This window comes from Astatotilapia calliptera, chromosome 9 (assembly GCF_964374335.1).
Source record: "Astatotilapia calliptera chromosome 9, fAstCal68.1, whole genome shotgun sequence".
Taxonomy (NCBI): domain Eukaryota; kingdom Metazoa; phylum Chordata; class Actinopteri; order Cichliformes; family Cichlidae; genus Astatotilapia; species Astatotilapia calliptera.
In genome coordinates, this window is record NC_137430.1 from 5,409,010 (window position 1) to 5,481,098 (window position 72,089).

The 72,089-nt window shown below is 41.0% G+C and overlaps 1 protein-coding gene and 1 long non-coding RNA gene across 3 annotated transcripts in view; both read left to right on the forward strand.

Moving 5' to 3' along the window:
* Positions 1–33,006: 33,006 nt before the first annotated feature.
* On the forward strand, positions 33,007–54,113 carry LOC145430825 (uncharacterized). Its single transcript, XR_013911148.1, has 2 exons — positions 33,007–33,751; positions 53,595–54,113. It is a non-coding gene; the product is annotated as an uncharacterized LOC145430825 (long non-coding RNA).
* A 12,082-nt stretch (positions 54,114–66,195) lies between these two features.
* Positions 66,196–72,089, forward strand: part of LOC113028711 (uncharacterized) — a 5,943-nt gene continuing 49 nt past the window's right edge. Inside the window, exons 1-7 of one of the 2 annotated variants that reach the window (XM_080305871.1) lie at positions 66,196–66,930; positions 67,180–67,848; positions 67,941–67,986; positions 68,415–68,506; positions 68,817–68,927; positions 69,049–69,325; positions 71,617–72,089. The exon at positions 71,617–72,089 is cut by the window's right edge and continues 49 nt beyond it. In XM_080305871.1, coding sequence (XP_080161997.1) covers positions 67,658–67,848; positions 67,941–67,986; positions 68,415–68,506; positions 68,817–68,927; positions 69,049–69,325; positions 71,617–71,826 — 927 coding nt within the window. In that variant the 5' untranslated portion in view covers positions 66,196–66,930; positions 67,180–67,657 and the 3' untranslated portion in view covers positions 71,827–72,089. Of the gene's footprint in view, positions 67,849–67,940; positions 67,987–68,414; positions 68,507–68,816; positions 68,928–69,048; positions 69,326–71,616 lie in introns of both variants that reach the window. The other variant, XM_026179092.2, reaches the window with a different exon arrangement.

Below are 72,089 nucleotides of genomic sequence, written 5' to 3' on the forward strand. Positions count from 1 at the left end.
CTGACCTCTGTCATCATTTTAAGTGGGGGAACTTGCACAATCGGTGGCTGACTAAATACTTCTTTGCCCCAACCTAGTGGGAGTTTCCCCCACAGAGGGACAAAAGGACCCCCTGATGATCCTCTAATCGCCTGAGCCAAGGTGTGAAACTGGGTGTGGGTCCCAATCAGCCAGAGTTTCGGGTGTGTTCATTGTGAAACCTGGCCCCACCTTATCATGCGAATTTCTGAGGTCAGATGGCCCAGGATGTGAGTGGGCGTTAAGGCGTCTGGGAAGGGATCTCAAAACTGGATTATAGATGGCAGACAGTTGGTGTCGTAAACCACCGCCTCCGTTCAAAGATGGTCGCTCACAGTGGACATAGATGGCTTCTTTCACTCCTCTTTCAAACCATCTGTCCTCTCTGTCCAAAATGTGAACATTGGCATCCTCGAAAGAGTGTCCTTTATCCTTTAGATGCAGATGGACTGCTGAGTCTTGTCCTGTGGAGGTGGCTCTTCTGTGTTGTGCCATGCGCTTGTGAAGTGGCTGTTTGGTCTCTCCAATGTAGAGGTCTGGGCATTGGAGAGACCAAACAGCCACTTCACAAGCTCAGGCGATTAGAGGATCATCAGGGGGTCCTTTTGTCCCTCTGTGGGGGGTTACTCCCACTAGGTTTATATCTGGGACTCTCCACCATTTGACCTTAGAACTGAAGAAGCTTCTCGGATGAGAGGTGAAACGTCTTCAAGTAACTTAAAGAAGTCCAGACGCTTTTCTTTGCAAGCTCCTTTGACTTCTCCAGGAACAAAAGGCAGTACACAGCTGTTTCACACCCTAAGGTTCACACTCCCTTGCTACCTCCCGGAGTTCTTGAAGAGACAAAAGACTCTCTTCATAGCACTTTATATGGGGGAGCAGTTTGTGGCAGCTCTTCTCTGAATACTACTCTTCCGGCGCCCCCCGTGTGCGGCAGCCTGTTACAGCAGCTCTGCTCATTCTGAGTTTCTTTCTTTCTTATCTTTTTTCTCGTAATTTTTTTATAACTAACGTATTAGTAATTAGACTCTGCAACCATGTTCTACCGTCCTGCAGCGGTACTGCCGGCGGACAGACTCGATATTCCCAGCGAGCTGAGGAGGAAAAGACGGGGGTGTCGTGCTGGGAAGGAGCGCCGTCGCCCGAGAAGGAGATGTTATCGACCATCTCTTCCTTCTGTAATTATTGGAAACGTAAGATCTTTGCCCAATAAGATGGATGAGCTCACGTCGCTAACCTGGTCACAGAGGGAGTACCGGCAATGTAGCATCATGATGCTAACGGAGTCGTGGCTAACATCGCTAACTCCGGACACAAGCGTGACACTACCGGGATTCCAGCTGCTGCGAGCGGACAGGACCAGAGACAGCGGTAAGAGGAAAGGAGGGGGACTGGCAGTTTTTGTGAACGACAGATGGTGTAACCCTGGGCACATCACTGTAAAAGAGCAACTCTGCAGCAGAGACATTGAGCTGTTAGCCGTTAGCATGCGTCCGTACTACCTGCCCCGGGAGTTCTCGCATGTTATCGCGATAACAGCGTATGTCCCCCCCTCGGCCAACGCGGATGCAGCCTGTGACTCTCTCCACTCTGTGGTCAGCAGACTGCAAACACAATCACCGAGAGCCCTTCTCATAATATCAGGGGACTTCAATCATGCCTCACTGGACTCCACACTGCCCACCTTCACCCAGTATGTGACCTGCCCAACCAGAGTCAATAAAACACTGGACTTACTGTATGCCAATGCAGAAGAGGCATACAGTTCATCACCTCTCCCTCCCCTGGGCAGATCTGATCACAACCTGGTGCACCTTGTCCCTGTGTATGAGCCCTTAGTGCGCAGGGAGCCACCAGCCACCCGCACAGTACAGAGATGGTCAGAGGAGAGCGAGGAGGCTCTTAAGGATTGTTTTGAGTCGACTGTGTGGGAGGTGATTTGTGATGACCACGGAGAGGACATCGACAGCCTTACTACATGCATTACTGACTATATAAACTTCTGTGTGGATAACACCGTACCTACCAGGACTGTACGGTGTTTCTCCAACAACAAACCTTGGATTACCCCAGAAATTAAAACCGTCCTCAAGCAGAAGAGGAGGGCCTTCAAATCCAGAGACAAAGAGGAGTTGAAAAGGGTGCAGAGAGAGCTGAGGGGACTGATAAGGAATGGGAAGGAGAGCTACAGGCAGAAGATGGAGAACCAGCTTCAACAAAACAACGTTGGTGAAGTCTGGAGAGGCCTCAGAACCATCTCGGGCCACAAACAGCAGAACTCTCTGCCTGGGAGGGATGTGAGATGGGCAAATGAACTGAATCATTTCTTCAACAGATTTGACTCAGCCATGAGGCAGTCTACAACATCGGCTGCAGACTCACCCACCCCCACTGCTGCTGTTCCACCTCAGACACCTCAGACACTTCACACCTCCTCTATTCACCCTGCTCACTCCCCCCCCACCCCCAACTGCAGCATCCAATACACACTCAACACAAGGCTCCAGCCTGTCTCTCTCAACCACCCAGGTTAGGAGGGAACTGAGGAGGATTAATGGCAAGAAGGCAGTGGGTCCAGATGGCATCAGCTCGAGGGTCGTCAGGTCCTGCGGGGACCAACTGTGTGGGGTGATGGAGCACCTCTTCAACCTGAGCCTGAGGTTGGGAAGAGTCCCACAGCTCTGGAAAACCTCCTGTGTTGTACCAGTGCCAAAGACTTCACGCCCCAAGGACCTCAACAGCTACAGGCCGGTGGCTCTGACATCCCACCTGATGAAGACCCTGGAGCGGTTGGTCCTGGCTCAGCTTCGGCGCCTAATAAGCTCATCACTGGACCCACTTCAGTTTGCCTACCAGCCTGGCATTGGAGCGGATGATGCCGTCATTCACCTCCTACATCGTTCCCTCGCTCACCTGGAGACCGCTGGAAGCACTGTGAGAATCATGTTCTTTGATTTCTCCAGTGCCTTCAACACCATTCTTCCCTCGGTTCTAAAGGACAAGCTGGTGAACTCTGGAGTGGACCATCACCTCACTACCTGGATCCTGTACTACCTCACCGACCGACCACAGTATGTGAGGACTCAGGGCTGTGTGTCGGACAGGGTCGTCTGCAGTACGGGGGCCCCACAGGGAATGGTTCTGGCTCCGTTCCTCTTCACCATCTACACTGCAGACTTCTCCCACAATTCCACCCAGTGCTTCCTGCAGAAGTTCTCTGATGACTCTGCAATAGTCGGCCTCATCACTGATGGGGACGACAAGGAGTACAGAGGACTGACTCAAGACTTTGTGGACTGGTGCCAGCAGAACTACCTCCAGATCAACGCCAGTAAAACCAAGGAACTGGTGGTAGACTTCCGCAGGCACAAGCATTCTCCACTGCAACCACTGAACATCCAAGGTATGGACATTGAGGCTGTGGACAGCTACAGGTACCTTGGTGTTCATCTGAACAATAGACTGGACTGGACTCATAACTCAGACGCCCTCTACAGGAAAGGGCAGAGCAGGCTGTACCTGCTGCGGAGACTCAGGTCGTTTGGAGTGGAGGGCCCACTCCTGAAGACCTTCTATGACTCTGTTGTTGCTTCTGCTATCTTTTATGGTGTGGTCTGCTGGGGCGGCAGCATCTCTGCTGGGGACAGGAAGAGACTGAACAGGGTGATCCGAAGGGCCAGCTCTGTTCTAGGATGCCCTCTGGACCCAGTGGAGGTGGTGAGTGACAGGAGAACGGCGGCTAAGCTGTCATCCCTGTTGGACAACATCTCCCACCCCATGCAGCAGACTGTGACAGCACTGAGCAGCTCCTTCAGTGGGAGACTGCGGCACCCACGGTGTGGGACGGAGAGATTTCGCAGGTCTTTCCTCCCCACTGCTGTCAGACTCCACAACAAAGACTTTAACTGAACAAACACACACATCCATACATATGCAATAATACTAAGTGCAATAATCCTTTCTGTCATCGTTGTATTTTTACTCAGTTGTATATAGTATTTGTATTTGTATTCTATTTTTATCTTATTGTATATTTATTTTATTTTATTCTACTGTATATAGTATTTTATTCTATTCTGTACAGTTGTGTACTGTATTTATTCTTATTGTATTCTAATTTTTGCCTCATAACTTTTGCACTGTCCACTTCCTGCTGTGACAAAACAAATTTCCCACGTGTGGGACTAATAAAGGTTATCTTATCTTATCTTATAAATCCTGTGCATCACCTGTGTGTCTCTAGGGTCTTACATACACTCCCCAGCAATTTCTAACAAGAGTTCACCCTCATATCATAGACATATTGATTCTTCTGGAGCCTCCTGTCATTTATCTGTCTTTGTTTGTTTATAAATGTATAAATTTGCAGAGTGTGTAGTTGAGAGAGTTGAGCCTGACGTGTGGATTCTGTGAGGTCCGCTGACAGCAAGTCCACCCCTGGTTTCTAGAAAGCACAGGACCTCTGATGTAGCTGCATCACAAACAGATTCCAAGCAAATGCAAACTCGAGCCAGTTGAGTTGAAAACTAAGACGAGACAGACTCAATCTTGTCGTCATCTTGACCCTGTTTTATTGCTGTCTTGATGCAGTTGGTGCTCCCTCCTACAAGCATTAATACAACTCTGCAGCAGATGTCCTAACAACCCACCTACAAGAATTTTATTAATGTTATCTCTTTTGGGCAACAGTCACACTGGAGCTCAAAATGGCCCAGTTCTCAATCCCCTCACATGTGAGCCAGATTGGATGTTTTTTATTCCATCTTGACCACACAGATATGTAACACATGGTGCTAAGAGTAATCCCCAGTCAAGTGACCTAAATGCAACTTGCAGTTGGAAAACTCAAAACATAATTTGTCAGTGTTACCATGACAATACGTAATTATTACATCATTCACTCGAGGCACCTGGCACATTTTGACAGCTTGACTGAGCGAGCGTTAAGGACAAGGAGACAAATCAGAGGAAAAAGCAAATACATAAAAGAGGCTGCCTTTTCCAGACACACCCCCATTCATTTGGAAATTTTACTTACATTTTTCAAACATGAAATGTCTATTATGTTTACCTGCATACAGAGCACCCTTTAGAGGCTTTTTCACCCTGACAGGAATACTAATTCTTGGGGAAATACTGGTGCAGTGATGGCATCTGTGAGCAGGAGGACTTGTGTGTATGACCATATGTGTCTACAATACAACCAATGTAAGGCAGGCAGCCAAGCTAGGGCAGTGCTCAGCCCACAGCAGCTGTTTGGCAAAAAAGCAAAATGCCACCATGAAGCAAATAAATAATCCATGCCTTTAATTAGCACCCCTACCACCGCCGCCGCCTCCTCTTGGTCTCTTGCCTCTTTTTTGATGTCGAGGGCCGGGGACAGGATTTAGTTTCAAAGAGAATATGAGAGCTGCCACCTCAAGAGTTCAAGGGCGAGCATAACCCAAAGCGCTTAGCGTGTTTGCATCCAACATGGAAGGAAAAAGTGTTGAGGACTGTCAAGTGTTGCAGAGGCAAAGTAGCAAGAGACAACAGCCTGAGGAGAAACGCATTGTAAATAATTTCAGCTGACAGCCTTGTGACAAATGATGGTGTTAACATTTTTATAGCCACAATGACACTGCTGCTGTGTGTTTGGGACTGAAAATCAGACCTAGTTTCATGGTTGTAAGTAAAAGCAAAAAACAACACAAGAAGAAATATTATTAAGGAGAGACATACAATCTTTGAGTTGAAATAGAATGTATTGAATTTTTTATCAGTGGTCATGAGAACGAGTTACATTTATTTTCTATGTCAAGCAGAGATGGGCAGTAACTAGTGATGTGTCGGTCGTGAACAAAACGGTTCTTTGAGCCGACTCTTTGAAGTGAACGAGCCAGCTCCTTATCGCGAGCCGTGGGGTTTTTTTTCTCTTCTCTCTCTCTCTCTCGCACTTTTTTTCCACTTCACTCCGCATGCGAGCCTTGTGCTTTGCGCTGGGAAGAAGGGGGAGGGGCGGTAGTTACACTCAGTAGCACAGGAACAGAGCAGGAGGGAGAGCGAGAGAAAGAGAGCCAGGGACAACAACGTCACATTAGAAAGGTATAGTAATCATCCACAACTATTTTCAGTTGCGAATGATAAAGGATTCAGAAAGTTTATTCATGCAGGTCCATATGACAGAGAATATGCATGTTCTTTTTGTTTTCATATTTTTTCATATTTATATTTAATTGTGTTGTGGTTTGCAGTGTTTTGTGTTGTTTCACTTTAAATTTGTTTAAAAGGAAAAAACTGAAAATTTAAATAGTTAAAAGTTGAAATGTAAATAGTTGGTTTTTGTATTATATGATTTATTTATTACATTTTATGTGGAGTGAATAAATAAAGGTATATTTACAGTGGCCCCTACAGACAAAGCACCTACAAAATACTTCAGAAGTGCTCCAGGATGCTAGGGGGCAGTGTTGAGCTTTTGTTACCTAGTGGCTACACAAGCCAGGAAGGACTGGATTTGGTGTGTGGTAGTAACAGGTAAATGAACATTTTTTTAAATTATTTCAATATATATGAGTGCTTGTGTATAAATACACAAACAATACACGCATGCTTTCATGCTTTCAATTGTGTAAGTTAAGTGATCTAGGTAGCTCTGTTTTGGAAGTTCAGTTCATGCTAGAAATGTGTTTTGGAGCTTGTACGTGTTTTGTCTCTAGGGGCCACCGCATATATTTATATGTAAACATATATAAATAAAACCACTTTTTTTTTACATTAGTAAGTCCTTTTGTGCATAATTTTATATTATTGTTAATAATAAATTAATTAAAGCAACAAAACAACCTGAAGAGCCAGTTCTCTAAAAAGAGCCGGAAATCCCATCACTAGCAGTAGCGTGTAATCCGATTACTTTTTTCAAGTAATGAGGAAAGTAAGGGATTACTATTGCAATAAAGTAATTAGATTACTGTTGCATTACTGTGTTACTATTTTGTTTGTCTCATGACAATGACATACGAGTGTGTGATGTCCATGGGAGCAACCGATGTGTGCAAATCAACAATAGATAATTTGGAGTGCGGGAGACAGTACGACCATGTAGCGTTAAAAGCTTGGAAGTACTGACATTACTTTGAGTTTGATTTGACCTAAGTGCCTTCTTGGAGACTGCATCATCTCAATCCAGTATTCTCTGGGTGAAATTCCCAGGCTGGTGTTGTCGCTTTTCTATTAAATTGTGAAGAGTATCCATTCTTCCCCACCTCGTGCTGCCACATTAGCTTAATCATTCTCAACCACCCTTGGAACCATTTTGACTTTTGAGATTTCCAGGCCATAGTCAGCATAGACGTTCCAGTATACTATTTCAGCCACTTAGCTATGGCATTCCATGTATACCCTACAGTGCCTGCTAGCATCTTGCACCCTGCTATTATGTGCTGTTGTCTCAGGGGCACACTTCTTTGCAGACCCTGCATCCTACATCACATCTTGCCTGATGTGGTAGACCCCAGTCTCCATGGATCCTGTGCACAGAGCTTGTTCCTGTGCTGCTATGATTAGTGCCTCTGTGCTGTCTTTCAGTCCAGCTTTCTACAGTTGTTTACATCTTCCTGATGTAATCATGGATTTTTTGTTCATCCTGGATAGTGATGCTCCAGAGGCTCACTCTCTTCTGTTGTTCTATCTGCCAGAAACTTTCCCCATGTAAATACTTCAGTGTTTCAAAATCTGTGCTGCTTGTGTATAATCAAGATTCTCAATTTGCACTAATTGTTCGCTGCCTAGGCCCGAGTTAGAGTCTGTTTTTAGTATATTTTTGACACTTGCTGCATGACAGTATAGTACAATACACTATTTCTAATAGTTAGATTAAAGACATTCTCACCAGTGGTCTACTAGAGGTCATTAGCTAGGGCTCTGGGATTGCTCATCCTTTCATTTTTGCACACACAAGAGCAGGTACCTTTTAAATGGCAGAACCAAGCCTCCGCCCAACGTCAACCAGTCAGGGCAGGCATTTTGCCACGACTGGCTGGGGGTGGGAGATTGTATTTTGTTTGCAGTTTTTAAAATGCATATAAACATGTGCAAACACACTTGATTTACTGAGCCTTTTCTTTTTCTTTCCTTATCTTTCTTCTTTTTCATGATTGCAAACCAGTCATGACAGATGGCTGCCCCTCCTTGAGCCTGGTTCTTCCTGTTAGAAGATAGTTTTTCCTTCCCACTGCCACACAGTGTTTCCTCATAAGGGTTGTGAATTGGCATTATATACATTAACCTGAATTTAAATGGAATTAAATTAAAAATAGTTGACAAAAAATATGCCAATTCAAAATATGAATGTTCTGAATACATATTAACATATCAATGGTGGCTATAAAGCAACTGAAAAGAGAGTGTATGTTATTTTCAGCATAACACACTTGGAGAGACTGAACATTTTTTGCAGTAATTCACAGTAAAGTATAAAAAGGATTTGATTAACAGTGTTACATAACAAATGCTAGTCTGCAGTCGTTTTAGAAATTAGTTACATTTTTATTTGATATATCACTTGAACTCTTTTGATTAGCAACCTTACACAAGTGAAGCAAATTCTTCAATCAGGCACTTCCACAGAATACAAATTGACACACTGCAACGCCTCCAGACAGCAGGTTCATCATTTGAAGGGAGCAGACTTTTCCTGGCTGCACTTCAGTGAGTATTTATTTTTCCAATCCGTTCACAAATTAGCCATCAATTATCTGAAAATGAAATTAAAGTGATACATTTTCCCAATCCACTATATATCAGAAGAGGATTTAAAAAAAATAGTGCTTCCAAGGAAAGGACAAAATCAAGTCTGTGTCACATACACATACTAGCTAATAGCGATCACTGTGTACAGAAGACATGACAGGGCCTTTTAATTGACGCTAGATAATTTGCCACCGTCTCTAAAATCCCTGGTGGCACAAAGATTTAGCTCCTTCTACTTGGATCCAAAACATATCCACCATTCCTCTCAGGATCCATTTCTCCAGGTCTCACCATGTGTGAGTCTGCACCTGATTTATTATTCTAACTCACCAGCGTCAACTCCTAGTCAGCTGCTCTAGAGGGACGATTTGATGATCGATGGGAGCCCAGAGGTCACACAAGGCTGAGGTGCCAAAGAGATGCTTGGTATTCAACAGACCCCCTTAAACCACCTTGATACTTGTGAAATTTGTGAGGGACCTGTAATAGCCTCTGATGGCGAAGAGAGATTCTGTTTTCACCTGTGTGTTTGTCCAGACTAAGAAACAGCAGGAGACACTGCGGTGACTTGAGGCTGAAGACGTCTAAAAACCAGTATGGTGTGCAAAACGTCTCATTTTAGCTGATTGGTGTCATGTGAGACTTTTATTGTGTGAAAGATTCCTGACTGACCTGCTGTGCCGTGTTGTGTGTGACCAAAAGCTGCGATTCAGGTCTGCTTTAATAATTACATTTTATCCACACAACTTGAAAAAAATGTCTGCACAGACTCAGTTACCAGGTAAAAGACAAGTTGAAGTTTAATTGGGTCCCATTTTCAATTTTTCTTGGTCTTACAAAGTGCTGTAATTTTATTACTGGAGTCAAGAATATTTCAAAAGAGTCCAGCATAAAGAAGAACGAAAAACAACAATGTAGTCCCAGAGGATAAATATTCCTGTAAAGAAGCATTGTCTGCTGTTGCAGTTAAATGGCCTGTACTATTTTTCTTTCTGTTAGGATTGGCGCCATGCTGCTGTTCTGATACCAAATAAAAAGAGCTACTTTAGCAACGAGCATTAGCTCATCTCTGTCACAGGCTTACAGGCTTCTATGGCTAAAAGGTGAAGGCAATGCATTCTTTTTTATGAACTGTCAATCGCTGCACGTGGCTGCTAAAAGATGGTTACATAAAAACATAATGGGAAATTGGTCTTGGCCTCCCTTGCTGTGTTTCCTCAGTAAACAAGAACAATCACTCGTTTCATTTTGTAGATTACAGTCATTATTAGAACAGTCATTATACCATGTTTTTCTAAGTATGTTTATTGAGATTTTTTGATATAAGGAAGAAAAGAGACACAAAAAAAGACAGACAACAGCAAGGGCTAAAACGCACAAATAAGACAAAAGATTACACTGCAAAGACAAAAATACTACTTCAACACTGGCAATAAACAGAAATAAAACGCCAAGGTGGTAGGCTGAGTTATTGGTGATCGATCAAACAGGACTTTGTTTTAAGAAAGGGAAGTTCAGAACCAGAGAGAGGAGATGTGTTGTTTAAGCATTCAGAAGAATGATCAAAATGTCTCAGTGTGTCACTTGCAGGTGAAGAGCAGACCTGGATCAATTTTCCACGTGCAGCACTCGGAAGAAAATTATAGGTTAACACCATTAGAAACACTCAAGCCAGGTTTTGGCTGAATTATTTTACAGCTTAACTTCCATGTGTTTGTCACCCTGAGAACACAAGCTCCAAGAATCTCTCCCTGAAGACAAGAAATGCAGTTCCAGAACAACGAGATGGATCTCAAGAGCTCCCAGCAGCATCCTGAGCAGTGAAGAAAAGGTCCAGCAGCAGCAGCTGTGCAAGACAGCGGTAGCAAGGAGAAAATTGCATCATCATGACTGGATGGATGGAGATGTGCATTTCCAACGAGCTGCAACTTCACTGTGTGTGAATGGACCTTTGAAAAGAATCAGAATCAGAATCAGAATCAGAATCAGAATGGGTTTATTGCCAGATGTTGAGGTTTACAACATTAGGAAATTGCTGCGGTGCTTCAGTGCAGACAATAAGAATTAAAGTGCTATGTAGAAAGAAAGATATGTGCATGAGAAAAGACTGCCTGAGTTGGACATTTACCACTTTTGGAGAAAATGGCAAGAAGAGACAGTGAAAAAAACAGGACAACTGACTCTCACTGGACTGCTGCAAGGGGGGGAGATGAGATGAGACCACAGTGGAAGGAGCAGGGAGGACATGGAGGAAGGCTGTTTTAGTGTGGGAAATGAAATTTGGGTTTAGGAAACTGGGGAAGAAAAAACAACTGCCTTACGTGGAGAATTGAAAAGTGTCTGGAGCACCGCAAAGAGGAGAGGTACACAAAAATTACACAAACAGAAAAATGCATTAATCCTACTAACACAAACACACATGCAATGAAGCTCATGAAGATCAAACAGTATTTTAAGCGTTTCTGTTACCATCATCTTGTCCGGTTCACTTAGCAGGTTAAGAAGTGATACACAGACTAGTGAAATAGTATTATTTTTGGGGAAGGATGATTGAATCATAGCAGGGGTGAACAGAATGCTGCAGGGGGTCAGATGAGTGGAGACTAATAGATTATTGAGTTTCTTGTTCCTGATGTGTGGGGGAGGTCTTATCATGACACACATCTGGTTACATGGGAAGAAACTCATCATCTAATAGAATATTGTTGTTGTGTGAGGTGTGACTGGTGGATGAAAGTTTTGGGGATTTACTGATGCATTTTCTTTTGGTACCACTTTGAACCTGCCAGTTTTGATCTATCATTCTAAGAGAGTACGCTTAGACAAGCCCTAAAACTAGGCCTTCATATTTTTGGATTTTAACAGTGCACTGAGATTTTGTGTTTGGCAATTTTCTCTTTTTCAAGCAGGCCTGCAAGATCGGAATCGAAAGCGCTACACAACATGTTGAACAAACGTAAGTGAGCTTCTCTAAAATTAAAATGGGCTCGGGAGAAAGCCACTTATTTGGGACAATCAGAAAACAAGTCCCTGTCAAAAAGGATTCAGCGAGGTGATCCAGTCTAAATTTTTTTTTCCTTTTTTGAAATGGCGTCATTGCTGGCAGTAGAAACTTATTGCGTCACGAGAGGTTCTACTGTCAGCAAATAACAAATGGGGACTGACTGGATTGCACCTCCACCTAGACAGTGACAAAAGGGTGGATGCATGTTTCTTTTTACAGGAGCAGAAAGGTGACAGCAACACGTTGCATGGGCTTTTGGGCCGTGCTGACTTAACCTTTTAATTGCCACTTTCTGTGTCTTTGTGAATTTACCAGCAGTGTGTTATTCATGACCTTGTATTGTTTACAATGCAAATGTCACTGTGAGAAAGTGTGTATACAGATGCGCTGCGCTAACATCTACATCACGTTTTCCACAGCAAAGGGTTAATCGTGGGATCTAATCACATGATTCACAGCAGGACACACCGCTGGCTAATGTTTTTTTCTTATGACAGGGTTACAGGGCCTGGAGTGAAGCTACTCCAGGGGAGAGGCCCTGGGAATTTTTAAGAGACAATGCACAACTTTATTGTGCATGTCTAATTGACATAAGCTGACATAGGGCAAAAGAGGGTTTTCCGGTGGAGCTTTAATTTTTAAATTGCAGAGACCGTGACATGAGGGATATGGAAGGATTGACTGAGGCGCAGATGCAGACCATGACCAGGAGAGAGGGCTTCAAGAGGACCAGTGAGAAGCAGGGACCATCTCCAGGACAACTGACAAACGACAGTGGACTGCACCACTGGGCTTCCAGGAGATTGTGAACAGCAAAATCTTAAAATAAAGTGAAAGAGATTCGGCGTTGACGTTGAGGAAGACAACTAAGGTGTACGACATGCTCTGCCTTAAATCGTCCGCAGCGTTGGAACAGAAACTGAGGAATGAAGAGAGCGTGCCAAGCTCCAAAGGTGACAGCGCAGAGGGAGACCAGCGTTGGAATTATGACTCTGTAAATGGCACAGACACCAGGAGCCATGACCGTGACTGGGAATGTCCACGTAATGCTGTTTCACTCTGCCATGCAAAGTACTCTGACACTCTGGAGAAGGCCTTTCCTCTGTGTCATTGTTGTTGCCATTTGCATGTGAGAGCTTAGATTGTGGGGAAGATTAAATATGAACAAAGGGTGGTGGGAGAACAGTGACGTGAGGATACACAGTGTGAAACTCCTTTAAGTGAACAATAATGTTGATGTGATAAACAGAATGTCAGGAAAGAAATTTTGGTATTAATGTGATTCTTTGATTTAAGAATCAAAGGGTGGGAGTGTATAGGAATTTCTTTTACTTGTGTATTAATCACATTATTTTATTGTATGATACCTTGGTGCCACTGGATTTAAACATGTCTCACACTCATACAGTAAGACAGATGGTGGGGGTGTAGTAAGGAAGTTGGGGGGAAGCAGACAACTCCACAGGAAGAGTCTTTTGTCTCTTCGAGGACTCTGGGAGGTAACAAGGGAGTGTGAACCTTAAGGTGTGAAACAGCTGTGTGCTGCCTTTTGTTCCTGGAGAAGGTATTTAACTGAGAGCCATGCTGGGCTCAGGGAGACTCTGCTGACCGTCTGTCCCGCGGTCATGCAGGGACTTCATCAAGCTTGGTTGTCTGTTCTTTGTGTGTTTGATTAAAGAATGTTAGCTACCGCTCACCGCTCGTCTGCAGGCTTTATTTAATGGAAAACTTCCACAACAGGCAAAAAAAAAGCTTTTTGCTAAAAAAAAGATTCAGAGCAGAAGATTTTTGCTCTGCATCTTAAAATGAAAACATTGCATTTATTTACAATTAAAGACACAGAGCAGGAAGTGTGTTACTGTTTTACATCCACAGACACACAAGAAAAGAAGCAGGCAACATGAGGTCAAGTTATGGCAATTTTATTTGTGTGTTTCAGTACATGTATTTAGATTAGAGTTTTTAAAAAACAAGCAAACGTCCCAAGAAGAAGGATGGGGAGAAAGAAAGGTGGAGAGAGGAGGAAGAAACTATTGAGATGCTGCTGGGTCAGTTCTTCCTCAGCAGTCTGCTCCAGAATCCCCTCCTGTCCTCGCCTTGCTTTTCTTTTGCCTTCAGTTCTTTTAAGGTCTTGTTGAGCTGCTCCTCGGCATCTTTAAATTTTTCTTTCAGCTGCTGTTTGGCCAGTTTCCCTTTGTGTTTGAGGAGCTCTTTAGCTTCCTTTTTGTGCTTTCGTAGTTCTTTCAGTGCGTCTTTGCAGCCTTTCTTGGTCACCGTCATTTCTTTCTTCAATACCTTCACCTCAATTTTCTCTTCTGCAAGTTCTTCTTGCACTTTCATCAGTTCCTTCTTCATGTTTTCATTGTGACTCTTTGTATCTTCCATTTCTTTCTTTGCTTCCTCTATTTTCATTTTCTCTTCCTCCAACACTTTTTGAGCTTCCAACAATTCTTTCTTCATATTTTCAATCTCATTTTCTGCCTCGTGTTTACGTTTTTTCTCCTCTTCAAGTTGTTGCTTCACATGCAGTAATTCCTTTCTTAGTGTTTCAGCTTCAGCCGTTACATTTGCAGCTTCTTGAGTTGCCAACTGCATTTTCCTTCTTTCCTCTTCAAAAGCTTCCTGCACCTCCTGTAATTCCTGCAGCACATTTCCTGCCTCCTTCTTTGCAGTTTGATATTTATTTTTGGCTTCTTGTGCTGTGCTTTTCTCTTCCTCCAATGCTTTTTGAGCTTCCAACAGTTCTTTCTTCATCTTTTCATTCTCCTTTTCTGCCTGTTGTTTTCCCATCTTCTCTCCTTTAAGTTTGAGACCCACATGCAGTAATTCCTGCAATACTACTTCAGTTTCAAACTGTGAATTTTTAGCTTCTCCTCTTGATTTTTCTGCCTCTTCTTTTAATTTGACATTTTCAGCCTGTATCATTTGAAGTTCTTCTTGCAGGTTAATCAGCTGTACTGAATTGTGAGGTGAAGCACTCGCCGATCCTCTTCTCGTTCTCCCTCGATTCATTATGGCCTTTTAAACAAAGGAGCCAATGTTTTGTAGAGGAGTGAAGTGAAGTTTTCGATGTTTCTTCGTCAACTGTCGTTTGTCCTGCACAGAGATGCTGCTGTAGATGTGTCTCTAGCTGTGTCTGGATACAATGAACAATGCTGGAACTAAGTGCTTGTGTTGCACAGTTCTACTAAACATTCCATTTCATGCATGCTCCGCCCACATGGTCAGGAATGTCAGGTGCTGCATGACCAAATGCTGCTCCCGTTGCCTAGCAATAACAGCTGTTTACTTTTGGGGTCTGGTTCATTATTTAATAAAGAAAACATGTCCAAGTATTGGGTGCTGAGGCTCAGCACATATTCTAGCCTGCTGTGTGGGTGGGCAGCTAGAAATCACTGGTGGGCAACATGAGTGAGGAGAAAACTGGAGCAGCCAAGCAGGGAGCTGCAGGTTGCTGGTTTGAGTCTCTGTTCAGATGCTGGTGTCTCCTCTCTCTGAGATGTCTGCAAACAGTCCCAGATAAAACAATAAGGATAATAAACAACGTGACTAAAATAACAATTATGACTCTGATGTGTTTCATGTGTAGCAGGATGGCCTCTATACAGCAGTCGCTGCAAGCATCCACATCGCCACACTCACTTTTCTTTAAGCAGGCGTGCTGGGCTCCTCCTAAGGAAAGTTTGAAACTTCATTTCCTTCATGCTGGTGAACTTTTTACCAAATATTTTCATCAAAGCTTCTCCATCACTGACAGGGATTGTTTGGATCTTCACACTCATCTCCACCAACCCTAAAAAATGAGTCTCACTTTGCTCATATAATGCCAGGAGTGTCTCCATATTCCACAAAAGTCTGTGCAAACATGTAACAGTATCCCATATTCATATGAATATTATTGATATTATAACAAAAGCTGTCACCAACACAATTGTCCCAAGTGCTTTTTTATTAGTTATTGCAAATGCTTGATCGCAGTTCTTGCTAGATGACAAAACCACTTATTAGGTTTAGAAGGAAATGACTTTTTCTACATGAGGTAAAGTTGGAGCTGTTTCCCCAAACTAAATGAAACCATCATTTAAAAAACTACAATCTGTATTTACTCTGAACATCTGTGTTAACATTTGAAACTGGAAACATGTAAGTGTAACAAACATGTTAAAACATAAGAAATCAGGAAGGGGCATGTATAGGAATTTCTTTTACTTATGTATTAATCACATTATTTTATTGTATGATACCTTGGTGCCACTGGATTTAAACATGTCTCACACTCATACAGTAAGACAGATGGTGGGGGTGTAGTAAGGAAGTTGGGGGGAAGCAGACAACTCCACAGGAAGAGTCTTTTGTCTCTTCGAGGACTCTGGGAGGTAACAAGGGAGTGTGAACCTTAAGGTGTGAAACAGCTGTGTACTGCCTTTTGTTCCTGGAGAAGGTATTTAACTGAGAGCCATGCTGGGCTCAGGGAGACTCTGCTGACCGTCTGTCCCGCAGTCATGCAGGGACTTCATCAAGCTTGGTTGTCTGTTCTTTGTGTGTTTGATTAAAGAATGTTAGCTACCGCTCACCGCTCGTCTGCAGGCTTTATTTAATGGAAAACTTCCACAACAGGCAAAAAAAAAGCTTTTTGCTAAAAAAAAGATTCAGAGCAGAAGTTTTTTGCTCTGAATCTTAAAATGAAAACATTGCATTTATTTACAATTAAAGACACAGAGCAGGAAGTGTGTTACTGTTTTACATCCACAGACACACAAGAAAAGAAGCAGGCAACATGAGGTCAAGTTATGGCAATTTTATTTGTGTGTTTCAGTACATGTATTTAGATTAGAGTTTTTAAAAAACAAGCAAACGTCCCAAGAAGAAGGATGGGGAGAAAGAAAGGTGGAGAGAGGAGGAAGAAACTATTGAGATGCTGCTGGGTCAGTTCTTCCTCAGCAGTCTGCTCCAGAATCCCCTCCTGTCCTCGCCTTGCTTTTCTTTTGCCTTCAGTTCTTTTAAGGTCTTGTTGAGCTGCTCCTCGGCATCTTTAAATGTTTCTTTCAGCTGCTGTTTGGCCAGTTTCCCTTTGTGTTTGAGGAGCTCTTTAGCTTCCTTTTTGTGCTTTCGTAGTTCTTTCAGTGCGTCTTTGCAGCCTTTCTTGGTCACCGTCATTTCTTTCTTCAATACCTTCACCTCAATTTTCTCTTCTGCAAGTTCTTCTTGCACTTTCATCAGTTCCTTCTTCATGTTTTCATTGTGACTCTTTGTATCTTCCATTTCTTTCTTTGCTTCCTCTATTTTCATTTTCTCTTCCTCCAACACTTTTTGAGCTTCCAACAATTCTTTCTTCATATTTTCAATCTCATTTTCTGCCTCATCTTTACGTTTTTTCTCCTCTTCAAGTTGTTGCTTCACATGCAGTAATTCCTTTCTTAGTGTTTCAGCTTCAGCCGTTACATTTGCAGCTTCTTGAGTTGCCAACTGCATTTTCCTTCTTTCCTCTTCAAAAGCTTCCTGCACCTCCTGTAATTCCTGCAGCACATTTCCTGCCTCCTTCTTTGCAGTTTGATATTTATTTTTGGCTTCTTGTGCTGTGCTTTTCTCTTCCTCCAATGCTTTTTGAGCTTCCAACAGTTCTTTCTTCATCTTTTCATTCTCCTTTTCTGCCTGTTGTTTTCCCATCTTCTCTCCTTTAAGTTTGAGGCCCACATGCAGTAATTCCTGCAATACTACTTCAGTTTCAAACTGTGAATTTTTAGCTTCTCCTCTTGATTTTTCTGCCTCTTCTTTTAATTTGACATTTTCAGCCTGTATCATTTGAAGTTCTTCTTGCAGGTTAATCAGCTGTACTGAATTGTGAGGTGAAGCACTCGCCGATCCTCTTCTCGTTCTCCCTCGATTCATTTTGGCCTTTTAAACAAAGGAGCCAACGTTTTGTAGAGGAGTGAAGTGAAGTTTTCGATGTTTCTTCGTCAACTGTCGTTTGTCCTGCACAGAGATGCTGCTGTAGATGTGTCTCTAGCTGTGTCTGGATACAATGAACAATGCTGGAACTAAGTGCTTGTGTTGCACAGTTCTACTAAACATTCCATTTCATGCATGCTCCGCCCACATGGTCAGGAATGTCAGGTGCTGCATGACCAAATGCTGCTCCCGTTGCCTAGCAATAACAGCTGTTTACTTTTGGGGTCTGGTTCATTATTTAATAAAGAAAACATGTCCAAATATTGGGTGCTGAGGCTCAGCACATATTCTAGCCTGCTGTGTGGGTGGGCAGCTAGAAATCACTGGTGGGCAACATGAGTGAGGAGAAAACTGGAGCAGCCAAGCAGGGAGCTGCAGGTTGCTGGTTTGAGTCTCTGTTCAGATGCTGGTGTCTCCTCTCTCTGAGATGTCTGCAAACAGTCCCAGATAAAACAATAAGGATAATAAACAACGTGACTAAAATAACAATTATGACTCTGATGTGTTTCATGTGTAGCAGGATGGCCTCTATACAGCAGTCGCTGCAAGCATCCACATCGCCACACTCACTTTTCTTTAAGCAGGCGTGCTGGGCTCCTCCTAAGGAAAGTTTGAAACTTCATTTCCTTCATGCTGGTGAACTTTTTACCAAATATTTTCATCAAAGCTTCTCCATCACTGACAGGGATTGTTTGGATCTTCACACTCATCTCCACCAACCCTAAAAAATGAGTCTCACTTTGCTCATATAATGCCAGGAGTGTCTCCATATTCCACAAAAGTCTGTGCAAACATGTAACAGTATCCCATATTCATATGAATATTATTGATATTATAACAAAAGCTGTCACCAACACAATTGTCCCAAGTGCTTTTTTATTAGTTATTGCAAATGCTTGATCGCAGTTCTTGCTAGATGACAAAACCACTTATTAGGTTTAGAAGGAAATGACTTTTTCTACATGAGGTAAAGTTGGAGCTGTTTCCCCAAACTAAATGAAACCATCATTTAAAAAACTACAATCTGTATTTACTCTGAACATCTGTGTTAACATTTGAAACTGGAAACATGTAAGTGTAACAAACATGTTAAAACATAAGAAATCAGGAAGGGGCATGTATAGGAATTTCTTTTACTTATGTATTAATCAGATTATTTTATTGTATGATACCTTGGTGCCACTGGATTTAAACATGTCTCACACTCATACAGTAAGACAGATGGTGGGGGTGTAGTAAGGAAGTTGGGGGGAAGCAGACAACTCCACAGGAAGAGTCTTTTGTCTCTTTGAGGACTCTGGGAGGTAACAAGGGAGTGTGAACCTTAAGGTGTGAAACAGCTGTGTACTGCCTTTTGTTCCTGGAGAAGGTATTTCACTGAGAGCCATGCTGGGCTCAGGGAGACTCTGCTGACCGTCTGTCCCGCGGTCATGCAGGGACTTCATCAAGCTTGGTTGTCTGTTCTTTGTGTGTTTGATTAAAGAATGTTAGCTACCGCTCACCGCTCGTCTGCAGGCTTTATTTAATGGAAAACTTCCACAACAGGAAAAAAAAAGCTTTTTGCTAAAAAAAAGATTTAGAGCAGAAGATTTTTGCTCTGAATCTTAAAATGAAAACATTGCATTTATTTACAATTAAAGACACAGAGCAGGAAGTGTGTTACTGTTTTACATCCACAGACACACAAGAAAAGAAGCAGGCAACATGAGGTCAAGTTATGGCAATTTTATTTGTGTGTTTCAGTACATGTATTTAGATTAGAGTTTTTAAAAAACAAGCAAACGTCCCAAGAAGAAGGATGGGGAGAAAGAAAGGTGGAGAGAGGAGGAAGAAACTATTGAGATGCTGCTGGGTCAGTTCTTCCTCAGCAGTCTGCTCCAGAATCCCCTCCTGTCCTCGCCTTGCTTTTCTTTTGCCTTCAGTTCTTTTAAGGTCTTGTTGAGCTGCTCCTCGGCATCTTTAAATGTTTCTTTCAGCTGCTGTTTGGCCAGTTTCCCTTTGTGTTTGAGGAGCTCTTTAGCTTCCTTTTTGTGCTTTCGTAGTTCTTTCAGTGCGTCTTTGCAGCCTTTCTTGGTCACCGTCATTTCTTTCTTCAATACCTTCACCTCAATTTTCTCTTCTGCAAGTTCTTCTTGCACTTTCATCAGTTCCTTCTTCATGTTTTCATTGTGACTCTTTGTATCTTCCATTTCTTTCTTTGCTTCCTCTATTTTCATTTTCTCTTCCTCCAACACTTTTTGAGCTTCCAACAATTCTTTCTTCATATTTTCAATCTCATTTTCTGCCTCGTGTTTACGTTTTTTCTCCTCTTCAAGTTGTTGCTTCACATGCAGTAATTCCTTTCTTAGTGTTTCAGCTTCAGCCGTTACATTTGCAGCTTCTTGAGTTGCCAACTGCATTTTCCTTCTTTCCTCTTCAAAAGCTTCCTGCACCTCCTGTAATTCCTGCAGCACATTTCCTGCCTCCTTCTTTGCAGTTTGATATTTATTTTTGGCTTCTTGTGCTGTGCTTTTCTCTTCCTCCAATGCTTTTTGAGCTTCCAACAGTTCTTTCTTCATCTTTTCATTCTCCTTTTCTGCCTGTTGTTTTCCCATCTTCTCTCCTTTAAGTTTGAGGCCCACATGCAGTAATTCCTGCAATACTACTTCAGTTTCAAACTGTGAATTTTTAGCTTCTCCTCTTGATTTTTCTGCCTCTTCTTTTAATTTGACATTTTCAGCCTGTATCATTTGAAGTTCTTCTTGCAGGTTAATCAGCTGTACTGAATTGTGAGGTGAAGCACTCGCCGATCCTCTTCTCGTTCTCCCTCGATTCATTTTGGCCTTTTAAACAAAGGAACCAACGTTTTGTAGAGGAGTGAAGTGAAGTTTTCGATGTTTCTTCGTCAACTGTCGTTTGTCCTGCACAGAGATGCTGCTGTAGATGTGTCTCTAGCTGTGTCTGGATACAATGAACAATGCTGGAACTAAGTGCTTGTGTTGCACAGTTCTACTAAACATTCCATTTCATGCATGCTCCGCCCACATGGTCAGGAATGTCAGGTGCTGCATCACCAAATGCTGCTCCCGTTGCCTAGCAATAACAGCTGTTTACTTTTGGGGTCTGGTTCATTATTTAATAAAGAAAACATGTCCAAGTATTGGGTGCTGAGGCTCAGCACATATTCTAGCCTGCTGTGTGGGTGGGCAGCTAGAAATCACTGGTGGGCAACATGAGTGAGGAGAAAACTGGAGCAGCCAAGCAGGGAGCTGCAGGTTGCTGGTTTGAGTCTCTGTTCAGATGCTGGTGTCTCCTCTCTCTGAGATGTCTGCAAACAGTCCCAGATAAAACAATAAGGATAATAAACAACGTGACTAAAATAACAATTATGACTCTGATGTGTTTCATGTGTAGCAGGATGGCCTCTATACAGCAGTCGCTGCAAGCATCCACATCGCCACACTCACTTTTCTTTAAGCAGGCGTGCTGGGCTCCTCCTAAGGAAAGTTTGAAACTTCATTTCCTTCATGCTGGTGAACTTTTTACCAAATATTTTCATCAAAGCTTCTCCATCACTGACAGGGATTGTTTGGATCTTCACACTCATCTCCACCAACCCTAAAAAATGAGTCTCACTTTGCTCATATAATGCCAGGAGTGTCTCCATATTCCACAAAAGTCTATGCAAACATGTAACAGTATCCCATATTCATATGAATATTATTGATATTATAACAAAAGCTGTCACCAACACAATTGTCCCAAGTGCTTTTTTATTAGTTATTGCAAATGCTTGATCGCAGTTCTTGCTAGATGACAAAACCACTTATTAGGTTTAGAAGGAAATGACTTTTTCTACATGAGGTAAAGTTGGAGCTGTTTCCCCAAACTAAATGAAACCATCATTTAAAAAACTACAATCTGTATTTACTCTGAACATCTGTGTTAACATTTGAAACTGGAAACATGTAAGTGTAACAAACATGTTAAAACATAAGAAATCAGGAAGGGGCATGTATAGGAATTTCTTTTACTTATGTATTAATCAGATTATTTTATTGTATGATACCTTGGTGCCACTGGATTTAAACATGTCTCACACTCATACAGTAAGACAGATGGTGGGGGTGTAGTAAGGAAGTTGGGGGGAAGCAGACAACTCCACAGGAAGAGTCTTTTGTCTCTTCGAGGACTCTGGGAGGTAACAAGGGAGTGTGAACCTTAAGGTGTGAAACAGCTGTGTGCTGCCTTTTGTTCCTGGAGAAGGTATTTAACTGAGAGCCATGCTGGGCTCAGGGAGACTCTGCTGACCGTCTGTCCCGCGGTCATGCAGGGACTTCATCAAGCTTGGTTGTCTGTTCTTTGTGTGTTTGATTAAAGAATGTTAGCTACCGCTCACCGCTCGTCTGCAGGCTTTATTTAATGGAAAACTTCCACAACAGGCAAAAAAAAAGCTTTTTGCTAAAAAAAAGATTCAGAGCAGAAGATTTTTGCTCTGCATCTTAAAATGAAAACATTGCATTTATTTACAATTAAAGACACAGAGCAGGAAGTGTGTTACTGTTTTACATCCACAGACACACAAGAAAAGAAGCAGGCAACATGAGGTCAAGTTATGGCAATTTTATTTGTGTGTTTCAGTACATGTATTTAGATTAGAGTTTTTAAAAAACAAGCAAACGTCCCAAGAAGAAGGATGGGGAGAAAGAAAGGTGGAGAGAGGAGGAAGAAACTATTGAGATGCTGCTGGGTCAGTTCTTCCTCAGCAGTCTGCTCCAGAATCCCCTCCTGTCCTCGCCTTGCTTTTCTTTTGCCTTCAGTTCTTTTAAGGTCTTGTTGAGCTGCTCCTCGGCATCTTTAAATTTTTCTTTCAGCTGCTGTTTGGCCAGTTTCCCTTTGTGTTTGAGGAGCTCTTTAGCTTCCTTTTTGTGCTTTCGTAGTTCTTTCAGTGCGTCTTTGCAGCCTTTCTTGGTCACCGTCATTTCTTTCTTCAATACCTTCACCTCAATTTTCTCTTCTGCAAGTTCTTCTTGCACTTTCATCAGTTCCTTCTTCATGTTTTCATTGTGACTCTTTGTATCTTCCATTTCTTTCTTTGCTTCCTCTATTTTCATTTTCTCTTCCTCCAACACTTTTTGAGCTTCCAACAATTCTTTCTTCATATTTTCAATCTCATTTTCTGCCTCGTGTTTACGTTTTTTCTCCTCTTCAAGTTGTTGCTTCACATGCAGTAATTCCTTTCTTAGTGTTTCAGCTTCAGCCGTTACATTTGCAGCTTCTTGAGTTGCCAACTGCATTTTCCTTCTTTCCTCTTCAAAAGCTTCCTGCACCTCCTGTAATTCCTGCAGCACATTTCCTGCCTCCTTCTTTGCAGTTTGATATTTATTTTTGGCTTCTTGTGCTGTGCTTTTCTCTTCCTCCAATGCTTTTTGAGCTTCCAACAGTTCTTTCTTCATCTTTTCATTCTCCTTTTCTGCCTGTTGTTTTCCCATCTTCTCTCCTTTAAGTTTGAGGCCCACATGCAGTAATTCCTGCAATACTACTTCAGTTTCAAACTGTGAATTTTTAGCTTCTCCTCTTGATTTTTCTGCCTCTTCTTTTAATTTGACATTTTCAGCCTGTATCATTTGAAGTTCTTCTTGCAGGTTAATCAGCTGTACTGAATTGTGAGGTGAAGCACTCGCCGATCCTCTTCTCGTTCTCCCTCGATTCATTTTGGCCTTTTAAACAAAGGAGCCAACGTTTTGTAGAGGAGTGAAGTGAAGTTTTCGATGTTTCTTCGTCAACTGTCGTTTGTCCTGCACAGAGATGCTGCTGTAGATGTGTCTCTAGCTGTGTCTGGATACAATGAACAATGCTGGAACTAAGTGCTTGTGTTGCACAGTTCTACTAAACATTCCATTTCATGCATGCTCCGCCCACATGGTCAGGAATGTCAGGTGCTGCATGACCAAATGCTGCTCCCGTTGCCTAGCAATAACAGCTGTTTACTTTTGGGGTCTGGTTCATTATTTAATAAAGAAAACATGTCCAAATATTGGGTGCTGAGGCTCAGCACATATTCTAGCCTGCTGTGTGGGTGGGCAGCTAGAAATCACTGGTGGGCAACATGAGTGAGGAGAAAACTGGAGCAGCCAAGCAGGGAGCTGCAGGTTGCTGGTTTGAGTCTCTGTTCAGATGCTGGTGTCTCCTCTCTCTGAGATGTCTGCAAACAGTCCCAGATAAAACAATAAGGATAATAAACAACGTGACTAAAATAACAATTATGACTCTGATGTGTTTCATGTGTAGCAGGATGGCCTCTATACAGCAGTCGCTGCAAGCATCCACATCGCCACACTCACTTTTCTTTAAGCAGGCGTGCTGGGCTCCTCCTAAGGAAAGTTTGAAACTTCATTTCCTTCATGCTGGTGAACTTTTTACCAAATATTTTCATCAAAGCTTCTCCATCACTGACAGGGATTGTTTGGATCTTCACACTCATCTCCACCAACCCTAAAAAATGAGTCTCACTTTGCTCATATAATGCCAGGAGTGTCTCCATATTCCACAAAAGTCTGTGCAAACATGTAACAGTATCCCATATTCATATGAATATTATTGATATTATAACAAAAGCTGTCACCAACACAATTGTCCCAAGTGCTTTTTTATTAGTTATTGCAAATGCTTGATCGCAGTTCTTGCTAGATGACAAAACCACTTATTAGGTTTAGAAGGAAATGACTTTTTCTACATGAGGTAAAGTTGGAGCTGTTTCCCCAAACTAAATGAAACCATCATTTAAAAAACTACAATCTGTATTTACTCTGAACATCTGTGTTAACATTTGAAACTGGAAACATGTAAGTGTAACAAACATGTTAAAACATAAGAAATCAGGAAGGGGCATGTATAGGAATTTCTTTTACTTATGTATTAATCAGATTATTTTATTGTATGATACCTTGGTGCCACTGGATTTAAACATGTCTCACACTCATACAGTAAGACAGATGGTGGGGGTGTAGTAAGGAAGTTGGGGGGAAGCAGACAACTCCACAGGAAGAGTCTTTTGTCTCTTCGAGGACTCTGGGAGGTAACAAGGGAGTGTGAACCTTAAGGTGTGAAACAGCTGTGTGCTGCCTTTTGTTCCTGGAGAAGGTATTTAACTGAGAGCCATGCTGGGCTCAGGGAGACTCTGCTGACCGTCTGTCCCGCGGTCATGCAGGGACTTCATCAAGCTTGGTTGTCTGTTCTTTGTGTGTTTGATTAAAGAATGTTAGCTACCGCTCACCGCTCGTCTGCAGGCTTTATTTAATGGAAAACTTCCACAACAGGCAAAAAAAAAGCTTTTTGCTAAAAAAAAGATTCAGAGCAGAAGATTTTTGCTCTGCATCTTAAAATGAAAACATTGCATTTATTTACAATTAAAGACACAGAGCAGGAAGTGTGTTACTGTTTTACATCCACAGACACACAAGAAAAGAAGCAGGCAACATGAGGTCAAGTTATGGCAATTTTATTTGTGTGTTTCAGTACATGTATTTAGATTAGAGTTTTTAAAAAACAAGCAAACGTCCCAAGAAGAAGGATGGGGAGAAAGAAAGGTGGAGAGAGGAGGAAGAAACTATTGAGATGCTGCTGGGTCAGTTCTTCCTCAGCAGTCTGCTCCAGAATCCCCTCCTGTCCTCGCCTTGCTTTTCTTTTGCCTTCAGTTCTTTTAAGGTCTTGTTGAGCTGCTCCTCGGCATCTTTAAATTTTTCTTTCAGCTGCTGTTTGGCCAGTTTCCCTTTGTGTTTGAGGAGCTCTTTAGCTTCCTTTTTGTGCTTTCGTAGTTCTTTCAGTGCGTCTTTGCAGCCTTTCTTGGTCACCGTCATTTCTTTCTTCAATACCTTCACCTCAATTTTCTCTTCTGCAAGTTCTTCTTGCACTTTCATCAGTTCCTTCTTCATGTTTTCATTGTGACTCTTTGTATCTTCCATTTCTTTCTTTGCTTCCTCTATTTTCATTTTCTCTTCCTCCAACACTTTTTGAGCTTCCAACAATTCTTTCTTCATATTTTCAATCTCATTTTCTGCCTCGTGTTTACGTTTTTTCTCCTCTTCAAGTTGTTGCTTCACATGCAGTAATTCCTTTCTTAGTGTTTCAGCTTCAGCCGTTACATTTGCAGCTTCTTGAGTTGCCAACTGCATTTTCCTTCTTTCCTCTTCAAAAGCTTCCTGCACCTCCTGTAATTCCTGCAGCACATTTCCTGCCTCCTTCTTTGCAGTTTGATATTTATTTTTGGCTTCTTGTGCTGTGCTTTTCTCTTCCTCCAATGCTTTTTGAGCTTCCAACAGTTCTTTCTTCATCTTTTCATTCTCCTTTTCTGCCTGTTGTTTTCCCATCTTCTCTCCTTTAAGTTTGAGGCCCACATGCAGTAATTCCTGCAATACTACTTCAGTTTCAAACTGTGAATTTTTAGCTTCTCCTCTTGATTTTTCTGCCTCTTCTTTTAATTTGACATTTTCAGCCTGTATCATTTGAAGTTCTTCTTGCAGGTTAATCAGCTGTACTGAATTGTGAGGTGAAGCACTCGCCGATCCTCTTCTCGTTCTCCCTCGATTCATTTTGGCCTTTTAAACAAAGGAGCCAACGTTTTGTAGAGGAGTGAAGTGAAGTTTTCGATGTTTCTTCGTCAACTGTCGTTTGTCCTGCACAGAGATGCTGCTGTAGATGTGTCTCTAGCTGTGTCTGGATACAATGAACAATGCTGGAACTAAGTGCTTGTGTTGCACAGTTCTACTAAACATTCCATTTCATGCATGCTCCGCCCACATGGTCAGGAATGTCAGGTGCTGCATGACCAAATGCTGCTCCCGTTGCCTAGCAATAACAGCTGTTTACTTTTGGGGTCTGGTTCATTATTTAATAAAGAAAACATGTCCAAATATTGGGTGCTGAGGCTCAGCACATATTCTAGCCTGCTGTGTGGGTGGGCAGCTAGAAATCACTGGTGGGCAACATGAGTGAGGAGAAAACTGGAGCAGCCAAGCAGGGAGCTGCAGGTTGCTGGTTTGAGTCTCTGTTCAGATGCTGGTGTCTCCTCTCTCTGAGATGTCTGCAAACAGTCCCAGATAAAACAATAAGGATAATAAACAACGTGACTAAAATAACAATTATGACTCTGATGTGTTTCATGTGTAGCAGGATGGCCTCTATACAGCAGTCGCTGCAAGCATCCACATCGCCACACTCACTTTTCTTTAAGCAGGCGTGCTGGGCTCCTCCTAAGGAAAGTTTGAAACTTCATTTCCTTCATGCTGGTGAACTTTTTACCAAATATTTTCATCAAAGCTTCTCCATCACTGACAGGGATTGTTTGGATCTTCACACTCATCTCCACCAACCCTAAAAAATGAGTCTCACTTTGCTCATATAATGCCAGGAGTGTCTCCATATTCCACAAAAGTCTGTGCAAACATGTAACAGTATCCCATATTCATATGAATATTATTGATATTATAACAAAAGCTGTCACCAACACAATTGTCCCAAGTGCTTTTTTATTAGTTATTGCAAATGCTTGATCGCAGTTCTTGCTAGATGACAAAACCACTTATTAGGTTTAGAAGGAAATGACTTTTTCTACATGAGGTAAAGTTGGAGCTGTTTCCCCAAACTAAATGAAACCATCATTTAAAAAACTACAATCTGTATTTACTCTGAACATCTGTGTTAACATTTGAAACTGGAAACATGTAAGTGTAACAAACATGTTAAAACATAAGAAATCAGGAAGGGGCATGTATAGGAATTTCTTTTACTTATGTATTAATCAGATTATTTTATTGTATGATACCTTGGTGCCACTGGATTTAAACATGTCTCACACTCATACAGTAAGACAGATGGTGGGGGTGTAGTAAGGAAGTTGGGGGGAAGCAGACAACTCCACAGGAAGAGTCTTTTGTCTCTTCGAGGACTCTGGGAGGTAACAAGGGAGTGTGAACCTTAAGGTGTGAAACAGCTGTGTGCTGCCTTTTGTTCCTGGAGAAGGTATTTAACTGAGAGCCATGCTGGGCTCAGGGAGACTCTGCTGACCGTCTGTCCCGCGGTCATGCAGGGACTTCATCAAGCTTGGTTGTCTGTTCTTTGTGTGTTTGATTAAAGAATGTTAGCTACCGCTCACCGCTCGTCTGCAGGCTTTATTTAATGGAAAACTTCCACAACAGGCAAAAAAAAAGCTTTTTGCTAAAAAAAAGATTCAGAGCAGAAGATTTTTGCTCTGCATCTTAAAATGAAAACATTGCATTTATTTACAATTAAAGACACAGAGCAGGAAGTGTGTTACTGTTTTACATCCACAGACACACAAGAAAAGAAGCAGGCAACATGAGGTCAAGTTATGGCAATTTTATTTGTGTGTTTCAGTACATGTATTTAGATTAGAGTTTTTAAAAAACAAGCAAACGTCCCAAGAAGAAGGATGGGGAGAAAGAAAGGTGGAGAGAGGAGGAAGAAACTATTGAGATGCTGCTGGGTCAGTTCTTCCTCAGCAGTCTGCTCCAGAATCCCCTCCTGTCCTCGCCTTGCTTTTCTTTTGCCTTCAGTTCTTTTAAGGTCTTGTTGAGCTGCTCCTCGGCATCTTTAAATTTTTCTTTCAGCTGCTGTTTGGCCAGTTTCCCTTTGTGTTTGAGGAGCTCTTTAGCTTCCTTTTTGTGCTTTCGTAGTTCTTTCAGTGCGTCTTTGCAGCCTTTCTTGGTCACCGTCATTTCTTTCTTCAATACCTTCACCTCAATTTTCTCTTCTGCAAGTTCTTCTTGCACTTTCATCAGTTCCTTCTTCATGTTTTCATTGTGACTCTTTGTATCTTCCATTTCTTTCTTTGCTTCCTCTATTTTCATTTTCTCTTCCTCCAACACTTTTTGAGCTTCCAACAATTCTTTCTTCATATTTTCAATCTCATTTTCTGCCTCGTGTTTACGTTTTTTCTCCTCTTCAAGTTGTTGCTTCACATGCAGTAATTCCTTTCTTAGTGTTTCAGCTTCAGCCGTTACATTTGCAGCTTCTTGAGTTGCCAACTGCATTTTCCTTCTTTCCTCTTCAAAAGCTTCCTGCACCTCCTGTAATTCCTGCAGCACATTTCCTGCCTCCTTCTTTGCAGTTTGATATTTATTTTTGGCTTCTTGTGCTGTGCTTTTCTCTTCCTCCAATGCTTTTTGAGCTTCCAACAGTTCTTTCTTCATCTTTTCATTCTCCTTTTCTGCCTGTTGTTTTCCCATCTTCTCTCCTTTAAGTTTGAGGCCCACATGCAGTAATTCCTGCAATACTACTTCAGTTTCAAACTGTGAATTTTTAGCTTCTCCTCTTGATTTTTCTGCCTCTTCTTTTAATTTGACATTTTCAGCCTGTATCATTTGAAGTTCTTCTTGCAGGTTAATCAGCTGTACTGAATTGTGAGGTGAAGCACTCGCCGATCCTCTTCTCGTTCTCCCTCGATTCATTTTGGCCTTTTAAACAAAGGAGCCAACGTTTTGTAGAGGAGTGAAGTGAAGTTTTCGATGTTTCTTCGTCAACTGTCGTTTGTCCTGCACAGAGATGCTGCTGTAGATGTGTCTCTAGCTGTGTCTGGATACAATGAACAATGCTGGAACTAAGTGCTTGTGTTGCACAGTTCTACTAAACATTCCATTTCATGCATGCTCCGCCCACATGGTCAGGAATGTCAGGTGCTGCATGACCAAATGCTGCTCCCGTTGCCTAGCAATAACAGCTGTTTACTTTTGGGGTCTGGTTCATTATTTAATAAAGAAAACATGTCCAAATATTGGGTGCTGAGGCTCAGCACATATTCTAGCCTGCTGTGTGGGTGGGCAGCTAGAAATCACTGGTGGGCAACATGAGTGAGGAGAAAACTGGAGCAGCCAAGCAGGGAGCTGCAGGTTGCTGGTTTGAGTCTCTGTTCAGATGCTGGTGTCTCCTCTCTCTGAGATGTCTGCAAACAGTCCCAGATAAAACAATAAGGATAATAAACAACGTGACTAAAATAACAATTATGACTCTGATGTGTTTCATGTGTAGCAGGATGGCCTCTATACAGCAGTCGCTGCAAGCATCCACATCGCCACACTCACTTTTCTTTAAGCAGGCGTGCTGGGCTCCTCCTAAGGAAAGTTTGAAACTTCATTTCCTTCATGCTGGTGAACTTTTTACCAAATATTTTCATCAAAGCTTCTCCATCACTGACAGGGATTGTTTGGATCTTCACACTCATCTCCACCAACCCTAAAAAATGAGTCTCACTTTGCTCATATAATGCCAGGAGTGTCTCCATATTCCACAAAAGTCTGTGCAAACATGTAACAGTATCCCATATTCATATGAATATTATTGATATTATAACAAAAGCTGTCACCAACACAATTGTCCCAAGTGCTTTTTTATTAGTTATTGCAAATGCTTGATCGCAGTTCTTGCTAGATGACAAAACCACTTATTAGGTTTAGAAGGAAATGACTTTTTCTACATGAGGTAAAGTTGGAGCTGTTTCCCCAAACTAAATGAAACCATCATTTAAAAAACTACAATCTGTATTTACTCTGAACATCTGTGTTAACATTTGAAACTGGAAACATGTAAGTGTAACAAACATGTTAAAACATAAGAAATCAGGAAGGGGCATGTATAGGAATTTCTTTTACTTATGTATTAATCAGATTATTTTATTGTATGATACCTTGGTGCCACTGGATTTAAACATGTCTCACACTCATACAGTAAGACAGATGGTGGGGGTGTAGTAAGGAAGTTGGGGGGAAGCAGACAACTCCACAGGAAGAGTCTTTTGTCTCTTCGAGGACTCTGGGAGGTAACAAGGGAGTGTGAACCTTAAGGTGTGAAACAGCTGTGTGCTGCCTTTTGTTCCTGGAGAAGGTATTTAACTGAGAGCCATGCTGGGCTCAGGGAGACTCTGCTGACCGTCTGTCCCGCGGTCATGCAGGGACTTCATCAAGCTTGGTTGTCTGTTCTTTGTGTGTTTGATTAAAGAATGTTAGCTACCGCTCACCGCTCGTCTGCAGGCTTTATTTAATGGAAAACTTCCACAACAGGCAAAAAAAAAGCTTTTTGCTAAAAAAAAGATTCAGAGCAGAAGATTTTTGCTCTGCATCTTAAAATGAAAACATTGCATTTATTTACAATTAAAGACACAGAGCAGGAAGTGTGTTACTGTTTTACATCCACAGACACACAAGAAAAGAAGCAGGCAACATGAGGTCAAGTTATGGCAATTTTATTTGTGTGTTTCAGTACATGTATTTAGATTAGAGTTTTTAAAAAACAAGCAAACGTCCCAAGAAGAAGGATGGGGAGAAAGAAAGGTGGAGAGAGGAGGAAGAAACTATTGAGATGCTGCTGGGTCAGTTCTTCCTCAGCAGTCTGCTCCAGAATCCCCTCCTGTCCTCGCCTTGCTTTTCTTTTGCCTTCAGTTCTTTTAAGGTCTTGTTGAGCTGCTCCTCGGCATCTTTAAATTTTTCTTTCAGCTGCTGTTTGGCCAGTTTCCCTTTGTGTTTGAGGAGCTCTTTAGCTTCCTTTTTGTGCTTTCGTAGTTCTTTCAGTGCGTCTTTGCAGCCTTTCTTGGTCACCGTCATTTCTTTCTTCAATACCTTCACCTCAATTTTCTCTTCTGCAAGTTCTTCTTGCACTTTCATCAGTTCCTTCTTCATGTTTTCATTGTGACTCTTTGTATCTTCCATTTCTTTCTTTGCTTCCTCTATTTTCATTTTCTCTTCCTCCAACACTTTTTGAGCTTCCAACAATTCTTTCTTCATATTTTCAATCTCATTTTCTGCCTCGTGTTTACGTTTTTTCTCCTCTTCAAGTTGTTGCTTCACATGCAGTAATTCCTTTCTTAGTGTTTCAGCTTCAGCCGTTACATTTGCAGCTTCTTGAGTTGCCAACTGCATTTTCCTTCTTTCCTCTTCAAAAGCTTCCTGCACCTCCTGTAATTCCTGCAGCACATTTCCTGCCTCCTTCTTTGCAGTTTGATATTTATTTTTGGCTTCTTGTGCTGTGCTTTTCTCTTCCTCCAATGCTTTTTGAGCTTCCAACAGTTCTTTCTTCATCTTTTCATTCTCCTTTTCTGCCTGTTGTTTTCCCATCTTCTCTCCTTTAAGTTTGAGGCCCACATGCAGTAATTCCTGCAATACTACTTCAGTTTCAAACTGTGAATTTTTAGCTTCTCCTCTTGATTTTTCTGCCTCTTCTTTTAATTTGACATTTTCAGCCTGTATCATTTGAAGTTCTTCTTGCAGGTTAATCAGCTGTACTGAATTGTGAGGTGAAGCACTCGCCGATCCTCTTCTCGTTCTCCCTCGATTCATTTTGGCCTTTTAAACAAAGGAGCCAACGTTTTGTAGAGGAGTGAAGTGAAGTTTTCGATGTTTCTTCGTCAACTGTCGTTTGTCCTGCACAGAGATGCTGCTGTAGATGTGTCTCTAGCTGTGTCTGGATACAATGAACAATGCTGGAACTAAGTGCTTGTGTTGCACAGTTCTACTAAACATTCCATTTCATGCATGCTCCGCCCACATGGTCAGGAATGTCAGGTGCTGCATGACCAAATGCTGCTCCCGTTGCCTAGCAATAACAGCTGTTTACTTTTGGGGTCTGGTTCATTATTTAATAAAGAAAACATGTCCAAATATTGGGTGCTGAGGCTCAGCACATATTCTAGCCTGCTGTGTGGGTGGGCAGCTAGAAATCACTGGTGGGCAACATGAGTGAGGAGAAAACTGGAGCAGCCAAGCAGGGAGCTGCAGGTTGCTGGTTTGAGTCTCTGTTCAGATGCTGGTGTCTCCTCTCTCTGAGATGTCTGCAAACAGTCCCAGATAAAACAATAAGGATAATAAACAACGTGACTAAAATAACAATTATGACTCTGATGTGTTTCATGTGTAGCAGGATGGCCTCTATACAGCAGTCGCTGCAAGCATCCACATCGCCACACTCACTTTTCTTTAAGCAGGCGTGCTGGGCTCCTCCTAAGGAAAGTTTGAAACTTCATTTCCTTCATGCTGGTGAACTTTTTACCAAATATTTTCATCAAAGCTTCTCCATCACTGACAGGGATTGTTTGGATCTTCACACTCATCTCCACCAACCCTAAAAAATGAGTCTCACTTTGCTCATATAATGCCAGGAGTGTCTCCATATTCCACAAAAGTCTGTGCAAACATGTAACAGTATCCCATATTCATATGAATATTATTGATATTATAACAAAAGCTGTCACCAACACAATTGTCCCAAGTGCTTTTTTATTAGTTATTGCAAATGCTTGATCGCAGTTCTTGCTAGATGACAAAACCACTTATTAGGTTTAGAAGGAAATGACTTTTTCTACATGAGGTAAAGTTGGAGCTGTTTCCCCAAACTAAATGAAACCATCATTTAAAAAACTACAATCTGTATTTACTCTGAACATCTGTGTTAACATTTGAAACTGGAAACATGTAAGTGTAACAAACATGTTAAAACATAAGAAATCAGGAAGGGGCATGTATAGGAATTTCTTTTACTTATGTATTAATCAGATTATTTTATTGTATGATACCTTGGTGCCACTGGATTTAAACATGTCTCACACTCATACAGTAAGACAGATGGTGGGGGTGTAGTAAGGAAGTTGGGGGGAAGCAGACAACTCCACAGGAAGAGTCTTTTGTCTCTTCGAGGACTCTGGGAGGTAACAAGGGAGTGTGAACCTTAAGGTGTGAAACAGCTGTGTGCTGCCTTTTGTTCCTGGAGAAGGTATTTAACTGAGAGCCATGCTGGGCTCAGGGAGACTCTGCTGACCGTCTGTCCCGCGGTCATGCAGGGACTTCATCAAGCTTGGTTGTCTGTTCTTTGTGTGTTTGATTAAAGAATGTTAGCTACCGCTCACCGCTCGTCTGCAGGCTTTATTTAATGGAAAACTTCCACAACAAAATGGCGATGAGGATGGGATGGTCCTACCAGCTGTTGAAGCGAAGGAATTGGAGGAGACACAGAACCGTGTGCTTTAGTTACCACCGAGACCATCAACTTTGAGGGGACTCCTGCACATGGGTGAGTTGTAGCTAACTTTGTATACAGTCATGAGGAGTTTTTTGTCTGGCCAAGCCGTGAAGTGCTTGCTGCTCCGGAGTTCGAGTCTCCGGAAGGAAAATCCTGGGGTTCAAGCCCCCAGGCTTGTGTTCGGTACCGGTGTTGTGCAAAGAAAAGCAGTCGTCTGCCAGAAAGTAATTGCAAAAACACCGGTCCATCACAGGGAACGGTGGTTCGAGTCCACTGTTGATAATCACTGTCTTGTTTCTTTATGTTGTTATGGGTTCTTAAGAATGACACCATTACTTGAAGAGAAGGTATTTTATCGAACTGTGGTTCACATGTAAACAAAGCTTCGCCATCACAGTCTACTCAGAGGTAACTCCCTCTTCTCTCTAGCTCCCCCTGCAGTCTAGGAGTATTAACAACATAAAACATGATACTAGGCAAATAAGGATTTGCTGTTATCATTACATCTTCCTTTTTTTTCAACAATAAAATAACATACCTACTTTCACAAACATAAACAGTCTCTATTTGTTTTTTACTTGTTAAACCAGGCTTTATCAAAGTAACGTTAACAACACAACTAGTTTTCAACAATTATGGTCCATTCAACACTAGTAACCAAACATAGTGAAACTTGCATAGATACTAAGACATCATCTTCCAAACAACATGTCAACACATTACATCTGTTCAATCAGTCTCATAGGTGGCTTTACTTGTCTTACAGATCTTCTCAGTGTTTGTTCTTGTGTATGCATAGGTGTTTCAGGTGATAGTGTCTCATGTGTGTGTTGGAGTTGTTCAGCAGCCTCCAACCTCTGCTCCACTACTACTGGTCCCTTAAGAAGATCTCGGCGATTTCTTCTCAGCATAGCTCCATCTTCTCTCTGAATGATGTATGATCGTGGTTGATCTTTCCTTAGAACAGTTGCTTTCTGTGCCCATGTGTTGGTTTTGTCTTTGAATCTCACTTGATCCCCAGCATGCAGTTCAGGTAGGTTTTTTGTTCCTCTGTCATAATAGAACTTCTGCTTTGCTTTTTGTTGCTCCTTAAACTTCTTCACGCATTTTCCCTCTTTTGTTTTAAGCAGATTATCCTGAATGGGCAGGTTTGATCTCAGGCATCGTCCCATAAGAAGCTGTGCTGGTGACATACCACACTCAAGTGGTGTTGTGCGGTATACTAGCAGGCTTTGGTAGAAGTCAGCACCACTGTCTCTCGCCTTACTCATCAGCCTCTTCACTGTTTGGACGGACTTTTCCACTAGTCCATTAGATTGTGGGTAGTGCGGGCTTGATGTTGTGTGAAAAAGTCCCATTCCTTGGCAAACTGTCCAAACCTAATATTGGAGAATTGTGGTCCATTGTCTGTGAACACTTCACTTGGCACACCGTGTCGTGCAAATACAGCTTTCATAGAGGTGATTACAGCCTCTGCTGTTGTTGTTTGCAGTCTACATACTTCCGGATACAAAGAGTAGTAGTCTGTGACTGCAATATAGTCCTTTCCTCCAGACACAAAGAGGTCAGCCCCCACTTTCTGATATGGTCGGTCTGGCACTGGGTGCGGCTTTAGTGGCTCGGCAGGATTGCTTGCTTGATATGTCAGACATGTTGAACAGTTCGACACTTCATTTGTCACATCCTGATTAATCCGTGGCCAGTACATCACCTCACGTGCTCTCCTTTTACATTTTTCCATGCCTAGATGCCCTGCGTGTATCTTTTTGAGCATCTCTCCTCGCAGGCTCTTTGGGATGACAATTTTACTTCCCTTGAACACCACATCATCCACTACAGACAGTTCTGCTCTGCAGTTCCAGTACTCATGAATAACAGGTGAGCAGTTTTGCTTACAGCTGGGCCATCCATCTATGATGGTTTTGCGCAGTGCTTGTAACGTTCCATCTTTGCTTGTCTCCGTTCTGATGAGCTCCATCTTCCCTTCTGCGACAGGAAGTGCACTTGTGACCATGCTCACATATGCTCTTACATCATCATCCATCTTGGTGTTCGCTGGCTCATTCGGATCAACAGCTCGGGATAATGTGTCAGCTGTGTACATCAGCTTGCCAGGTGTGTACATCACGTTAAGCGTGTAACGTTGCAGCCGGATCATCATTTTTTGGATTCTCAGTGGACAGTCATTTAGTGGTTTTTGGAACAATGCTATCAGTGGCTTGTGGTCAGTTTCAACACTGATGGCCTGCCCAGACACAAACTGGTGAAATCTCTCACATGCGTACATTATGCTGAGCAGTTCTTTTTCAATCTGTGCATATCTTGTCTCTGCGTCTGTCATGGATCGTGATGCATATGCAACAGGCTGCCACTCATCATACTTCTGCAGAAGAACAGCTCCAAGCCCACTCTGTGATGCATCTGATGAGATCTTAATAGGTCTCATTGGATCATAAAACTTCAGAACTGGTTCCTTTGTAAGCAGATCTTTCAAGTCACGCCATGCTTTCTCATGTTCATGATTCCACTCCCATTCGATTCTCTTTTCAGTTAGCTGTCTCAGTGGCGCCATTTTTTCTGAGAGATTGGGTATGAATTTTCCCATGTAGTTTATCATGCCATTAAATCTCTGCACATCTTTCTTGCATTGCGGCCTCGGCATGTTTTCAATTGCAGACACCTTTTGAGGATCTGGTCTGATGCCTTCACTGCTCAGGATATCTCCAACGAATGTCAGTTCCTTCGCCCCAAGCTGACATTTCTCTTTGTTCAGCTTCAGATTGGCTTTTCTGGTTGCTTCAAGAACATTTCTCAGTCTCATGTCATGTTCAGCTTTTGTGCTACCCCACACAATGATGTCATCCATTGACATGTCGACTCCTTCCAGGTGTTCATAGATCATGTGTATTGTCTTGTGATACACCTCAGGTGCTGAAGCAATGCCAAACGGCAGTCGCCGGAATCTGTACCTGCCAAATGGGCTGTTGAACGTGCACAGTTTTGAACTTGCTTCGTCCAGCTTCAGTTGCCAAAATCCTGATGAAGCGTCTAGCTTGCTAAAGTACTTCGCTTTTGCAAACTGTGACATTATCTCTTCTCTTGTAGGTAGTTTGAAATGTTCTCTCTTTATTGCTCTATTCAGATCTCTAGGATCCATGCAAACTCTGAGCTTTCCAGTCTTTTTCTCCACAATAACAAGAGAACTCACCCACTCCGTTGGCTCATCGATCTTTTCAATCACTTCCAGGTTTTCCATCCTGTCCAACTCGGCTTTCAGTGGCTTTTGTAGAGCAAATGGTACTTTGCGGCATGGATGAATGACTGGTGTTACACTTTCATCGACTCTGATTGTGTGTTCTCCAGCAAGGCAACCAAGTCCCTGAAATAGGTCACCATATTCCTTCATCAACTCATTATAGTCCATGTCATCATCAGTTTCCACAACGAGCACTCTTTTCACTAGGTTCAGACTCTCACAGGCATGTAACCCTAGTATAGGCTGCACAGTCTTCGGCACCACAATGAATGTTAGCGTGTGCTCCTTGTCTTTGTGTGTCACTTTAACCATGCATTTTCCTTTCACAGGTATTTCTGCACCTGAGTATCCACTCACTTTCACCTTCGTTGCATGCATTTTAGGTCTAGGTCTGATTTTCTTGAACTCTGCTTCTGATATGACATTCACTTGAGCTCCAGTATCCAGCTTGACTTTCATGAGTGTGTCATTCACTTTGAGTGTCATTATCCAGTCCTTTTCACCTGTCTTATTGTCTGTCACTGCAGCTACATAGAGTTCCTCTGTGTCTTCTTCATCCACAGTATGGACTGCACTTTGTTTCAGGGTTTAAGCTTTGCAGCACCTAGCATAATGGTTATTTTGTTACATGTATTGCATCTTTTCCCATATGCTGGACATTTTTTAGGAGGATGTTGCATTCCGCAGCGACCACAAGTCTTTTCTTTTCTGTCCCTGTTTGCTGGCGATTTCAATTGCAGTTTCATTTCAGCGGCAGCACTCTCCTTTTTGACTCTGTGTGTGTTCTTATTCACAGCATCCACTCTGCAGCTGTCACTAAGCAGTTCTTTAGCTTGTGCCCTCACCGTTTCAGCTGCTCTGCACAGTGTTAATGCTTTTTCCAGGTCAATATTTTCCTCTCTCAGTAGCCTCTCTCTCAGACCGTTGTCTGGAATCCCACACACAAGTCTGTCTTTTATCAAAGAATCTGTCAGTCCTCCAAATTCACATGTTTTACTCCTGTTCTGCAGCTCTGTGACATACTGATCTATTGTCTCCCCTGTCTTCTGTACACATGTGAAGAATCTGTGCCTCTCAAATGTCACATTTCTCTTAGGTATGCAGTAAGCCTCAAACTTTTCCATTATTTTATTCAGCTTCATTCCGTCACCATCAGTAAACGTGAAGTTATTATAGACTTCCAGTGCCTCATCACCCACTATATGCAAAAACACTGACGCTTGCTTTTTATCACTTGCCTCGTCAAGTCCAATTGCTGACAGGTACAACGTGAAACGTTGCTTAAATCTTCTCCAATTTTCAGCCACATTTCCAGTCAACTGAAGAATCGGTGGTGGGTGTAAGCCGTCCATGCTTACGTCGCTAGGTCTCTTTTCTCTCCCTCGGCGAGTTAGCTACACTACGTTCACTGCTAAGCTGATCCGTCGGTACTGCTATATTGTAGTCCGTTACCTTTCTTCAAGTCCATCTTCTGACACCATGTCTTGTTTCTGTATGTTGTTATGGGTTCTTAAGAATGACACCATTACTTGAAGAGAAGGTATTTTATCGAACTGTGGTTCACATGTAAACAAAGCTTCGCCATCACAGTCTACTCAGAGGTAACTCCCTCTGCTCTCTAGCTCCCCCTGCAGTCTAGGAGTATTAACAACATAAAACATGATACTAGGCAAATAAGGATTTGCTGTTATCATTACAATCACCTCTGCACAATACAGTGTGCGGAGTGACGGTATTTTAGCACTTTTCTGCCGAGAAGGGAAGAAGGCCATTGCAAGGGATGCTCTGAATGTAAATATGGGATCCAGATCCAGTAGTGGCGGACGTTTCACCCAGCGGCCAGAGATAAAACTCAATATTTGACTGTATGGTAAGAAATGTGAGTACAAGTATGTTGTGAGATGAAAGAGAATGGTTGTGTGGGAAAAGTTGATATGTGTGTAAAAAGAGTGAAAAATGGGGTTAAAAATGTTGAAAATTGGGAACAAAAACAAGAAAAGAAAAAAAAAGAGAGGAGTGTAGAAATGTGTGTAAAAGTTGTTTCCAACTAGCGGGAGAAGGTGGTACTCCAACTCCCCTAGGGTGGACACACACAAAATTAGCAGAATTGTTGATGAAAATAAACAATAAAATAGGAAGAGGGTTTGGTGTTCTTCAATGTAGGGCAACTACAATCTCTCTGGGTTTTTAATACATGGTCTAAAAATGGCTGCCACACATCAAAGAAATTACTAAGTTTGTCCGCTAATGTGGCCCTAATTCTCTCCATATGCAGTAGAGCAGTCAGTTCTGTTAGCCACATTTTGAATTGAGGTACAATATCCGACTTCCAGAGAGTCAAGATAATTTTCTTAGCATTCCGAAAAAAACTGTAGTTTGTGCAGCAGAGCTTAGGTGTAAAAGGGAAGAGGAAGATCCAAACAATGCAGTTACTGGGTCCGGCTCTAATGTGCAATTATAGATATCAGAAAAACATTTAAAAATATCCAACCAATAGTTATGCAATTTCGGGCAAGTCTAAAATAAATTATACAGTGTTATCCACATAATGCTTTGCTGGTCACAAGTTGTTAGCCAGTGAAGGTGCAGGTCCACAATCTGAAGAAAGCCTTTGGTGTCAGATTTTGTCCTGTTTGAGGCCATGACAAGCACAATAGTTTAGCACAGTTCATGTCCTGACTGGGCAACACAAAAAGATAAATCTGCATTCACACAAGGTAAAACACTCCAGCTTGGGCAATAAATGAATAAATAATCACTGCACTGCAAAACTCCATCAGCTGTTTCTCCCGTGCACTGGGGCTTCTCTTCTGCTATCAACAATCAGTTGCAGCATCACTAAGCTTTCCTCCATTTCTATGTGGTTCAACTTCATCTTTAGATAGAAAAGAGGAAAAAAGAGAGGGCACAGAGAAGTTTTAATGGTAATTAATGGTATGTTGTGAAAATGACTTTGCATTCACGTTTGCTATGAATGCCATTATTAGCCTTTATCTTTGATAGGCTTTGAAATATTGGCAAACTGCAGTGCTTATTTTGTTGTCAGAGTTTGAAAATGTGCAAACTCAAACCATTTATTTACATGATAGGAAGCTTTTAGTACATTTTTTCATCTTTTCACTCTCTGACTGATAAGTCTCAGTCATGCCCACATTTCTGTTCCTGTAACTCACATACCCCCAGACTTCATAGTTAGCGTTGCTGGTCTTGTGTTATAAAACCAATATCAAAGTTTTGTCCTTGTTAAATTAGACCTAAAAAGGTAATAGGGAGGGGGAGGGCTGGGTGTTGGTGTTGGGGTGGGGTTGAAAACAATGAGCACATCCGATCCCCTGCTGCAGGAAATGCTTGGAATCTAATCCACTAAAAGTGATATTCATCGTCACCTAAAAAGGAGAAGCTGTCAAACCAATAACTTTATACTTTGGTTAGTTTGGATCGTTAGATCTTGGCAACTAAAAGCCAACCAATCAACTACTTTAAAAATAATAAAATATTAAATTATATCAAAATCACCTTAACTGGAGAGAATTTCTATAAATTTTAGAAGCCAGTTTACACCTCATACTCTCCGCTTCCTGTTCTTCGACAAGCTCCTCATTAGTATTTCTCCAAACCACAGCCTCAGATCCATGATTATTCTATCGGTCAAAGCTTTGATATACAACATATCGTGGAACCGAATGTACCGGTAACTTTTGATCAATTAGATTCACGATCATTAATTATTTTAATTATTATTTTTTAATTGTTATGACTCATGTATCCTAATCTTTTATCCCTATTCATATTTATATTGTTTCCTTTTCATCATGTATCTTTAATCATTCAGTGTGTTTCCCATTTTTCAGATTCACTGTAACAGTGGACCCAAATGAAATATGTAACACGAGGAGAACATTTAACTATTTTTTTTAAAGGTCAAGAATATGCAAACTAGAAGTGGTGCAAACAAAGCCATGAGGAAACACTTCAGTCCTGGGTGAGCATGAGCACAATGGAGAAAAGAAAGAAAGAGAAGCCTTGTGCAAATAACAGTCATCAGCATGTAAAAGAAATCAAATGAGCAAACTTGGAAGCCAGAGCAATACTACAACACAAGCAGACAGAACAATCTAGCTGAGAGTGAGAAGATGAACTGATGCATATAATACCAGAAGTGAGTGATGACTGAATCCAATCAGGATTGGTGTGCCAGGCAAGAAACACTAGGAGCCACGTACTCTTTAAATCTCTTTATACAATCTATCTCTTTATATCAAGATAGATATAGAGATAGGAGGAATGTGTTATTGCATCAATTTGATTATTTGGTTGTATCTTTTAATGGCGTTATAAATATTCAGCATTACTGCAAATGAGAGGTAGAGCTCAGTGATTCTTAGAGTTCAAAGAAATAAAGTTTAAAATGACATTTTAATGCTATCTCGTTGCTCATTTTAAAGCTCCATTTAAAACTATTCCTCATTCTTCAATAATACTACTGAAATGTGGGCACTTTGTGAGTTGCAAACACACATTATGTCAGTAGTAGTGTTAGCATCAGCAGTCTTTCTTCCTGCACAGACTGTGTTACATGTTGCTCCACTTGACTGGATCAGCCAGGTCTAAATCTGAAATCTATACGTTTTTTTAATTGTACTCATATATTTATTGTTACCAGGACTTTTAAATGAAAGTGCATTTCACAAGTGCAACAGTTGTGGTCTTTAAATTATTCTGGGGCAAACAGTAGATTATATTTCTCAAGTATCCTACAAAGTGCTGCAAGAATGTGTTGGACAATTTGCTCTGACACAACAACATACAGCTCTTTATTTTCAACATGATATGCTGCATGCTGACTTTCTGTGATTCCCACACTTTTATCAGCCTTGTTTTCAATGTTGCTTTTTTAAATTCTTATCTCATACCAGTTCAATTCCACATATTATGCCAGCCTAGATGGAAAAATTACTCAATTTGAGGAAAGTAAACAGTTTTTTAATCCATGTAATGTCACTTAAATTAAGAGGAAAATTCAGACTAGAGCATGTCTGTGGTAAAATAGAGCAGTCCGCTGCAGTAGTGCTAGCCTAGCATAGCAGAATACAGAAACAAAAGAGCCTGATTGTGATCAGGGATTCCACCTGTACTCCTGCAGTCTGAGCTCCCCCTCACTTACAGGAAGTGTGAATACCAGGTGCTTTCCAAAAGCTGATTGTGTAATGATATGCTGCCTTACTAGATCAGGAGGTAAATATACACAAATTTACAGTAACCACCTCTGCTGTTTAGTTATGAACGGGAATGTATTTTGTTGCTTTTAAAGCCCATTTTTAAAAATATGAGAGATAAGAGGTAAATAGAAGCTCCAGCTCCTACAGTGTGTCACCTCTGGCTCGAGACGTAAAGAAGGCCGTCTGCTAATTGGTCCACTTCCTGGCTGCTCCAGTCTACATGCCAAAGTGTCCTTGCGCAAGATACTGAACAGAAATGTAGGAGTGTTTGCAAAATCTTCTTGCTCAGCAGTATCTCTGTAATTTTACAGCAAGGTCTTTAAATCTGATTACATTATTCCTTTCCATAGCGTGACCCCTGGTGGTATCGTCCATCACAGTGTTGACCTACTTCACAAGATAGCAATATGGACCCTAGTTGAGGGACATAAATGAAATAACTGCATGTCAGCTTAGTAACATCTGATGATAAATAGCTTTAAAGAACAGTTTTTAAAATATAATTGAAATGGGTTTTTTTAATACAAGGATTTTTCTAATAAAAGATCTGATTATAATAATGTATAGAGCACAATCAGAATAACCATATAAAGTGCATTACAGTGCATTTTAATTAAGAGTATAACACAATTAACATTTGCATCTGTATATTCAGATCTTATTGAAGTGATATGTGGATGTGCAGAGGTCTTTACCTGCCTTATTGATGAAGATGAATGATGAGAAACTTGAGTTTAGAATTTCAGTGCCCAAATGTTGAATTCTTCTCTGATGCAAACATTGTACTACGAGTGATGGTGAATATAACTGTTAATGTGTTTGCACTGCCTTAATTAGTCTTGTTATTAAGAACTGATGAATAAAGACAGAGGCAAACAACAGTAGTAAATTGAAAGTAAACCTGTCATAATCATTAGTGCTGGCAGAAAAGAAAATAATAACAGTACTATAACGTAAAACTTTTTTCAGTCACTGCTGGTTTTCCACATAGAATCTAAGACCATTGTCCTCTGGCTTTTACTGCTGCCAAGATCCAAGTGAGAAAAGAGATTACCTGCTAAAAATTAGGGCTGGACCGATCTGATATACAGTATCAGTATCGGGCCGATCCTGACCTAAGAAAAAAAATCTAATCCGATCCATTAAATATCGCAAAAGCACCTCACAAAACCTGCAACATGGCGCAATCCAGATAGTGACCTTAGCACGTCGGAGCAGTATGGTGTCACGTGACAGAGCGGCTGTTGTGTGCGAGACCTGTCGGTGGTCTGGAGTTCATACTAAAAGCGTTTGGAGCTTCGCTGCGTGCTGCCAAGGTGGGTCTCCCTGACAAAATCAGTGTTGCCAACGCCTCAGTAAGGAAAATTGCTATTGGCTGCTCTAAAAGTCGCTAGAAGGCACTAAATGACATCATTGCCTAATTTGCATAATTGGTCATGTTTGTAAACTACAGTGTAGGAGAGAGAAATGACATCATGGAAGAGACATAAAGTGAGTAAAAAACATTCTAAATACATTTAGGCATTTATATTTACAAGTTACATTTCTTTTAGCAATTTATTTATTTATTCATTTTGCTTTTTAAGTAGTTTTAAACCACACAAGAATAAGGATAAAAGAAGAACATTTTTAACCACAATGTTGCTAACAAACTACATTAGCGATCTAAATGGACCAAAAACAGACAGTAGAAATAAACAGTGGCAATGCGAAAAAGTGATGGGGTCTGGTCCTAATTCAGGCTGATTGGGGTTTTTTTGTTTGTTTTCCAGACATCCAGGGTGTGCTAGCTCACAGAAAGAGTGGGTCATTCTCATTTTCGTCAAGTTTCTCTACTGCAGGATCAGCAACTGTAGCACTTGACTTAAATGAGTAAGCAGCTGATGTGCCAAGAAGCTGCTAAACATTATCAAGCAGCTGGTGCTCATAGCAAGCATCACCAGACAGCTTCAGTCCATATCGGATGTACAGGATGGAGTTAAGGCTCTGCAAGGACATCTGATTTCTAAGTTTGCTTTTTACCTCACTCATCTGGCTGAATACTCGCTCAACTTCAGCATTTGAGTGTGGCAAGGACAACACAGACAGCAGCCATGGCAAGTTCTTGAAATGGGTTGATATCAGCTGCATCCCTGTACTTCCAAACCCAGTGTTGGGAAGGTTACTTTTAAAATGTATTCCACTACAGATTACAGAATACCTGCCCTAAAATGTATTTTGTAACGAATTCCGTTATGTTACCCAATAAGTGTAACGTATTCTGAATACTTTAGATTACTTACTATATTATCAAGCTTTTTGCAACTACATGAATGTACTATTACTGCAGGTTACTCGCCATACCAATACAACTAGATTTTTAAATCTTGATATAAAATGAGTAACAGTAGGGTGGACATTAGATGAGGCTGCATAGAAAACAGGTCCGCGGCTCCGAATCGTATTAAAGGGACCTCTGGCTAATACGTCGGGTTCCCTGTCGGCTCGTAGCCGAAAACTAGCTTTACTTTGTTGTCAAGTTTGTTAGTGAGAGACAGAGAGAGGTGTTGAAAGGCTGCTGCAACTGAACTTATTGTTTCGGAGGAAAACACGAACACGGTGTACAGTCGAGTCTTAATAGCTTACTTACAACTGGGCTCGTCAGGCACTCTTCTTGGCTGCAGTGGTTATTATCAGTGATGGGAATAACGGCGTTACAAGTAACGGCGTTACTAACGGTGTTACTTTTTTCAGTAACGAGTAATCTAACTAATTACTATTCCTATCGTTACAACGCCGTTACAGTTACTAACAAGAAAACGCAGTCCGTTACTATTTTTCAACAAACAGACGGTTGAAGTTGTGTTCAGTTTACCGCATCTTATATCACTTGCGCGGAAGTAGCTGACTACGTAAGTAATCTGGGTGCTACACCTTTAAGCAGCTGCACGCGCTCCCGCAGACGGTAATCACAATCACTGTCTAGCACAACACCTGGAGCTAAAGGGGCAAAACAGTCGCATGACTGAGGAAGAATAAAGTAGTCGTGGTAAGCCAATCACATGACCACTTAAAGACAAAGCAACAAGGTGATATATACCAGTTTATAAACTGTGTTGGTAGGCCACGTAAAACCAGAGTCATGATAAACAATATATACGCGGCGTTTTTCCTCAATAGTTTCGTCACGTTTGCTGTCTAAGGACAGCGCAGCGAGCGCTCTCTGCTTATGAGCAAAAAAAAAAAAAACTGGGGAAGTTTTAGGAGTGACGGCGAGAGAGAGAGAGAGAGAGAGCAGAAAAAGAGAGAGAGCGAGTTTTGAGATGTGAGAGATTTGTGACGTTTAAGGTGTTTGGGGTGTGTAGTTAATGTGTTGTCTTGTGTAGTTAGTGTGTAGTGTTGTGGATAGTTTTGTGTTGTGTGTCAGAACAATGAGGCGACTGCTGAATGGAAACAGGAGCAGTGACACACCTGCTGCTGTCACACCTGCAGGTATCAGGCTGTGATGTTCTCCTTTATAGTGGACAGAAATTATTTTTTTGGAGTGGCACAGATAATTTGTGTGGCATCTTATTGAATGCAGAACAGCTGATTGTTCTGTAAACAGTTTGAAATGATTATTTAGAAAAAGGGTAAAAGGTAAAAGGCTGCAAATAACTTGTTTGCAAAACTTGTGCATATGATTTTAAAATTCACAATTTATATTTGCATTTAAAGTTATGAAATATGATTCAATAAACATGTTTGTGGTTGTTACAGTAAAAAATAGAACTTTTTCTACTCGGATTTTATGTTTTTTGTCTGATTTTAGATCAATTGTGTTAATACAGTTTGTCAAAATGAAAACATAACTGTAAATTCAGACACGTGAGGTTGTGCTGATGATACCAAACAAGGCAAAGTAAAACGTTTTTAAAGGTGAAATGTAGAGGAAACATCCAAAGTAGTTAAAAATGGCCGATTATACCCTGGTTAAATGTTTTTTTTTTACAGTAACACAATAGTTACTTTTCAAGTAATAATTAATTTTAGAATATTGTAACTCAGTTACTAACTCAGTTACTTTTTTGAAGAAGTAACTAGTAAATATAATTAATTACTTTTTCAAAGTAACTTGCCCAACACTGGTTATTATTATATTTACATGCTTCCAGATCCCGTTTCTGCTCGGTGACAACTCGTACTTTTCCACTCGCCTTTCTCTCCCTCCCTCGCTCACAGACACATAACGGGTATGGCAGTCCATACTCCCTGCAGCACGGACTACACTGCCCATGAGGCTACATTCTTTGGGGCGATGCCTGTAACACTCTGCCTATTGCCTTCATGTTAAATCACTTTTTGTGAATATTTTTTTTTCTTCACATCATTTTGCAAATAGACTAAAAAGCCGCAAATAGAGGTGACATGATTGAGACACGGGCATTAGAGCCACTTAATGCGTGTTTTGCTTGGGTGGAATTACCAAAAATAGAGAGAGCATAGCCTAATATATGAAACAGGAAAAGACCGCCATGTAATCCATTTATTTCAACAAAGTAACTGTATTCTGAATACCACCCTTTTAAATGGTACCTGTAATGTAATACAGCTACTCATATTTTGTGTTTTAAATACGTAACAGCGGTACATGTATTCCATTTGTAACGCTAAGTTATTTAAGGACTAGTTTATGTCAATGGATGAATTTACTGACTGACGCGCAGAAGAAATAGTTCTTTATGGAGCCTAGATGGTGTGAATGATGAGACCAAAAACTGCAATGTCTTGTACCAAAAATATATTGAATAAATAGGGGCAAGGGGAAATGGAACGAAATAATTAATACAACACACAACGTAAATGTCCACAATTAAATAATAAATCAGTGCTGTGATTTTTCTGTGCAAGAGTCCTTTTGCTAAGAGTCCTTTTCTTTTTAAAGTTCACTTTTAAGGTATTCCTCCTTGGGGTCCAGCTTCATACAATGGGGAAATATGTCCGTAATCCAAAGACGGCTAAGTGGGGGAAAAGAGGGGGAAACAAAGGATGGTCCTACCGGCTCGCCACTTCAATATGAAGAAGATCAAATTCAAAGGGGGGAAAAAAAACCTGACCGCTGAGTTTAAAGTTTAAAGATGAATTGAGGAGAGAAAACGCTTTGTTTTCCAATACCGCTCTAAATGCCATAAGCTCACAGCCACAGCAGGAGTCGAACCCGGAAGTATCCCTCCACAGCCGGTTTTCAGAGTTGCCGTGACGTGAAAGGAGCCAATCAGAAGAGGGACCTCAAATCAGCTGACGTGGGTCATGTGACAGGCAGTAGTTGATATGGGTTACACGTTACTCCCCAACACTGTCCAAATCTCACTCCAGAAGTCTATTGTGTTTTTTGTCTCACTCCATTTACTAAGATGGATGGTACGTCATTGGTGGCCGATCTTATCTATCACTTCAGGGGAGAAGCCGAGGAGTTTAGCAATTTTTTCTATTTCTCCAGGGCTCTTGTTGTGCTTTAGAGTTTCCTCCACATTGAAAACTGACATGTACTGCAATGCCTCAATATTGTCTGGCAGTCTCACCTTCAACTCATTAGTGAGGGATATGGTGAAGGCTACACACTGCTTTCTGACATTTTTTTTATCCTCAGGCGCAAGGTGCAACTCAACTGCTTTGGACTCAAAAAGGTAACTGAGGTATGGTTTGGAACTGATGTATCCCTCTTGGTTCTTTGAGTACATCAACATTTGCCAGTGGATTCAGCACCCTGCTGCTCACAGACTTGATCAGGCTAACCAAGCTGTACCTGTTCTTCTTCAAAAGCCTTGATGGCGGTCTGTACCTGTTGGGTCTGCGCTTCCACAGGCCCGCTAGTTCAGAGACTCATCACTCATGAAGAAAGCAAGACAATGACGGAACCGGGCTTTACTTGCTAGCAAGGGAGGATGGTCGGAACCAGGCTCTTGGAGCTGAACACTCGTCACCTGTTTCCTAGCCAACTTCGAATAAACAGCCTTCCTTGCAGCCTTTTATTCTGAGAATACAAGCACCACCCATTGTAAAAAGCCCCATGGAAAACTCTGTGTGTGTGTGTGTGTGTGTGTGTGTGTGTGTGTGTGTGTGTGTGTGTTCATGTGCACGTGAGTGTGTTTGTGTTTGGGGGCGTGTTTGTGTGACCTCCTGCTCACCAAAGGGTAATGGAACAGTGTTCAGCGATAGCTAATGCCATGGTGGCTTCGGCCTTTTATGAAGAGTCAGTTTTTTTTAGTAAGAAACGGCAGTTTCATTTGGGCGGTACTGTTATAAGGCTTTGCCTTTTGAGTATGTTTTTGTGTTAGCATGTGTTTTTTCACATCACTCAGTTTGGCATAGAAATCAGCCTTGCAATACAGGCAGCATGCGCTTGTATCATCTCCAATAAACTGCTTCAACCAGCCCTTAAATTCAGGGTTTGATTCCCACTCTTTCCTGTATTTTTGAGTGTACAGTTGAGACTGAGACATGATGAGCTAGCTAGCTAGATGTTTAGCTTATGTCACAGAGAGGCACACACACAATGGAGGAAATGAGTAAGTGACTGTGTTGGAATGATGTTTTAGTGCACCGATTTAGTTTAGACAAAGAAAAATGAACATTTACCCCTGTTCCCCAGGGCGGGAGCAGTGGATTCGCTCATGTGCGATTCATTTGCAGTTTGTACGCGTAAGGGTGAACATCTCCTGCTCTGACAGCTGCTGGGGGCGACTGCTGCGTGAGGACTATCCTCCGCCTGTGAACGCTTTGGCATGGGCAATGTGCCCACGGAAGCACCGGCTGCTTGTTGACAGTAAGAGCGATACGTGGTTTCATGTCAAAAAGTGGGTGGTCTGAAAAAGTCGCTAAATATAACAAAGTCGTTAAGTTGGCAGCACTGGACAAAATTGGGCAGTTAGTAGAGCAGTTAGTTGTTATAAGAAGTGTTTGTGAACTAAAAATGAAAAATGTGGGATACTGTTTGTCCATGGACAGCCCAGCGTGTGCTCCCGGTGCAGGGGAAATAACTTCTGTCAGGGAGACCTACCTCGGCTAAACAGTTTTGTGGTTCGGAAAAAAAAAAAGAAAAACACTTTTTTTCATCCTTATTTTAAGTTTTGTATAGAAATTACCTGCATTGGCCTGCATTGTGGGTATATTTTAGTTAGACCCTGCATGTATAATTTTGAGCCTGTGTGAAAGAAAGTTAAAAATAAATTAACTCTTGTGCAACCAGTTCATTTCTTTAAAGTTACTAAAGATGTAGCTTGCCATCACCAGTGTGTGAATGTGTGTGTGAATGGGTGGATGACAGGTTGTGTAAAGCGCTTTGGGGTCCTTAGGGACTAGAAAAGCGCTATACAAATACAGGCCATTTACCATTTACCATGTATCCTGTAAAAGCCTTTCGGTAACTAAAAATGAACATCTGTGAAAAACATACCCTGAAGCCCTAAATAATACATTAAGACAGGTGGGGTTCCGTATAACGATGGGCTTCCATGCACACAGTGATGTCATTAGATATACTGACCTTTAAATAACTAAAGCACAACTTTAACTTTAGCAAACTTTACAAGGCTGTGTATTTATTTTGGACGTTCACTTTATACATATTCCAGTAGCTCAGATTGAGGACTGAGAAATGAGGACTCACCCTGAGCTCCTCTATTCCAATTTAAAAATAACAAGTGAGCATAAAAACAACATTTGATGGAACATATGCCCACATTCCCCAAGTGGAAGAACAGTGTGAAGTTGATACATATGCATTCACATCTCAGCACTTGACCTACAGTGACCTCCTCCAGGCTTTGCAGCAGAAACTGATACATTTCTCATAAATCTCCTATTTGGACTTTTCTTTTTCTTTTATTTATTTATTTGATTTATATGCAATTTTTTTCTGTTTTATTTGATCATTTTCATAATTAGTAATAGTCTTTTATATTTACCTAAATATGGCATTTACATTATAGAAGTTAATATCTCTCTGAAATTGCTGTTTGGTCTTGTCTGATATGAACAGTTTTTACATAACAGCACCCCTCAGCATAGTAAATTATAGCAAACATAAGGGTCCCTATGCATCACGCATTGGCTGCAGATTTGCTAGCTGTACATCCACGATGTCTCCTCTATGGTGTTACAGCATCCCTAAGGTGGAGACCACAGTCACCAATAGTGCTTTATATTGTAATGTAAAGACTTGGGATGTGTGCAACTTGTCAATTAATTGTTAAATAGTGGCTCAGAGTAGAGCCGCTACTCCTTCCCACTGAAAGGAGCAGTTGAGATGGTCGCCCCATGGCCAAGGTGGGCCAGGCATGTCCTTCTTGGATGAAGCTGCAGGGAGGACTACAGAGAGAGATTACAGCAATCAGCTGGCCTGGCTCCAGATAAGCTGGAGGAGGTGGCGAGAGGGAGGTCTGGGTTTCCCTGGTTAGGCTGCTACCTCCCCCTGATCCCAGATAAGCAGATGAAAATGATTTACTTCACGGCACAATGAGCCACACTTTTCAGTCACGATTTACTTGCTTTTCCAGATTATTTTTGTCATATTTTAAACATATATGAACATTTTTTGTAGTAACATGTTTTTATATCATATTTAACATTGGTTTATTTTAAGTGTTTTCTTCTTCATTGTCTTGTTTGGAGTATAACATGCAATGCTCACAATGCACGATGCAAGGTGTGGCACAGTTAAGCGACATGTGATTAATGGTTGCAAATATCTTTTTATTAGTTTTTGACAAGGGTGGAGTGCCCACTCCGGGTCGGGGATGAGTTCCTGCCCCAAGTGGAGGAGTTCAAGTATCTCGGGGTCTTGTTCGCGAGTGATGGGAGAAGGGAGCCGGAGATCGACAGACGGATTGGGGCTGCAGCTGCAGTAATGCGGACGCTGCACCGGTCCGTCGTGGTGAAGAGGGAGCTGAGTGTAAAAGCGAAGCTCTCAATTTACCGGTCGATCTACGTCCCTACCCTCACCTATGGCCACGAGCTGTGGGTAGTGACCGAAAGAACGAGATCGCGGATACAAGCGGCAGAAATGAGCTTCCTCCGAAGGGTGGCTGGCCCCTCCCTTAGAGATAGGGTGAGAAGTTCGGCCATCCAGGAGGGGCTCAGAGTAGAGCAGCTGCTGCTCCACATCGAAAGGAGCCAGCTGAGGTGGTTCGGGCATCTGACAAGGATGCCTCCTGGGCGCCTCCTGGGTGAGGTGTTCCAGGCATGTCCCACCGGGAGGAGGCCCCGGGGCAGACCCAGGACACGCTGGAGAGATTATATCTCTCGGCTGGCCTGGGAACGCCTTGGTATTCCCCCGGATAAGCTGGAGGAGGTGGCTGGGGAGAGGGAGGTCTGGGCCTCTTTGCTTAGGCTGCTGCCCCCGCGACCCGGCCCCGGACAAAGCGGATGAAGATGGATGGATGGATGGATGGATGGATAGTTTTTGACATTGTCCATTAAATGGTTCTCTAATTTAACTTAATATCTGAGAGTTTCTTTGTCTTAGACTAGTCGATTTGTCCAAATTTTTTTCCTCCTTTAGTCAACTAAGAAATTAGTCGCCAGGAAAAGCCTGAGTAAAGACCTGAGGTCGAAATTAACGGATGTATGGCGTTTCTTAACAACCACGCGTCATCTGGTGTCAGATGACTGCATAACATTTAGGACACAATCATTTATCAGCATTGAGTATCAATTAAAAATTTAACAACTAAAATAAGTAAGTCTGTAGTAAGTAGTATGTCTGATACTGACTCGTGACCACAACGACGATTAGTTGGCTAGTCAGCTAGTCGCACACATCCCTAATTCTAACCTCTGTTAATTAATAGAGCTGAATGTTACAATTGTTGCAACATTGTACACTGTTCATTTTTATACAAGTTGGGCATTGTTATAACTACGTTTTGCTCATTACTGTTGCATGAAAACCTTTATTAAACCTTTCATTGAAGATTTACAAAGACAAATATAAAGATTTATTGTGATCTGTGTGGAAAAGGCTCATGTTGGGTCTTATGGACTGTATGCTAATTATAGCCCTACAAATTTTAGAAAAACATAGTCAGCAATATAAAGTAAAGTTTCCAAACTGATGAAAATATATGCAACAGCAGTAATATTCTGCATTGCACATGGCATAAAATGATATTTCATACATTTTAGTTTCCATTGTTAAACATAGCTGTTTTTCTTTTTCAGGCACTCTCTGAAAAATTACTGCCACAATGTAATCAGACTTTTGGTTTGAAGTAAAGTTTGCAACAAAAAACTTCAATAGCATCGTGATATCCCAATCTATATCATACTGGCATTTTGTTACCAAGAAAAAGGAAAGTAATTCCAAGTTCGGGACCTGAATGCTGCAGTGGCATGACACGCTGTTAATGACGACTATCTGAATCATCATTTGCAGATTCGGCCGCAGTGCCCTCAGTTTGTAAAAATTTACTTTAGTTGTAACGATGGAGGACTTTGACCCATTTTACCGTCATTAATGAACCTTGCCTATTTGAGCAGTGGTTCACAGCATGAAGCAGGAAATAAAGCGTGCTCTTGTGTCTCACAAGGGTCACTCCCCCATTCTGTTTCTGACAGTGTGGACGGAGGTTGCTGAGTTTCAGTCTTAATCCCTGTCTTACAAACTGAGATTGCCTGAGAATGGTGGACGCCCTTCTGGGGCAGGGCTCACAGTTCACAACTCACCAGTCTGGTTTTAGGACAGGGATTTTACCTGAGCTTGTACACTTACACAGATGTCCACACCAGTGGCATCATTTTTAATATTGTTTTTTTTTAAGTTATAAAATTTTTGTGACATTGTCAGGTCATGGTGATCCACTGTGGCTTCGCAGCAAGAAGCTTCCTGGTTTGAATCATCTTGCTTTGGGCCTTTCTCAGCAGTTTAAAAAATTCCATTTGATGTAAGCCAATATATTTATCCAATTTATCCATCACACCAGCCCTATATAACACTTCCCAATGGTACAGTATTTTCAGCACTGTTGTCACAGCAATTGTTTGTTGAGGAGGTTTTGGTGTTTCAGGGGCTCAGAGACACAAATCTTAACATGACCTCACTCGGAGTATTTCTTATTTGAAACTTTGTATCAGGTTGTCATTTTTTTCCTAAATCCTGCAACAACTATCCCTGATGCCTTCACACAAAACTGCTGTGAATGCAAAAAGTAAGTATGGGATGACTAATGTATTTTTGCGATTGTCTGCACCACCATTATTGTTTTCACCTGCTGTTGTCTTAACATGCACCCTGTTTCCAAACTGTGTCTCACTGGGTAATCCATCCTCTGTGTATATACTGTCATTTTTCCATTTTTCAAGAGGTCTGACATTCCCTTGAGCTCCTGTTGTGGTGCCCTATTTTTGCTCTTATGTTTGTCCCCATGTGTTAATGTTCCTTATGTGTGTTTTTGGATTTAAGTGTCATGGTCCGGGTGTGTGCCAGTGTGTCTCCCTCCGAGCCGGCGTCTCCACCCCTGGGAGGGGCCTCAGTGTTTTTGCTGATCGTTGACATCTGTGGGTAATTAGCCGGGGGACTCATAAGGCCAGCGTTCTCAATCTCTCTTCGCCAGATTCTCTGCTAAACATCAGTCAGTGCAGGCCACCACCATAATTTCCTACCTGCCTCTCTGCCTCCACGCCAGGAGTTTTTGGATTTACACACCCGGATTACTCCCCCTCTATGTCATCTCCGACCTCCGTTGGCAAGTACACAGTACGAAGGAGGATTTTGAGCCAAACAACATATTCATATGCCTCCTTATCTATGTTTTGAACATTTGCATTCTGTTACAGTGACCCCGACCTTTTCCTGGACCTTTTGTGACTTGCTTTCCAGTCCAATCCCCGGACCCGGACCAGATCATTATTTAGTTAACGTCTACGCTCACCTTTTGTTTATGAATATTTTGTGTGCACATTAAACATTATTCTTAAAATATATTTTCGAGCTGTTCGGCGTCTTGCGTTTGAGTCCTGTCACTCGTCTGAAACGGTCCCGGCCGTAACATTAAGTTTCACGTTCCCTCATTATCTCTTTCTTATTTTGAACTCTTTGGCTCTACCATAATTAAAGGCTTGTTCTTGGTTATTGCTTTCCTCATATCGGACACTCCTCACAGTCCCAATCATTCTTTTTCTTGTGTCTTGTCTTGAGTGATTAAAAAGCATGGTTTTTGCAATTAATGGAGCCCCTGACCTAGAAAAAAGCCAGAAAATGGATGGATGGAAAACCACAAATGTTTGCAAAGCCTTTCTCAGGTATTCCAAAGTTAAGTTGTCCCAAAATCAGCTCTGTCCAAGCTCTCTACTTTTTGGGATTATACACATAATCAGTGGCCATTAAGGGAGCTGTCTGAGGAGCAGTAGATGAATTTGACTCATTTGTGACAGTAAACATTGTATTTTAGTCAATTTATTTAAATACTATAAGATCAAACTTAATCTATCAACCTGAGCTCATACACTGTACATTTTCCTTAAAATAATTAAGAAGGAAACCTCGCTGTTTAAAATATGAGAATACAAGCAGTTCATTGTAAAAACACTAGCTGCATATTCAAGTAAGAGAGCGTGTAAAAGAAAGCATGTAGCTAAATGCACTGGAAGACATGTTCACATTGTGTTTCATCAACAGAGAAAGAAAATCAAAATTTGAATTTGCTTTTTTCTTTGTGTTTAAGCTTGGTAAAAGGAACTGCTGGTAACATCCCCGGGAAGCCTTTCCAGGAAAGAAGAGGCTGCAGACGTTGCAGCTGTTTGCTTTAGCAGTTTTCAAAGAGCTTAACCTCTCACTGGACATTTAGATATGTCTGCACACAGAACAGATATTAGATTGAAAAAGCACTGAGGCAACCAAAAGTTTTGTTTTCAGTGATAAATTATTTACTTACAATTCCATGACACTGCATTTATTTTTAGTTTTATTAATCAGAAAAAATGTGGGAAAGTCTAAGTAAAAATAAAGAACTTTGTGGTGCTTGGATGGGGAAAATGTAAATTCACCATTTAAAAAACTCATAATTAAATGCAGAGTGGTGTTTAAACACATGGTATTTATTTCATCATAACTAAGGATGAGCCTATGGCTCACCTGATCCAGCCCTAACTACAAGTTTTGTCAAAAAAGAAAGTCTTAACCCTAATCTTAAAAGTACAGAGGTTGTCTGTGTCCTGAATCCAAGCTGGGAGCCTAAACGCTGAAGGCTCTGCCTCCCATTCTAATTTTAAATATCCTAATAACCACAAATAAGTCTGATAGCAAAGTGCTCTATTGAGGTGATACAGTGCTTAATATGACTTCTAGATAAAATAGGGCCTGATATTCAAGACCTTGTATGTGAGATGAAGAATTTTATATTTAATCCTGAATTTAACAGGGAGCCAATGAAGAGAAGCCAGTATAGGAGGAGAAATCTGCTCTCTCTTTCTAGTCCCCATCAGTATTCTTGCTGCAGCATTTTGGATTAACTGAAGGCTCTTCAGGAAGTTTTTAGGACATCCTGATAATAATGAATTACAGTAGACCAGCCTAGAAGTAATAAATGCATGAACTAGTTTTTCAGCATCACTCTGAGAACAGGATATTTCTAATTATAGAAAGATATTTCAGAAATGGGAGAAGGCCTACATATTTGTTTAATATATGCACTGAAGGACATACCCTGGTCAAAAATGACTCCAAGGTTCCTCACAATGTTACTAAAGGCCAAGGTAATGCCATCAAAATTAAGTATCTGTGTCAGGGCCTGGGGGATCAGCAAGGCGCTGATCATTATGCTCCTATCTCTCGCTCTGTCTTTCTCTCTCTCTCTCTCCTGTTTTGTCGGGGCAGAACTCATGGTGGGTTCACGCCCTCAGCCCACGCCTCCCTGTATTGGAAACACCTGGACCTCATCAAGACCAGCTGGTACTTAAGAGGGAAGAGGTCTGCTGTTCAGCGCTGGATCGTTGTTAAACTCTTATTTCCTGGACCCATCCCTGTGTTTCCTCGAGCGGTGTGTGGAAGGAGCGACTGGGCACTAGTGGAGAGAGAGGTCGGAGTGGAGCGTGTGTGGGATTCCCCGGATCCCTGAAGCCCTGCCCCCTCACGTCTTGTATATAGCGCTATCCCCGCACAGCCTGTAAATACACTCGGTGAAGAAACTGTAAACAAACTTTCATTGTTAACTCGCAACTCAGGGGTCCCGCGTGTGGATCCTCAAGGGCAACCCGTGACAATCTGGTTAGTAGAGGTGGGCGGATCAATCCAAATATTGATAGTATCGATACCAACTCGGGTGTTGCCTCAAATAAAAGAACAATTTTTGGACCTCAATCTTCTCGAAGTCTTTGTACTAATGTTGAGTTTATTCCTAAGTCTTGTGTACTTTTGAAGGGTTTTCACTTTTCTGTGTCTCCTGTGTTCCCTCTGTCTCACTTTGTGACATGGTTACTTCCTAGTGTTACCCTGATTTCCTGTTGCTGTAGCGTTCTGGTGTCTTTCGGCTTTGGCTGTATTGCGGGCTGCAGTTTATCTTAACAATAATCTGCCATAATAAACAGCAACACAACAGAACAGTGCGCACTCAGCTCTTTACTTTGTTGACTGCAACACACATGGCACAGGGCTCGTTGCGCCATAAACAGTCCCACAGTAAACACTAGGCAGGAACCAAAGTGATCTTACAAAATGCCATAAGAAATTACTTAAATGTTATACATAGAAACATAAAGCAAGTGACAATAAAGTAATTAAATATACAGTAAACGCAAATGTGTAAAATCATAAAAGTGAGGTTGAAGTTGTCTTAATCTTGTTTGTTTCTTGTTAGACAATTCTGGTTTTCACCTTCAAATCTCATTTGGTGTGTCAAAGTGTAAGCCTCCAGTATTTTCACAGACAAAACAAAGAAACAAAGGCAGCCAGGCAGGCAAATCTGGCGTGCATAATCCTGTGAAATGGTGCAGGATGGTAGTCACCACAGACAAGTTTATTTTTACTAAACATTTCCTTTCGGTGTAATTTTAGTGTGTACCTACACTAAAATCAGTTCAGACATGAGCAAGAAGATGAAGGGGAGGTTCAGCTTTAGAGTCCGGTTGGTTGGTTGATAGTCTTGTTTTGTTTTTTTGTGGGGGTATTTTTTTTTTTTGTGTGTGTGGTTTTTGATAGGCCACTTCCTACACCTTTTTGGTCATTGTACATTGTACCACCAACACACAGTAGAGGGCAGAATACATTGATGGCTTTATTGATGGTACTATTGATTATTTTAGCCAAATCAAAGAGCAAAGCACAGTCACAGATGTTGAATTGTGCAGACAGAAGGACAGAAAAGAGGTATCAGTGAAGAAACTCCAGCAACAGGCGTTTCAATACTGCATTCTTTCAATATACTGTAGTGCTTGTGCTTTTGACACCCTTGTTACAATCACTGACCTGTGCGTGTGTTTGTATATAAACTCACACATAATTTAAGCAAATATGATGTTAATGTTAACAGATGTAGAGAACTGTTTCAGTCCTCCATGTTTGGAGGAGGAGTAACGTTTGTGCCTTGGAGACTTCATCTAATCTGACTGCACCTATTGATCTGCGTTATGAGCTGAAAAACTCGTAAAGCCCCCCCAACCCAAAGTGTTTATCTAGGAATTGATTAAAACAGAAAAACAGAGCTTGTGTCATAAAAGAGATCGATAGTGCTGATACTTTTGAGGAAAAAAAGAGCTCCAGATTTGCGTTGGACAGATGCCACAATTCGTGAATTGTGCTTTATGATGACAAGATGAGTTGACATTGATACGGTTAGCACTGTTGCCTCACAGAAAGAAGGTCCTGTGTTCAAATCCACCATCTGGCCGGGGTCTTCATGCAGTGAGTTTGCATGTTCTCCCCATGTCTATGTGGATTCTCTCTGGGAGGTTTGGCTTTCCCCCACAGTCCAAAGACTCTGTCTGTGTTGGCCCTGTGACAAACTGGTGACCTGCCCAGGGTTTACCCAAACTTGTGGATTTAACATCTTACACACCAAATGTTTTGCAGTGTGGAGAGAAATTAGAAATGGTATTGGAAAAACTGCTGTGCTTGCTACAGCTGATCACAACAAGAAACGATTTTCACATGCTAACAGGCTGTGCAGCTTATCACAGCTTTCTCTGATGTTTCTCTCTTTATCAGCTTCTTCTCTCTTAACAGTGGCACCTGACATTTGTACATGATCCATCCAAGAATAGGCAGCAAAGCTGTCACAGAGACACCAAATATAACCCAAAGAAAGCTGTAGTTCTCTTCCTCTGCCTCTCTATCCCTCCCACTACCTTCTTTTTTTTCAGCTATTCAGCATCTCCTCCTAATCTGTGATGCTCTTTCCGGGTTTAAAAACTTGCTTCCAGATAGAAAGAAACCCATCTGTTTTTTAAGTGTTTTTAAGTGACAAGCTCTACCTCAACTGAGACTGTGAAAAGGTCATTATGAAGCTGTCGATGTAAAATCGCTTCCTAGGTTGGTGCTCTCATACTTTGGGTTTCGTCTAATAGGAAGCTCCGCTTTGTTCCATCTCCTAACTTTCTCAGGCAGTAGATTTAAAACACCAAAAAGAAGGGCTGGCGATGCTGATTATTTCTGTTTTATCAGTTTTCTAATTTTTTGTTCACTAATTCATTTTTCCACTTTTATCATGCTGATCATTTGTAAGGTTGGCTGAACTCATTAAATCTGGAATCTATTTTCTGGAACCTGGAATCTATGAATATTTCTGAGGGCAACATATTCGTTTCCTGTTATGTGTGTGCTCTCTCTCTCTCTCTCTCTATATATATATATATATATATATATATATATATATATAGAGAGAGAGAGAGAGAGAGAGAGAGAGAGAGAGAGAGAGAGAGATATGCATATATGTGTGTGTGTGTGTGTGTCTGTGCTATGTGTGTTAATAATCAGTTTACCATGTTGAGACCTAATGAGCGTGTGAATATATTAAGCACAGGTGTTAGACACTTTTGTTCATTTCCAACAGAGAACCAGTAATCACACTGTCATGAGCTGTAGAGCTGGTGTAAGATTAACAAAAAGGTTACAATGATTGAGCAGTACTCATATGGGAGCAGTGATTTTAATACATTTCCGTGCTGCCACAGCAGCACAGCAGCAGTATAAGGAGCTAAGTGCAGAGAGTCATTAATAAATCTTCAGATTTTGATGGATGTATTTAAAAATTTTCTAAATCATGTAATTCACTCTGAACTAAAGTAGAAGTGTGGATGGACTACAGCAGTCCGATCTTTAATCATATCTTATATAAAATGCATACTACATGTGATAGTAAAACCTGTCTCATTATTGCACATAACTTAATTTATTTGCATCACTTCCATGTGTGGATTGGATCAGTTGTCACCAACAGCTGGTGAGAATTTCATGCCAATAGCACCTTCAGAAATGTATTTCCTTACATATAGAGCAGCAAATTAAGAGTTATTCCTTGCAGTTGATGTGCTGGACACTTAAAAAATTTGGCACGTTTAGAAAGTTGCTCCATTGGAAGCACTTAGACATAGAAAAAAAACATGCTTACAGGAATGTGTGTGTGAAGGAGGAATGGGCCATGCTGTATAAACCACAATGTGTGCTCATTAGAGTAGGAAAACACTTCACCACTCCATTTAATATGTTGGGATCCCTTACTATTATTGTTGTTAATATGATAATTGTTTTCAAAGAGTTTACAGTGAGACCTTTCCTTGTGCCTCTTTCAACATCTTGTGATGTGTTGTAAAGTTTATATCATGTAGTTTACCTGTTGTTATCATTATATGATTTTAATAAGGAGAAATCATTTGGAAGAACTGAACATTAAGGGCCCTGAGGCAAATGTTGTTGTGATTCGGCGCTGTATAGGTAAGTTGAATTGAATTGAACATGATTTGTTGAGATAGAGAAATTAATTAATCTATTAGGCAGTCACACCTTGATGACCCATCATGCCAGAATTACAGCTGTGATAGGCTTTAGGACATGAATTCTGGTGGTGGTGAAGATGAATGTGGAAGCTTGAATGGAGTTCCAAGTGACTCGAGTGAGACAGAGATGACGAAGAGGTGGATTGCACAAATGAAAGTCTGAAAGGGCGAATGACAAAAGAGCACTGAGATTTAAAGCATGTGGAGTGGAGGCTGACTAGCTCAAAGAAGGCTGACAAGAAGATGATTGGACTTGAGTAACGATGTCAGTATTGAGTTTGACAGGACCCAGGAAAGCAGATAGATGAGTCATTACAGATCTTTCTTATTGAGCTTACGCATAAGATTCATTTGTTAGTTTGTCATGGCAAGTCATGGTAAGCTGCAGTTTTTCTCTAAAATATTCAATAAACAGACATATGTAGACAATGAATTGATATATTAATATGTTAATGTACATCAAGTGTCTTTCTTACTGTGTATGCATATGGGCTCAAATGTGTTATGCCCAGTGTGTTTGTAAGGTGGACCCAAATGCAGACAACATGAGGGACAGAACAGAAGTTCAACATAAAGCAAGCATTTTATTATGGCTGTTAGAAAAAAGTAGGAACTAGAAACAATGGTGAAAAACTAAACTATGACCTAAACTGGTGAAGCTAAACAGCTAAACATGAAAGAAAGTAAACCTAAACATGAACATGAGCCTGAGCTCATGTTCAGGCTCATGTTCAACCCAAAACTGATACTTCAAAACATGACATGAATTCCAGGAAACCGACACTGAACAGAGGACTTAAATAAGCAGAAGGGTAATGAGGGAAGTGGAAACACCTGGGAAACACAGCTGACACAAATGAACATGATGCCACATGGGACGCAAAACTAAACACACTGAACATGGAAACACAAGACTTTTCAAAATAAAACAGGAAACAAAATGGGATGTAGACATGACAACACAAGCCTGACAATGGGATATGGAAACATGCAAACATGAAATGCATGACAGACTGAGGAGACACAAAGAGAAACACATGAGAATAGATAAGGAAGAAGAGGGTTTAACTAAAAGTAAAACACAGAGGACAAGACAGACTTACACAGAGAACAGACAAAGACTCATAAATAAAGAGACATGGATCATTACATTGACTAGACTAAACCCTAACTAAAAACAACACAAGAACTTAACGTTATTCCAATATACCATAAGAAATCAAAAATACAAAATAAACTCAAAATGATGGGTCACAGACCCAGCCCCCTGACAAACTGGTTGGAAAACATATGTTTTTATTCTGTGAAATAACTAATTGGTACACTCTTCAACTCTGTGAATGGAAAAAGTGAAGTTATGACCTGTTCTTCTGCTTGGGAAATATGAAAAAAGGAGGAAGTTATGGAGGTCTGAATGCCTCTTCCTCTATAATTTCCCTGACCAGGACAAGGCAATAATTGAGAAAATTAAAAAACTTTATAGGCTTATTGGAAGTGCAGCTACTCCAGAGAGCCTAGAGGAAGGGTCTGTAGGTCCAGAGAGAGGAGAGGAGGCTGCATCTTTAGAGAAAGGAGAAGAAGGAGGTACATCTTTAAAGAGGTGGACACTGCTTCTGCAGTCAGAGGAGTCATCACTGTGACATCGTGGTTTGTGAATGAGCTTTCCTAAACCCTTTTCAGTTTTGCTTAGTGTAAAACTGTTGGCTTCCTCAGTCTATTGAACAGATGCCATTCTGTCATTTAGACACAGGTAATTTTTACATTAGTGTTCTCACAAGCTCAGGTAATCTCATGACATTGAGGAAGTAAGGTTTCCTCTTCAATGCCATGTGCTAGCACGAGGCAGAGCAGCTACCTAAAATCCACTCCCACAGATGCGGATTATCTTATTAATAGAATTCCTCTGAAAAAGACACCCTGTCAGAAGTGCTTGACTCGTTGGTATAACTCACAAATGTGTACCTTAAAGAAAATAACCCATCAGATGGGGAGGAAATGGTGTGTCACTCATTTAGATGATTTTTATTTAGCCTTACTTAGTTTGTTGTTCTATGAAGAAGCCCTCTATTTACTATTCATCACTGACTGAGGGAAAATTAATACAACCCTCTTTCTCTTTCGACCTTTGGGTGGAGCTCTCACTTTGTGTTGGCTCTCAGTATCACTTCCTGTTCCTGTTCCAACAAACACCCACATACCATGCAGGTCTGGCCCAGATCTGGTATCAAGCCGGCACTGCTGGCTGACTTCTGGCATGATAAGACGTATGTCATCCAGACTAGTGATGTGTCGGTCGCGAACGAAATGGCTCTCAGAGCCGGGTTTTTGACATGAACGACGCGAGCCGGCTCCTTATCGCGAGCCGTGGGTTTTTTTTTTCTTTCTCTCATCCTCTCTCTCGCACTTTTTTTCCACTTCACTCCGCATGCGGGCCTTGTGCTTTGCGCTGGGAAGAAGGGGGAGGGGTGGTAGTTACACTCGAAGTAGCACAGGAACAGAGCAGGAGTGAGAGACAGAGAAAAAGAGCCAGGGACAACAACGTCACATTAGAAAGGTATAGTAATCATCCACAACTATTTTCAGTTGCGGATGATAAAGGATTCAGAAAGTTTATTCATGCAGGCCCATATGACAGAGAATGTGCATCTTCTTTTTGTTTTCATATTTTAAATTATATTTAATTGTGTTGTGTTTTGTGTTGTTTCATTTTAAATTTGTTTAAAAGGAAAAAGCTGAAAATTTAAATAGTTAAAAGTTGAACTGTGGCTAGTTGGTTTTTGTATTATACGATCGATTTATTTCATTTTATGTGGAGTGGATAAATAAAAGTATATTTACAAACTCCAAAAGACGTAAAAACTCCAAAACATGTAAAAACTCCAAAACACGCAAAAACTCCAAAACACATAAAAACTCAGAAGCACGTACAAACTCCAAAACACGTACAAAACACAACAGAAGTGCTCCAGGATGCTAGGGCGCAGTGTTGAGCTTTTGTTACCTAGTGGCTACACAAGCCAGGAAGTACCAACGACCAGATTTGGTGTGTGGTAGTAACAGGTAAATGAACTTATATATGAATGCTTGTGTATAAATACACAAACAATACACATATGCTTTCAATTGTGTAATTTAAGTGATCTAGGTAGCTCTGTTTTGAAGTTCAGTTAACGCTAGAAATGTGTTTTGGAGTTTGTACGTGTTTTGTCTCTAGGGGCCACCACATATATTTATATATAAACATATTAGGGGTGCAACGATACACAAAATTCACGGTTCGGTTCGATACTTTGGTGTCACGGTTCGATATTTTTTCAATACAAAAAAAAATGTTCATGCCTTTTTAATTTGTCATTTATTAAAATTATAAATATATATTTTAACTCAAAAGTACAGTTTTTAAATTTAATGTTGCTGAAACACCAAAGTAATAAAGAAAATAAATCTATCTTTGGAGAAGAGAGTTTATTACAGAGAAATGTCTCTTTCCAAAATAAAAGCTATACTATACGCTTCTTCTGGGCTATATTCTCAGCAGCATATTAAACATATCATAAGGGGAATCATGTGCTAACGGCTGTCTATATGACTCGGGTAAAGTTTGTAGCATGCATGCTTGTTGTTTTTGTCTGCTTCCACTTGTCTTTGCACTAGGATGATGTCGGAGTAAATGTGCAGTCATATTCGTTGTGCATAATTCCTTAATCCCTTTGTGCATAATTTTATATTATTGTTAATAATAAATTAATTAAAGCAACAAAACAACCTGAAGAGCTGGTTCGGAGCCGAAAGAGCCGGTTCTCTAAAAAGAGCCGGAAATCCCATCACTAATCCAGACATGGGCCAGGCCTGGCATAGATGGCACTGTCTATGTGATGGCATGCCATATCTGGCTCGATTGTGGTTTGGTGTGTGTGGCCCGGGCTCATAGAAAACAGGTCTAGCCCGGATCCGGCATCAAGCTGGCACTTCTGACTGACTGGTGTCATGGCAGGGTGTATGTCAGCCAGATGTGGACCACGTCTGGCAATGATGGCACTGTTTATGCTCCTATTTTATTTAGAAGACCCAAATGCCATGTTGCAATACTATACCGCTATGGTAGCCAACGTTTCAAATGCAGGTTTGACAGGTTTGTTAGTGTACACTTTATCCAAAACCTAGTGACGGTTTACTCATTGTTGCCAGTAGGTGGCTGTAGCTCAGGAGGTGGAGTAGGTCACCTACTGATTGGAAGGTTAGTGGTTTGATCCCTCCAGTCTGCATGTCAAGGGTGTGAATGTGATTGAATGTAGTTAGGAAGCACTCAGTTTAGAGAAAGTGTGTGATTGGGTTAATGTAGTATGTTGTATAGAGCACTTTGAGTAATCCGGGAGAGTAGAAAAGCACTAAATAAGAATCCGTCCATTCACTGTCTGAACAGAGTTTTGTCATCTTTGCTTTGCATGTTCCGGCACATGTTGTTATTGCATGGCTTGATTAAGGTACACGTTAGGCCAGGGGTGGGCAACTCCAGGCCTCGAGGGCCGGTGTCCCTGCAGGTTTTAGATGTGTCCTTGAACCAACACAGCTGATTTAAATGGCTAAATTAGCTCCTCAACATGTCCTGAAGTTCTCCAGAGGCCTGGTAACGAACTAATCATGTGATTCAGGTGTGTTGACCCAAGGTGAGATCTAAAACCTGCAGGACACCGGCCTTTGGGGCCTGGAATTGCCCACCCCTGCATTAGGTTGACATCTGGGGCCGGAGCTGAAACTGTTCTGGGCCAGCAGCGTGTCTGCAACTGGCCCATGGCTGCACACAACTTACACATGGCCCACATTGTGTGGGCCAGATCCGGGCCAGTTGGTGTCGTAAACCACCGCCTCTGTTCAAAGATGGTCGCTCACAGTGGACATAGATGGCTTCCTTCAAACCATCTGTTCTCTCTGTCTAAAATGTGAACATTGGCATCCTCGAAAGAGTGTCCTTTATCCTTAAGATGCAGATGGACAGCTAAGTCTTGTCCTGTGGAGGTGGCTCTTCTGTGTTGTGCCATGCGCTTGTGAAGTGGCTGTTTGGTTTCTCCAATGTAGAGGTCTGGACATTCCTCGCTGCACTGTACAGCATACACCACATTGTTAAGTCTGTGTTTTGGCGTTTTGTCTTTCGGGTGAACCAGTTTTTGTCTGAGCGTGTTGCTGGGTCTGAAATGCACCGGGATGTCATGCTTGGAGAAAACCCTCCTGAGTTTTATCCTTTTGTGCATAAAATTATGCACAAAAGGAATTACTAATGTAAAAAAAAAGTGGTTTTTTTTATATATGTTTTATGCGGTGGCTCCTAGAGACAAAACACGTACAAACTCCAAAAAGCATGTACCACCTCCAAAACACATTTCTAGCATGAACTGAACTTCCAAAACAGAGCTACCTAGATCACTTAGATTACACAATTGAAAGCATATGTGTATTGTTTGTGTATTTATACACAAGCATAGTCAAATAATAAAAATAAATAAATAAATGTTCATTTACCTGTTACTACCACACACCAAATCCAGTCGTTGGTACTTGCTGGCTTGTGTAGCCACTAGGTAACAAAAGTTCAACACTGCCCCTAGCACCCTGGAGCACTTCAGTTGTCTTTTGTACGTGCTTCGGAGTTTGTACTTGTTTTTTACGTGTTTTTGAGTTTTTACGTGTTTTGGAGTTTGAACGTGTTTTTACGTGTTTCAGGGTTTGTACGTGCTTCAGGGTTCGTAAGTGATTTGAAGTTTGTATGCGCTTTGTCTGTAAAGGCCACCGTAAATATACTTTTATTTATTCACTCCACATAAAATGTAATAAATAAATCATATAATACAAAAATCAACTATTCACATTTTCAACTTTTAACTATTTGAAAATAGTTGTGGATGATTTTAACTATTTAAATTTTCAGCTTTTTCCTTTTACAAATTTAAAGTGAAACAACACAAAACACTGCAAACCACAACACAATTAAATATAAATTATAATATGAAAACAAAAAGAAGATACACATTCTTATGGAGTTAAATCAGGACCATAATGTTTGTGTAGTTGAAAGAAAAAAGTCACATTTTTAGAGTGAACTTTGAAAAAGAAAGAGTTGGATTTAAAATAATATCAAACGTTTTGAATATTTGTATTAGCTGAAAACCCAATGGTTCTTTTATCTATAATTTCTCTGAGTAAACTTTATTTAAAATTTTTCAGTAATCATTTTTTTCATTATTATTATTTTTAAAAAATCTATTCAGTCTCAGATTACATTTTTTCAGATTCAGATCTTTTAAATTAATGTACAAAAAAAAATTCTTCAGGTTCGGATTTTTCTCTCAGCTTCAATTTTTTTTTTTCACTTTCAGATCTCTATTTTTCAGTTACAGACTTTTGGCCCTGTTTTGGCCTGGTGGGCGTGGCTACACAGAAAGGGGCGGGGAATCATGAGTGACAGCAGACCGCTGCAGGCTCAAGATGGTCCATTTTTTCATGTTGCCTTCAGGAAACCTGGGAATGACCATAATTTATCAAACACCTCCTGCACTGTATTATTTGATAATGTTTAGAAAACATGTCATGCATAACTGCTAAAACTCAGTTACTAAAGCTCTTTCAAGCAGTAATGTGTACAAATTACGCTGTAACTGATCAATTATGAGACGTTTTCCCAGCCACTACGTGAGAAGTGGTCATTTCCCATGCTCTCAAAGTAGCGCGCATTGTATCGAGTGGGGGCTGCCTGTTAACTTGTCCCTCAGTGAACGATGGCGTCGTCTTCCAACAACACTGCTGGCGCGAACAATCAGGTGAGTGTTTAAGTTTGGAACAATTACACTGCAGTCTGTGAATACTACGAATTTAAGACGTGGCTATTGTTACGGTTAATTTTTCGGCTATTCTGTTTTTTTATTTTATAACGTTTTTTTGCTGAAATGCTAGCTCAACAGAAACACCTCGCTATCATTTTTGGCTGAAACTTACGTCCTAGTTGATCTGTAAGCTTGGAGAACAACAAAGTTAGTGAAGTAACGTAAAATTCTTTGTATTTAATTTAGGAGCAGCTAAAAAGAGAGATGCTTCAGCGACTACTGCATAAAGTTTCCCAGGTCATGCACAGACAACCCCTCGATGTGGACTATTTGCAGTTTGTTATTGACCATGAGATGGTCCTTTTAAGATCTTTGTCCGATCAGGTTGAGATCCCTCAAAGTATTATAAATGCTCTGATAGAGCTGTGAACTGTGCTCAGTATGGAGGACGTCAATGAACAAACCCCCTCTCAGATGTCAGTGTCAGAAGGAAAGCTGGGACGTCCAAATTACAATGTATCGCCTGTACAGCTCCAGATACTGACAGAAATGTTCTTATCAATCACCCAAATTGCCAAACTTCTTGGAATATCTGAGGACAGTGAAACGTCATTTGCATGAATATGGCATTTCCATAAAGCAGTGCTACAGTACAACAAGTGATGAAGAGCTGGACAATTTAGTAAGATCTATAAAGACAAGAACACCTCATGTTGGATACAGGATGATGAAAGGGATGCTTCAAGCCATGGGCCACCATGTACAGTGGAAGAGAGTGTACTCGTCGATGCACCGTGTGGACTCTGCTGGTATTTTCTCAAGAATGACAAGGCTGGGATTTGTGGTCCAAAGGACATATTCAGTGCAAGGTCCTCTTTACTTGATGCATATAGACACAAACCATAAACTAATAAGGTAGGATGAAGTCTGACAATACTGCTAAATACTGAATTATGTTTTATACCTGTTAATGCCCTAGTTGCTGTTTTTTGTTGTTCTTTTTACAGATTTGGCCTGGTGATATTCGGAGGGATAGATAGGTACTCAAGAAAGGTGTTTTTTCACTTTCAAAATTGAGCTGAATGAGATGTTAATTGAAAAGTGAAATACTTGTGTTTCGGTCTACCATAAAACTTACCATATACTGTAATATAGAGATCCTCCTGTAGAACAAAATGTTCCTAATCTGTTTATGTTTGTCAGTATTTGGTGACTATAAATGCTTGGTAAACTAATTCTTCAAGTTGCTAAAAGGATCTTTTTTTTTTACCCTTTGCAATTTGGGTGAATAGTTGATTACAAGTACTGCTACATCTCATGGCAGCTTGCTACCTTGGGAATTATGTAGCCTGCTCTTTTTCTTGTACTTATAAATATAAAATAAATGTACCAAGCTACAATACCTGATAAACATGTTTCTATCTTTAATTATAGTAACTTGACTTGACCAAGTTTCCACTTAATGATATTTACATCTCTAGATCATGTACCTGGGTGCTGCTGCCAACAACAGAGCATCAACTGCACTTGCTTTCTTCTTGGAGGCTGTACAAAAGTATGGCTTTCCATTGAGGTAAAATCTACACAAAATACATTTTAACAATGATTGTGCAAATGTGTAAATATGATCCGCCCCCCCCTTGATTAGCAGTGTAATTATTTTGACATGCAATATGTAAACTGTAGCCTATATGATCAGTTGTTTATAAATCCCCATACACTTGTTTAAATGGTTCAAACATTTAGAGTTCTTGAAAGGTGTGCTTATACAGAGCTGCACATTGTTGAATGACCAAAACAATAAACTTATAATAACCAGTCTAAAGTAAAATTATATTAAAATTTAAAACAAATTGTACTGTCGATGTTTAATTTTGTTTCAGAGTTCGAGGGGATCAAGGGGTGGAAAATGTTGGAATAGCAAGATGCATGTTCACCATCCGGGGCTGTGGAAGAGGAAGCTTTCTGTCAGGCAAGAGTGTTCACAACCAAAGGTATGTGTAGTATTTGTATAAATGTCCCATGGAAATAAGAAAAATGTTCTTATATATTTTTCAATTCAGTGAATTTCTGGGTAAAATTCTGAAAACGTTGCCATATTTTGATGTTGAACAGAATAGAGCGCTTGTGGCGAGATGTGTGGATGGCTGTTTCAAGCGTGCACTATGAAACCCTTCACAACCTCGAGGATGAAGGCCTTCTGGATCCAACTGATGGTGTCCACATGTTTTGTGCCCAACATACATTTCTTCCACGTCTGCAGAGGGATCTGGATGTCTTTAGACAGGGTTGGGATAACCACCCTCTAAGGACAGAGAGGAATCTGTCCCCACAACAACTGTGGACACTGGGACTCCACCAGAATCCAGTTGATACTCTAGACACAGTGGAGGTACTAAAACAAATCTAAATTATACAATCCCTCTTTAATCAAGTTTCAAAAAGTGCACTGTCACAGCAGACTATCAGCTTTAAGTTGAGGGTATTTGCATCCAAATCAGTTAAAAGTTGTAGGAGTTACAACAGTCTGCATGTGTACACCCCACTTGTTAAGTTACCAAAAGTAATGAGACAGAACATTAATCATAACTGAAACTGGATCACAGAGACTTCAGCAGATGTTGGGCTTCATACCTGCTGATGCTCTGTCAGGTAGGGCTGGGCCATATTATACCGTTCACGGTAATACCGGTATAATGTTAGGCAACGATAGGAAAATGAAATATCGCGATAGAATGGGAGTAAAGCGCGCATGCGCAGTGCCTTTGTTTTCATACGCACATGGCCGATTGTTGAGTGAAACAGATGAACCAGAATTGGTTTGTAAAAATGGTGCAACTTCAGCGATGTGGAACTGGTTTGGTGTTTGTCCGTCAGATACACAACAAAGCACATTTTTTTGCAGAACATGCAAGCGGCCGTTGTTATTGTCATATTTGTCGGACTAAGACGCTCTTAAATCTGGGAGTAATCTGGGTCCTAAACTCCGTATACTTCAGGTCAAACAACACTGCAGCATCACTTAGAGTTAAAAACTGTCTAAATTCTTTCATCTTTAATAAAACGATCAGCATTGCTGCTTTACCAGGGGTAACTATAAAGTTTAACTTCCAGGCATCCATGAAAACAAAAGTTATTACATTTAACGGAGTTAGAAGTTAGCAGGAAGCTAGCGGAAGTTAGCTCGCTAGTTTCGCTAGTTACCTAAGCATGATATTGCATGTTCTGACAGAGAGATTTCTGAAAAAAATCAAACGTACAGCTCTGCTATCACTTCCAACATAAATGAAGACAGGAAACTAAACAGCAGTGACGTTTGTAGGGTTACTGAAGTTGGGCTAGCTGGTATATAATGATGTGCTACGTGATCGCTAGCGACACAGCTATGTTAGCATAACATAAACAGTGAAGCTGGAGGACGAACACTAACACTTTTCCACTTATAAAAGTTAACGTGAAGGTTCCTCATGGTTAGAGACAAATGCAATCGCATGGCAGGATGCTGTAAACGGACCAAACTTCAGTCAGGAGAACAACTGAGATAATCCATCCACAATACGAGGTTAGTCATTAATATACTGCAACAACATGGGAATAGAGCAGCTACCAGAGAATTCAACATTAATGAATCAATGGTACAGAAGTGGAGGAAGCAAGAAGAATGAGTTTAATAAAGTTTGATTTATCTGACTGCTTTGTTTCGCTTAATGTGCCTTATAATCCCGTGCACCTTATGGTCCGAAAAATGCGTACTGCACACTGCAGTTTAATGTTGCAAAGCACCTCTTTTTAACTTCAGTGGATATTATACATGGTTATGCTCAGGATATGTCAGCCCATTTCTACTGGAAATGCCTTTTGGTTAAACTTTCAGCAAGGAATTTGCATTTGCATTGTTAAATTTTTATAAAGCTTTAATGTACATAAAAACCAGCTTCTTGTTTAAGTGAAAATAAATGGAAGGTTGTCTTTTTGCGCTAGTAATGTTGTGGAGTTGTATTTTGTCTCGCATCAATTATATCGTCGGTTATATCGTTATCGCAAATTTTCAAATATATATCGTGATAAATATTTTTGGCCATATCGCCCTGCTCTACTGTCAGGCCTCTACTGCAACTGTCTTCACTTCCAGCTATTATTGAGGCATTTGCCCTTCAATTTTGTCTTCAGCAATGAAACACTGCTCCGTCAGATGCAGGTCAAGTGGTTGACGTGGCCACTGCATAACATTCCACTTCTTTTAACTATTTGTTTTTTTTCTGCAGAATGCTTTAAGTGATTGTCCATCTGGACCATCAAGTGCTGCCTCATGAGTTTCGAAGCATTTGGCTGAATATGAGCAGATATATTGCCCAAAACACTTTAAAATTTATCCTGCTGTTTTTGTCAGGAGTTGCTTCACTAAATACAAGAATATCACATCCCTGGCCATGGAACATCAGAGAAGCCAATTGTTCCATTACTTTTGGTCCCTTAAGTGGAAGGCACATATGAAAACAGTTCAAATACCTCAGTTATAGCCAATCGTGTTAGTTTCATTTCAAATCCATTGCGTGGCATATAGAGCCAAAAGTAGAATTCCCATGTTCCAATATTTATGGAGCTGACTGTTTGTCTTGAATTTCCCAACACTGTTTTTGAATTGTCATTTGAAATATCTTTTTTTTTTTTAAATCATCACAGGAAATCGAGGATGCGTACTTGGATGTCAACTCTATTGGTGAGCTGGATGGGAGCAACCCTGGAGTAATTCTTCCATCTGTTGAATGTCCTCTATCTGAGGAGGACATGGCAAGACTAAGAGACACTGTCAATGTAACAAGGCCCTCTCAGTCACATGGCCGAGACATTTATTTGGATGTACTTAACTTTGTACTAACTCACCGTTCCTAGGCGGCAACATTTTTATTTTGAATTTTCAACCCAGAGAAGGTTCATGAATAGCTCAGGCCTTTATTTGATGTGATATACATGTAAAATGAACCTGCCAGGAAATTTTTATGTGAACACTCAAACATCACATTACAAACAATTTTTTTTGTCTCTGGCACATTTTTCAACAGTAAACCTGTATGTTTTTGTGTGCTTCATGCCACTCATTAAAGAACTCTGGCTGTCAGTCTCCAACTTTGAAATGTGCTTCCTGAACATTAAAT